This window comes from Hydra vulgaris, chromosome 05 (genome assembly GCF_038396675.1).
Source record: "Hydra vulgaris chromosome 05, alternate assembly HydraT2T_AEP".
NCBI classification, from domain to species: domain Eukaryota; kingdom Metazoa; phylum Cnidaria; class Hydrozoa; order Anthoathecata; family Hydridae; genus Hydra; species Hydra vulgaris.
In genome coordinates, this window is record NC_088924.1 from 2,384,212 (window position 1) to 2,456,300 (window position 72,089).

General features: G+C 29.0%; 5 protein-coding genes across 5 annotated transcripts; 1 reads left to right on the forward strand and 4 right to left on the reverse strand.

Annotated features, from left to right (window-relative positions):
- Positions 1–4,634: 4,634 nt before the first annotated feature.
- On the reverse strand, positions 4,635–5,738 carry LOC136080107 (zinc finger MYM-type protein 1-like). The gene is made up of 3 exons (XM_065796716.1): positions 5,643–5,738; positions 4,776–5,302; positions 4,635–4,734 (listed from the first exon to the last, which is right to left on the reverse strand). The coding sequence occupies exons 1-3, from the start codon at positions 5,736–5,738 to the stop codon at positions 4,635–4,637; spliced, it is 723 nt and encodes a 240-aa protein (XP_065652788.1).
- An 8,125-nt stretch (positions 5,739–13,863) lies between these two features.
- LOC136071793 (secreted frizzled-related protein 3-like) lies at positions 13,864–17,126 on the forward strand. The gene is made up of 4 exons (XM_065797088.1): positions 13,864–14,958; positions 15,719–15,808; positions 16,192–16,275; positions 16,407–17,126. The coding sequence occupies exons 1-4, from the start codon at positions 14,397–14,399 to the stop codon at positions 16,709–16,711; spliced, it is 1,041 nt and encodes a 346-aa protein (XP_065653160.1). The 5' UTR covers positions 13,864–14,396; the 3' UTR covers positions 16,712–17,126.
- Positions 17,127–31,478: 14,352 nt separating this feature from the next.
- Positions 31,479–32,356, reverse strand: LOC136080108 (uncharacterized). The gene is made up of 2 exons (XM_065796717.1): positions 32,038–32,356; positions 31,479–31,966 (listed from the first exon to the last, which is right to left on the reverse strand). Exons 1-2 carry the CDS (start codon positions 32,354–32,356, stop codon positions 31,479–31,481), a joined length of 807 nt encoding a protein of 268 aa, XP_065652789.1.
- Positions 32,357–34,834: 2,478 nt separating this feature from the next.
- On the reverse strand, positions 34,835–35,536 carry LOC136080109 (uncharacterized). The gene has a single exon (XM_065796719.1). It carries the CDS (start codon positions 35,534–35,536, stop codon positions 34,835–34,837), a length of 702 nt encoding a protein of 233 aa, XP_065652791.1.
- Positions 35,537–38,291: 2,755 nt separating this feature from the next.
- Positions 38,292–51,049, reverse strand: LOC136080447 (uncharacterized). Its single transcript, XM_065797089.1, has 3 exons — positions 50,909–51,049; positions 50,590–50,844; positions 38,292–41,695 (listed from the first exon to the last, which is right to left on the reverse strand). The coding sequence occupies exons 1-3, from the start codon at positions 50,952–50,954 to the stop codon at positions 38,937–38,939; spliced, it is 3,060 nt and encodes a 1,019-aa protein (XP_065653161.1). The 5' UTR covers positions 50,955–51,049; the 3' UTR covers positions 38,292–38,936.
- Positions 51,050–72,089: the final 21,040 nt, after the last annotated feature.

Here is a 72,089-nt window from a genome sequence, read left to right on the forward strand (position 1 = left end):
ACTGTGCTTAAAGTTCATCTCACCAATTTAGGAGAAACCCAACTTGTTTTATTGCAGGTGTCGATACACGGAGGAATGCAGACAAGAAGGATGTAAAAAAGAAATTCAAAAAGGGTGACAATGTTTGGGTAAAACCAACTTAAGAAACAAAATGTGACAAGCCGTAGATATGTCGTTCAACGTCGAAACAGCGAATCAAGTATATTCACGTTACAATTCACAGCTGCCGGATTCTAAACTTTCAGAATTTCAGAATCATTCAACTTTATTTTCTATAGACCAAAAAATAAAACTGAAAACGCTAAAAGAAAATGTAGTTCAATAATGTTCTTCAAGTTTGAAATAATTCTCAAGAACACAACGAACTACACGTAACGCACTCCAGCCGAGCAGTAAGGCCCACAAAAACTAGAAATGTGAGTTAATTCACAAAGAGGGCATGATCAATCGTAAAATTGGTGAATTGTAATTATACGTGTTAAAAATCACGTAGACACACGTTTTAAAAGTCACGCATTACTTTATGATGAAATTTTTAATGACGATTGCAATTAAAAGTATTAAAGCATGCTTTTTAATATATATATATATATATATATATATATATATATATATATATATATATATATATATATATATATATATATATATATATATATATATATATATATATATATATATATATATATATATATATGCGTATATATATATATTTATTTAATTTAGTATTGTTATAGTTATTCTAATATAGTTATTGTGATAATATAAATATTTTCTCACCTGTAATGAAGCAGTAGCATACAATTGACAGTTAATGGTGTAATGGTGAAATATAATCATATAGTATAAAATAATGATTCATTAGTAATTCACTAATGATTTGATTAAATTGACAAAAATTCTATGTAACTTTTTACCACATATTTACAAAATGATAATGGCGGTTTGCTTTTTTGTTTCAAGTTTGCTTTCAAGACTGGTCTTAAAAAGACTTGCATAACACTTTAGTCAGACTTCAGATTTGAAGTATTACTTGAAATTTCAAGTTCGCTTTTTGCATTTGAAAAAAATTTTAACTTTTTCATGTTGGCTTTTTATATCTAACATGAAAACGGCCGGTTTTCAAGTTAGACTTGAGTTCAAGTTCACTTTTTGCATTTGCTCAAGTCAAACTTTAGACTTGACGTGTGACTTAAAACTTCAAGTTCGCTTCTTGCATTTCACCCCAGGTTTGCGACTCAACCTTTTTTCTTTTGGAACTCGTGTTGAGCAGAGCTGATGAGTTGTTTTTTGTTCAAGTGGTCAGTAATGTGCCTGTGTACAAGGCTTTCCATTACCTTGCAAGAGACAGAAGTAAGTGAGATAGGTTGTTAGTTTAAGAGGTTCGACTTGCATCCTTTTTTGAAGATAAGAGTAATTTCGGCTTTCTTCCATTGAGACGGTACTTTGCCAGCTTTAAGCAATTCAGAGAATATAATGCTTAGTGGGATAGCAAAACCTGCAGCACAGTATTACAGGATGCGCAGGTAAATGCCGTCGAAGTCCATTGATTTTGTTTTGTTCAAGTCCGAAAGTTTTTCTTTGAAGGGTTGGTATGATGCGAGTATGCTCTGTTGGTTTATGCTTGTGGAACGAGGGTTGAATGTTGGGATAGGCCCTAGCGGCTCAATTTCGAAAACTGATTGAAAAAATTTGTTTAGTGTGCTGCAGATTATTTTAGGATCTGTTGTAGTTTTAATATTACTATTTGTTTCAAGTTGACTTATGCGGTCGTGTGCTTCTTGTTTACTTTTGACGTACAAGTGGTACGTCAAAAGTAAATAAAAAGTTTACTTTTGACGTACAAGAAGTTTACGTTTTGACCCAAAAATCATTTTTGAGGAAAATGATTTTGGGTCATGCCTGCTATTATTTACCAGTTCCATTTTGTAAGTAAGAACTGCTGATTTAACTAGTTTTTTTACTACTTTGCTTGCTTTTTTAGGCTGTTCGCGTAGAGTTGGCTTGTTTGTTCGACTAGCTGCGATAAATTTGCCCCAGAGTTTGCTTTTCAATATGACAGGGTTTGCAACATCTTTGGTCACCCATGTTTTATTCTTGTTAGTGTAAGAGGTAGTCATTGACAGGACGTGTAATGAGGTTGCTTCGTTGTATTTGTCGATATATATTTGATATTTTTAGGAAATTTTTAAGCTGTCAAATGCCGAATGCCAATCCAATGTTTCGATATGCATAGAGATTGAGTTGTCATTGGATTTGCTCCAGATCAGACGTTTCTTATAGAGGTTAGAGGAATCGGTTATTTTGGGTTCTCTAATTTTTAAATCAGTAAAAATTAGAGTAGAATTATTTAGGTACTTTTTAAACAAATTTTCACAAAAATCAGTTTAAAGCTGTTTAGCAAAATTGATCTTAGGAAGGATCTAAAGTAAGGAAGGAGGCGTTAACTTCCTTTCACATGCTCTTCAGCGGTACTCTGTGATAAGACCGTAAGGATTTCTTTGGTCGCCTCAAATAAAGATAAAAAATAATAAATCTAAAAACTCAAAAATGTTCTTTAGGTTCATTATCAGATTTAGTAAAAAAGTTTCAAAAATTAAAAAAAAAAAACTTTTTTTGAAAATATAAAAAAGAGAAAAGTATCTTTAAACAATATAAAAACCTGAAGCAAAAAAAAAAAAAAAAGTTATAAAATCTAAAGCTTTTGTTTGGACACACTGTCCAAACAAAATAAACTGACAAAATCATGATAATTCTAAACAAAAGAATTCAAATAATTTTAAAATTTCCTTAACAAGTATGTAAATAATTTTTACTGAGAAATGATTTTTGCATATAAATCAATGTGCTAGCTTATGATAGAAACAACCTATTGATCTTAAATCACTCAATTCAATTACTGATTTTAAAACCAAGCTTTTCAATATTTTATTTAAAAAATACAACTAAATGTCAACAAATATATATTAAAATTCTTTATTATATTTTCCAAATTGTGATTATTATTGCAGTTTTTGTTGTTATTATCATTATATGTGATAAAAAAAATTGTTTATAATGTATATGTATATATGTGTTTGTGTATATGTGTATGTGTATATGTATATATATATGTGTATGCGTTTATATATATAGGTGTATATATATATTTATACATATATATATATATATATATATATATATATATATATATATATATATATATATATATATATATATATATATATATATATATATATATATATATATATATATATATATTTGGGCAGAGACGTATTTGAATTTTTGGCGCCCTGGGTCACTGTTCCTTTAAGCGCCCTTTTTTAAGAATCGATGTCAACTTTGATATGGGGTGATTATTAAAAACAAAAACATTTTCTATACAAACATATATCAAGTTATATTAATCACTATAGAAAATTATAATTTTCTATGTGAGTTTTGTTTTGTAAATGTATTTATAATATAGTTAAAGTTTATATCTATGATAAGTGCTTATTCTATAGATAGAATTGCCAACCTATTAAAACGATCACCTGTCATTCGCGACCTCCAATAAGATTTAACCCTCTTTAATGCTGAAAATGATCTCTCGGCTGAACAATTGGACTTTGGGCAGCATAGATATATTCTTAGTGCTATATCTACGGAAATAATGTAATATATAAAAAAATATATTCTTAATGCTATATCTGAGGAAACAGCTCATGAATTTCAGCTAAACTCATTAAATAACTTCTGAATTGTATACACTCGGTAGCAAATGAAGGCGAAAGATTATTTTTATATATATTTTGAGGTATTTCTGCTTTTTTGTAAACTTCTGATGGCGATAGTTTTATTATTTGAAATAAAAAAATAAATTTTTTATTGGCTTCATCATAGCACAATTTTCTTCTTTCTAGTTCAGAATGAAGTTTATCAATAATAGCACAATATGTATTAATTCTTAAAGAGTCTCTTTTTTTCATCTGCAGTTAGTTTTCTTTTTCTTTTGCGTATTTTTTGATATGTTTTGTGTTCCGACTTATTAATTGCTCTCTCTCTTTATAGATACCAAACATACTCCTTAAATCTAATACATATCGAATTAAAGATTCGTATAAACTTATAACTGTTTCTAACTCAACTGACTGCAATTATTTACTAGTTTTGTTGAATCTTTCTAGTATATCGTCCCATAATGTGGCCAGTATGGCTGTTTCAAGACTGTCTAGTTTTAAATATAGCCCGTTAGCTTCTGATCTTGAAATAGATTTTTCTGTTTTATCATCTTTGATAAAAGACAGTGCATTAATTATTTCTATCAAATTTTTGTTTAAACTAATACTTGCATCAGATCTTGCCGACCACCTGGTATCTGATTTAAGTTTTTTAAGTGATACATTTTCTTTTTTAATCAAATTCTTCTGAAGTATTTCCCATCTATATGTAGAGGCACTGAAAAATTTACAAATATTTTGAAGCAGAATAAAAAATTCAGAAGCATGAATACAACAGTCCACAGCGCATTCACCAACAAGATTTAAAGAGTGTGCCGAGCATGGTACAAATGCAGCTAAAGGATTAACTTCTTTAATGCGAGCTTGAAGTCCTGTATATCTACCAGACATATTAGACGCATTGCCGTAACTTTAACCACAACAATTGTTAATATCTAATCCATTCGATTCTAAAACTAAAAACACAGCATCTTCTAATTCTTCAGATTTATGACCAGAATTGGGTAAAACCCTAAAAATTTTTCTACCGGACAGCCATTCTTTTGAACATACCGAAAAATGAATGACAGTTGATCTACATGGCTAATGTTAGGAGTAGAATCAATACTGATGGAAAAGAATTTAGCTTTCTTTATTTCTTTCACCATTTGTTGAATAACATTATCTGCCATTATACTTATAATCTGCTTATATGTATTAAATGATAGGTACGATATTGAACCTTTTCCTTTATTTCCAAAATTCTCAATGTGTTGTGCTAAAAAAGGATCAAACTGAGCAATAAACTCTATGCTTATCATGAAGTTCCCATTATGAACAGATCCAAAACGATCATCTTCACCTCTAAAAGACATTTCACGAGAAGAAAGGGGTTTCACAACACCTACAACTCTTGTCAATATATTTTTCCAATAATTTATTTCCGTTTCTACTTGATACTTTAGCTTTTGATCAAATCGATTTAATACTTCTTTTCTTTCTGTAATATTCATTACACACAATTTGTGGTGTTGTGAATTTTCATGACGCTTGATTTTTTCTTCTCCTTTTTTCCAATCTGAAAAACCAACTGTGGCAAACTTTTAGATAATGAACTTTATGAGCACAGACACAAATTGTGTGGTGAATTTCTGTCAAAGTTTTCATGAGTTTTGGAGCTTGCCATTTCAAATAGCGATATGTTTATATCTCTTATATCAACAGGTTTTAAAATTATTTTCTATTACATTAGCTATTTACAGTTGTGATGGATTAAAAGTTTAAGGTGTTTATTTGGTGTATGCCACCAAATAAATAGCAGGAGCACAAGATATTGTTACTTTCTGAGTAAATCGAAAATGTTCAGTTAATTTTTTCACCATTAACAAGAGTAGATACAAAAATACTTTTTGACAAATATCAAAAACAAGTACGTCTTACCCCACCAATTATTTGAGTGTAAATTCTTTTTGACTTTTGGAAATTATTTTTCTCTAAATTTTGGTTAAATCCATCGATTGATAAATAATCTATCATTTCTCAATTTTTTATCCAGTTGGCAGGGTCATTTCTAAAGAGAAAATATATTTATTTAATTTACAAAAACCAAAAAATTTTAATCAAAGTTTATAACAAATTATATAAAAAAAATTCTACAAAAAATATTCAAGCATTAGATAATAGAGATAAATGTATAATATAATATAACTAGAGGATATAGGTATCGTTTAAAATGTACAGAGTGTATGTACAAAATGTATTATACTTATTAATAATTTATTTTCAAACATAACTTAACATAACAAGCGAATAAAAAAAATAGTCTACCTATGTGCATGTTTATAATTGTAACCTACCATGAAAAAAATTAAAAAATTAAAAAAAGCTTACTCAGGAACAATACATTGTTTAGGAAGACTGTTATGTTCATTCATTGGCAAACGTGGTGTATCATTTATTTCTTCCAATTTTAAAGACAATAGAGTTTTACTCGTTTCTGTACTGCTGTTATTTAATAATTTAAAATTTTCTGGATATGATAGATTATCTTTAGTAACAGTGAATCTGTGATCATTTTGGTTTCTATAGAGAAAAGTATAATAAATTTTATATAACATGCATGTACCAAAGGATATTATTTATAAATTATATCAAATTTTAAATAAAGATTTTACAATAAATATTCGAGCTTGTTATGTTCATGCATGGACAAACAGGGTGTATAATTTAGTTTTTCGGATTCTGTAGTCAATGGAGTTTTATTAGTTTCAGTACTAATCTTAATTGATAATATTAATATTAGATCGTCTGGATTTGATAGGTTATTCTCATTAACAATAAAGCTGTGATCATTTTGATTGCTTGTATTATTTACTACATTTTCAACTAAAAGCATAAATAACGATTACTACACATACCTACATTTAAGATATAAATTATTTACATTAATTAATAAATAACATAACAATATGTAGTATAAATAACAATTTGAAGTATAAACAATAAATAACATAACAATATGTACCTATATGTATAATATATTTGCAAAATTAATAAAATGTAAACTTACTTGGCGATATATGAGGCTGTTTATCTGTAAAGCTAAAATATGTTTCTAACTTAGCAGTCTTTAAAAGTATTTTCGCTTGAGCTTCATTTTTTGCATGAGATTGTTTTCGGTTTTCTGCGTCACTAAACTTTTTACTATAAACGATCATCACTTTTTAAATTAAGAATCCTAAAAGGTATGTATTAGTATAAGTTTAAACCATTATGCAATAAGCATAATATTGAATAATATTAAAGATTATATGAAAAGCTCACTATGCTCAGTAGGCAGAATACAAATTATATATGATAACAATAAAGTTAATACTAAAACTAAAAACAATAATTGAAATACAAATGTTTACCTTTTTCAAGACTGTATACTGTAATACAAGGCATTAAGCAACATACTGAAGAGCAAAATACTTAGGCCAACTATAAAAAAACTGACAACAATCTTATAAATTCCAAACTATATTGTGCACACGCGGTAGATGGTTAGCATAAGAAAGAAAATCCCTCAAAAGGCGATCAAAGTCCAATTGCTAATTTAATATAATTAATGCGTAATTTATTCTGCTTATCACTTCAAATTATATAAAAATAAAAAAAAAATAAAAACTGATCAGGGCATATTAGTATCTTGAAGTGCTGGATTATGTTTCTCCGTAAATGGCATTTTAAAGTGTAGTAATTCCGAGTGTCTACAAACGTTTAATTTTATCCCTATGGTTAATAGATAATATTGTCTTAATGATGCGGTCTTAAACATCATCAGTAACTTTATTTTTGTTTCGTTATACGGGAACCAGGCTAGGATGGCAATTTTAAGATGTGCTGCCGGAAGTACGTTATTTAGAGTGTTCACCACAAGGCTGAGCATGCGCAATGTATTTTTTAGATTTACATTATGACTATCGGGTCATTTGAGACAAGAACGTCGAGATCACATTCAACAGTTTTCGTTGCAAGTATGTGACGTATGCTATTGGTGGTTTCCATGGAGTATCCATGTCACTTTTTTACGGACAACCTACATAGATTACTTTAAATTTATAGACGTTAAAGTGCATGAGCAATTTATTTGACCATATAGCCGCGCTGTCAATTCCTGCCTGAAGCGTTGTGATTTCCGATGCAAACTTTATTAATTAAAAAATTTTACTGTCATCAGCGTATAGTATTATTTTGTGATTGTTTAGTATTATTTTGTGATATTATTATGGAGATTGTTTATAAACGGGATAATTAGTAGTGACTTAAGAAACTCCACTTGAAACGTTTTTCCTATCAGTAACGTAACTCTCCTAGCACAAAACGTTGTTCACAATTTTAGAAATTTTTAGAAAGTAACTTTTTGCAAATGTTGTATGTTTTTAACTTGTGTAGAATACGTTTGTGTAGGACCTTGTTTGTAAAATGCGTTTGCAACGTAACTGAAAACTTTAGATTTGCTTTAAACATCAACTCTCGTTGGGAGTGATGTTTAACTTTTGAAGTTAAACATCACTCCCAACTTTAAGAAAGTTGGGAGTGATGTTTAACTTCATCCACTGTTCAGGTACAGTGTCCGAAATTAATGCTGCTGCGCAAAAATGACCATAGCAGAATAAGACTTTCTAGTAATGAATAAGACTTTCTAGGTTCGCAACAACATAAAAAAAGTTATAAAACACCAGATTGTAATATTTAAAAGAAAATTTGATCATTGATTTTGACAAACAAGATTTAGTGATTTCAATTACAATTGTAAGTCGATAGAGACATTATATTTATTTAGAAAACTATGCGTAGTATTTACAGAAATCTATCTCTCAATAAACCCAACAAATTAAACTCACAGAAACCTCTCAAAAGTTCATTCTGTTAATCTTAATGTTATCTTAATGTAACTATTCTTAATCCATCAATTTCTTTTATCAATGAGCAATTATTTAACGCGTTTAATCTTAGCGGTTCTCGGTGACAAAAAGTCTCATTTTTAGTTATCTTTGAGTTACCGCGTTGTTTATTTATTTGTTGCAATTGATCTCATCCTGCTTATTGACCGTATTAAGAATAAATTTGACATTGCAGAAGTTGCACTTAAATGGCTAGCATCATACTTGCACTCTTAAAACCCTTTATTTCTATTGGATCCTAATCCTGACTCTACATTTCTATTGGATCAAGATAATTATGACTGAGAGCAAGATCAACAGAATGACCAAATCTAAGCGTATTAAACTCATTTCTATATTCCATGATTGTTTCTGCCGTATTTGTTATAAAAAAGACAATGGTATTTATTACAAGTAACATAAAGAAAGTTTATCGTTATGTAATAACCAATAGAAGTTTATCATTACGTAATAACCAATAATAATCTTTTTATAGTCCTGTCAGATATATTCTCAAAATAATTATTGAATCTGCTTAAATAATGGGGTCATAAAATAGTATATAGAAATTGAACTTTTGCTAAACCAAAAAGAAACAGTACCTTTTTATTTTGAATCGAAGAAAAAAACTGCTAAATTCAAAAAAGGTACAGAAATTACATCTACCACACAAACACACCAACTACATTACCCTTGTAAAAACCCTTGACGTTAAAACACACTCTATGAACATCTAAACTACACAATTTTATACTACTACCATACTTGTGCTTTTCTTCAAATCCGTTTATGTCTTACAAAACCTTTTGTCACAGACACCATTTTTTGTATCATAGCTAACTTACGATTAAATGTTGGTATGCATGTCCTTCTTTTTTCTATTTAAATTTAAAAAATTATTTACAATCACTTCGTTGGTTACCAATTTGCCCAAAAAAAGAGCTTTCGAAATATTTTTTATTGTATACAAAGCTTTAATTGACATTTTAACCAAATTTCCTCATGTATAATAATTTCAAGAAGACATAAAAATTAAACGCCTCTTTCCTTTGTTGAAACTCGAGCCATCCATAATTGATGAATAATATTCCTATAATAATAATTTTGATATATTTACACATAGACTGTTTCATATTTTTTTATTTTATATAATTTATTTAATACATAATTAAAAAATTTTACGTTATACAGTATTTAATACATAAATAAAAAATTTACATAACCGCAGCAAAAAGAAGACTTGAGATGTTTTATCCCATTATAGTCAAATTATAATTCAATAGTGATATTTGGTTGTTTTCTTTCTTTTAATTTATATTTATAGAACATTTTTTTTTAACTAAGTGTAAAAACCAAATAAATCTATATAAATCTATAAGGTAAAGCAATTTAAAAGCTCAAAGACAAAATTTAACTTAAAAAGCAACTTAACACTGCTGAGAAAAATGAATTTAATTTAAAAAGCATCTTGAAAATGCTTAAAAAAAATGCATAGATATATGTTTAGTTTTTTTATATTGAGTTTAAACATTCTTTAATTTTTTAATTTAAAAAAAAGTCAAAGTATAGAATTTTTTAGTGAAATTATTATTTGCCCAAAATTAAACTTTTGTGGAATCATAAAAATGGAAGATGTTTGCAAACAAACTTTGCGTTTGCTACCCTTACCTATTTATCTTCTAATTTATTTTCAAGCTGTCGCACAAAAAAAGATTTTTATTTAAATTAAATTAAGCAATTATTTTGAAAGGGTGCAGATTGGATTCGAGCCTTGTTTTATAATTCCACTCAAGATTAAAATTCCTCGTATAATATGAATCATTCGTATAATTGATTTGGCAAACAAATCATTTTGAGTTTGGCACGATATAAAAGCATTTTAGAATGAGTTTTTGTGTATTTATATATCTATCAATAACTTGACATAACTAATGTTATTTAACCAATCAAAATATTGAATTTAATTAAAACAGATTAAAAGATGAAGCAGGTGAAGCGTGAATAGAATATTCAATTAAAAAAATTAAGATTTATCATTTAAGTAACGATTACATAATCGTTGACATTTTAATCGCAGACAATTTTAATTTATTAAAATTAATTTAAGAAGTATTATTCCTTCTTACTTTTTTTTATGAAAATTTTTAAACTTTTTTACTTAATTTTTATTTCTTTATATTTGATGTTAAGGCTTGCAAGAACTGTAAAAATAGCTACCGTAGCGCCGTGGTTACAGTTTTGACTTCGTGTTAAGGGAGCTAACAGCCAACTCTGACATAAAAACAAGATTAAAGAGGAGGGCAGCAGAAAACTTCCTTATTATTTACTATTTAACGATGCTCTGTTAAAAAAAAAAAAAAGAAAAAAGATATCACTTATTGCACTAAATTTTAAATATTTCGATTAGCAGCATTTTTTTAAAATAACTTTAATTGAATTTAAAATTTGTAATTTTTTCACCTAATGAAAAACTTATTCAATCCTTTAATATTATAAAGTTTTTATTTTATTTGAAATTTTTCTTTTCAGCGCAATAACAAATTTTAAAACAAATGCATTATATTTTCCACAAGGAATCTAATTTGCAATTAGTTGCCATTTGATTTACCAAAAAAGATTTTATTGGATCAATAAAAAAATTTTTGGATTAATAAAAAACATTTTTTATTGATCATCAAGAAATTGAGTTTCTCATCGGGCAACGTGGTATGTAAATTCTGAATAAAAGAGCCTCAGAAAAAAATTGCGGTTTCAAAATTACCAAGGTATGGCATGACAGTGCCCTCCATTCTTATATATAGGCCAGAAGTTTAAAAAAGCCAACAAAGAATAACGACAATCTTTTTTTGTTGTTGTTTGTTTATACAATATAAAAGTAATTATATAATATAAGACATTGGTAAGGAAGGAGGCGTGGACTTCTGGTTAAATGCTCTCCCGCAGTGTTACGTGATAAGACCGTAAGGACTTCTGCGAGCACCTAAATAACCTAAAAAAAAAGTAATATCTTTTTTTACAATCTATTAATTGAAAAATATAAAAGTAAAATAATAAAAATAATTATTAGTTAGTTAAAGGAAAATTTCAAAAACAACGTTCGTGAAGAGAGTAAAATTCAATAAAGAAGAAAAAAATACAAATAAAAGAGAAATGTATTTACAAAAGCTTAAACTCTACTTACTAAAAAGATAAATTTACAACCTATTTATTAAAAAATATAAAATAAATAACAAATTGTTGATAGCTAAAGAAAAAAATCTAGAATTCAGATTACATTTCAAGAATCACATTTAAGATAAGAGGTAAAATTTTAATTAAGTAAATAAAAAATTGATATATTTTATACTTTATATTTTCTATTTGTTAGAGGCAGGAGGGGGAATGAATCCTTTAAAGTTGATCCTTACTGAATATGCTTTATTTCACGCTCTCGTAATATATTTCTGGTTTTTTGACAATCTGTTGTTGCCAAATCTGAATTATAGTTTACTCAAAAATGACCTAAAACTTTTTCTCACTTTTTTATTGCTCATTTTCCTATTCACAATATTCCTGATGCGGAAGTTCTTTTGAATTTAAGTTCTTATGTACTAGCAGTCTTACGGAATTTAAGTTCTTATGTACTAGCAGTCTTACGGAATTTAAGTTCTTATGTACTAGCAGTCTTACGGAATTTAAGTTCTTATGTACTAGCAGTCTTACGGAATTTAAGTTCTTATGTACTAGCAGTCTTACGGAATTTAAGTTCTTATGTACTAGCAGTCTTACGGAATTTAAGTTCTTATGTACTAGCAGTCTTACGGAATTTAAGTTCTTATGTACTAGCAGTCTTACGGAATTTAAGTTCTTATGTACTAGCAGTCTTACGGAATTTAAGTTCTTATGTACTAGCAGTCTTACGGAATTTAAGTTCTTATGTACTAGCAGTCTTACGGAATTTAAGTTCTTATGTACTAGCAGTCTTACGGAATTTAAGTTCTTATATACTAGCAGTCTTACGGAATTTAAGTTCTTATGTACTAGCAGTCTTACGGAATTTAAGTTCTTATGTACTAGCAGTCTTCTAATGTATTTGCAATCTTCTAATGTAAAAGGTTTGGTAACTTAAATAATTTTCCATTTAAATATTCTCCCGCAACAAAACTTACCTCATTTTGGCTTTAAATTTATTTTTCAGTTTTCTGTCTAAATTTAAGTTATTAAATTAAAGGATCATAAAGTTTAGAATTAAAAGAAAAACCATTAAAAGTCATAAAATTTGCTTGAAAAATAAAAGCAATTATCTAATGCGGTTTTCCAAAGCGGTTTTCCAATGTGAAAGAAGTGGTTTTCCAATAATTTACTTGATTAATAAGTTCTTTATTTTTCAAGTTCTCGAAGTGAGTTTGTATTTTATTCACTCTAGGGTTATTGGAACTTGATAAAAAGTTAATAATACTGTCTCAGTGGGTTCAATTCCAGTTGCTTGTGTTTAAAAATCAATGACAGCCTATCACTACTACTACTACTATTAATTTTTTCATGCCCGGGTGGAGAGTGAGTTTGTATATTGATTACTACTATTCAGCTTTTGCACAAAAAAATTATGTTTGTTGTGGGTGTAGTGATGTAGCGCCAATTTTCCAATTTCTTTTCTTTATTAGACTACAGGAAAAGTTAATTTACTATTAGACATAAACTTAAATTTTGTAATGTTTTTCTAGAAGCATCGATTTAGGGATGCGTTTTTTACGTTTTTTCAGATAGGTTGTTGGGATATTTTTATACTTTATTCTCCAATGGTAATGTCGGTCAATGTTATATTTATCTTAAATAATGCTAGTTGTAAAGGTTTACTTATGCAGAACAATAACAATGTTAATGTTTTTCTTATTATTTCTGTTATTTTATTTATACAATTTAGAAGGTATTTAGTACGTATCAAATAAAGTTTAAAATAAAGGATGACTGAAGCCAATACCTATTACGATAATATACCCAAAATTCTAATTGGCGCATTCATTACGTAAGCCCCTATTAAGTTAATAAATATTTACGGTTAATAGTATTAACCGTAAATATTTTTTAAAATACAGCAATCTTCATTAAACACGCTGTAGAGAATTTTTATTTCATCCAATAAAACTTAATTAGTTTTCTATAAACAAATATTTACAAATCTTCGTAATTTATTTCTTTGAAGCAGCAATTGTTTAAAATATTATTTAAAAAAAAATAAACAAAAAATAAAAGATAATTGGTCATTTTCTGATTAAAAACGAGGTTTTATAGTTAATCTGTGAAATGCATTTCTTTGGTATGAAAATACCAAAAATAGCAAAACATTATTTAAAATCAATGAGTTTTTAATGAAAGAAATTATCGAACAAGGTATAGCACGAGCCGTTATAAAAATCTTGCCAAAATAAATTCATGTCGTTAATTGACGTCATTGTTTATATTAACGTAGTTAATGCTAATTCAAACTTTCTCATCGATAACTTTAACAAAATTTATTTTTTTCGCTTCTAATTAATTGCTAATTTTAGTGATAAGCATTTTTTAAATTGTAAATAATGCCGACAAACAAGATTATGAAAAACAATTTACTGGATTTGTATAAAGCTATGCATTATTGTAGCATCGATTTAAAATCCAAGGAAGTTGAACAATTGATGACTCGCTGCAAAATAATTACTGTAACAAAAAACTTATAAAATTAGTTAAAAGGTTTGATATCATCTGCTGCTATCATCTGCTGCTATCATCTGCTAAATTTCTGAAGATTATGGAAATCTTTATTTACTGTTTTGTACTGCTTTGTTCCAGTTGTCAATACTTCTGCAAAAACGAATACCATAACAATGATGTTGGAACGCCTGGTGTTGATAGTAAAAGAACTGAAGGTGATGGCCTAATAACCAGTGATGATGGAAAATCAATAAACGAAGAGGAGCAGCTCACCCAGTTTTTAATGGAAATACTTCATAAGAAACAGCAACGTTGCGAACCGTTGACAATAAATGTTTGTGAAAAACTAGGCTACAACCAAACGTTTTCTACTAAAAAAACTTGGTACACTGATTTAAAATTAGACGACCTTCCAGTTGCAAAATGCTCAGAAGACATGCTGTTTCTTTTTTGTATGACTTTTAATCCGATATGTTTTGAAAATTACAACCATGTAGTTAAGCCTTGCAAGTCCGTTTGCAACAAAGTTAAAAGTGAGTGCAGTTCTGCGTTTGAAGAATCTCTTGTAGAGTGGCCTACCGAATTTGACTGTGATAAACTACCTGAGTACGAAAGTGACGTATGCATTAAACCTGATTCGATTGTGGGATATAATAAAGGTAGCATTCCTTTTTCTAACTTGTATTTTTTTAAGGTAATTTCACTTTTAAAAAAGGATATGCATAAAAAGTTTTTTTGATTATAACAATAATATACAATATATTATTATTTTATATTAAATTTATTTCATTTTATTTTATATATAAATTATATTCATATTATTTCATTTTATTTTTTTTAAAAAAAGAGGGACTGCCAGAATACTTGTAAAAGTTACTTGCATAAATTTTTTTTAATAGAAAGTTATAATATGCTACAAAGAAGTAATCCTATTAAATTTTATTGGCGGAAATTTACACTTTTGTATTCTTTTGATAAGATCCGAAAACCGATTAATATTTCTGCTGTTCGGAAATAAAAATATATTTTACCTATTACTCGAGTAAAGTTTTATCAAATTTAATATCAGCACATTTAGTTTTTGATTTTATCAGTTTCCTTTTCGAATTCACTGACTTGGTAACAACTCATTAATTTACTACGATGACATCATTACAAAATACACAATAACATGACAACATTCTGAATGACGACATTTTGTTCGCTGCAATGCCACAAAAAGATGAAAAACTATTTAAATAATATATAATATTTCTTTAACATTAACATGGAAAAAAAAACTTTGGCCATGATGTAACACTTAAATACTGAGACTTTTTATTACTTTAGAATTCAAATAAAATCTTTATAAATTTTATATTTTTTAAAATTTATTCTCATATTCCTATTAATTTAGATTTTATTGTTTTAAATTTTTAGACGCCAAAAAGACAAGTGTTGATTCCGAATGTTCATCATGTCTAAAACCAAAAACGCTTGAACAGTCTCATTACGACAGCTCCGATTACGGTATTCTTTGTTTAGATTGTTTTTAATTGGCACCCGCGCATTTGATTTACCGATATACTGAACTGGCGGTCTACCTAAATTTTCTATAATAATATTTTGAAGCTTTTGACTTTACTTTTTTAAATATAATGAAAAGTTTTATTATATATAATGATGTTGTTATAAGTTTATATTTCTAAAATTTTTATATTCTTAAACATTATATATGTTATTTTAATATTTTTTATTTTAAATATCTAAAAATGTTTTCAAAAATAACGAAGCTTTAAAAAAAATTAGAATAATGGCTGCCAGCATTTAAAATTTTCTGTCATTTATTGCTCTTTAAGCCTGATACTATATTTAAATGTTTAGTTAAAATTGATAATACTTTATACTTTTAGTAATTGAAGGAACTCTTCTCTCGATGACACAAAAGCATCAAAAGTTAAAACTAAAATTTAAGTTGAATAGAATTTTTAAAAAAGGTAACTTTTTAACGATATTTTTTTTTATGATGAGGATAATTTCAGGACTATATTACTAAATTATCAGTTCTATGTAAAACATTAGCTAGTTATTTACGTAAATATTTACAAAAATGCTTTTAAAATTTTAGGAAAAAAAATACTATTTCGTCATAAAACGGTAAAAGTATATTCGAATTCTTTGTGCTCTTGCCCTCGTTTTCAAATCAAGAAAAAATACCTTGTATTTGGTGTGGAAAACAAAGCTGAAAAGAAGCAGTTACTCATTGATAGTAATTCAGCTATTATTGAAAGCACAACGCCATGGAAACGATTGATTCGTCAATGGAAAAAAAACTCTGAAAAGTTTTTTAAGAGTAAAACAGGCTCAAGCAATTATTCGTACATCTATAACAATGTTTATTTTGTTAAAAAGAAGGAAGTTCCATTTACTTGATTAAGGTTCAAAATTATGGTATCAATATTATTACAAAAATGACGGTAGAAGACATATCATAAAAAATGAAAAAGATAAAAGACGAAGAAATCATTCTAAGATAAATTAAGCTTAAAAAAAAGTCATGAATAATTATGTAACCAAATAATTATTTATGAACTTGAACAAAACATTATGAATATCGCAAAAGATTAACTTTGAATGTAAATAAAATTTATAATAATTAAATTCCTTTATACCTTAACAATCATATCCGTTAACTTTCATTGTAAATATTTAAATGTTTTCATTGTAAATATTTAGATGTTTGTTAAAATTTCTGTAAATACTATTATATTAAAAACACAACCTCTTTTTCATTCATTGAAATAAAAATAATAATGTACACATTTAATAAAGATATAAAGTACAATTGCGTTTTTTTGTTATTAAAATCTAAAAACTTAAAATTTAAAATCTTAAAAATGTTAAAATTTCTATTTTAATGAAGAGGGCAATAAAATTGCTGAATTTTTTTGGAATTTCAGATGTTTAGGAGCTTAAAGAAGTCTTTTCAAAAAGTCTAGAAGAGTTTCATGCTTTTTAACAGTCTTGTTAAAAAGCATGTTTATGACGTCATCCTTACCAATGTCTCTCATAAGGCTGGGGGATCAAACTGCGCATTGCGCATTTAAAAAAAAAAGCTAACCGCTTTGCTTCAGTTGCATTTCGCAGAGTTGAGGCTAGTTTTTTTTGCCCGTTGTGTTACAATATTGACTATTTACTAGTTAAACAGTATTGTTTATTTTGAATTTCCAATTAAAAACATGGTTAAAAAGAGGCGTGTTCCACCCCTGTCCCCCCCGCCCTCTCCTCCTGAGATTTCGGCTTTATGCTAAGCCATAAATCTCTAGAGCTAAAAGCTTAAATTTGAAAGAACCTTGATTATAGCTAGAGGAAATTTTATCAAAAATGAAACTTTCTAAAGAACTTTTATAATAGCTGTGACGAGAATATTCTAAAAACATTTTCAAAATGTTCTAGAACCCTGCAGAATTTTCTCTGAACAATCTCATATCTTCCAAAGTGCTCTGAAACTTTCAAAAACATTCACCTTTTGAAACCTTGTAGAAACATATGGAAAGTTATAAGCTTTAGAAAAGAACAGAAAAGTTACTTATTTGGCAAACCATTAAATATATATTTTTTTAGAAGCTATGGCAAAATGCTCGCTACAAAGTTTTTTCCATTTCTATAAAAAATAGTCAGCAATAAAAAAAGAAGTGACAAAGCCCTCTGACTTTTCTGCAGATAATACAGTTTAAAATATTCAAAATGATCGCTGCTGTTTGCTTCAGAAAAGAAAGATATTGACTATTTACTTGATCCAAGATCAACAAGAAATATGTGTTTGGGGATAAAAACAAACTAGAAAACCTTAGTCTGCAAAAAAAAGTTATTTTTAATCCCAGAAATACAATGAAGTAAAAAAAAATATTTAAAATCAAACTGCTAACCGTAAAAGTCAAAAAGTTGAAGATGTAAACTCTTAATAAGAAAGACATGCAAAATTAAATTTCAATCTTCTAGTTGCACAAGGTCCAAACGATGGTTGCACGATACAGTTGCACAAGGTCCAAAGGAAGCAGTTCTAAAATGACTGTAATCTTAACTTTCGGTGGCTTTTAGGTAAAAGCAACAATTAGCTTTAAATAACTTTAAATAACTTTATGGTAAAAGCAGGAGATTAAAAGAAAGAAATATTTTTGAACAGATCAACTGTTGAATGCACTCGGAAGAAACTGAATGGAGGCAAAACATTGCACATCAGATTGAAACTTAAAGCATCTAAACATGCAATTCTTAACGATGGAAAACATTCTTCATATTCTTTACAAATGCTTTACTTTTATATTTTCTTACTGTTATATTTTCTCGAAACAAATGTGTCTATATGGACTATTTCTTCAAATTCAAAACATAAAAATCGAAATAGATGACTTGAAAATAAAAAAGTTTATCAAAATTTTACTCGAATGTTGTAAAAAAATTAATCTAATTATTTTGTAATGAATCCTAATTGTCTATAAAAAATTAGAAAAATCAATCCTTATAATCTTGCAAAAACTTGTGCATCGAAGTTTTGATACTCAGTCAATATTACAAATTATTTTAATGAAATCAGTGAATATTACTATTTTGATAAAATTACATAATTTCTTCAATTAGATGCTACTTAGATGGGATGATTACAGTTAAAAAAAAATTAAAATAAGCAGCTAAACAAAGCTATCATGTAAAAATGCGTATACTAAGCTGACATAAAAAATACACTTAATTTAAAATTTAAAATTTTTAAAGTTAAGATTTTAAATTTTATAGAAATTACAAAGTACAAAAAAAAATTATTGTATTTAAAAAGACAAAAAAAAAAAAAAAAAAGTTTGATGAAAACTTTGCAACACTTTGGTATTTTTTTGTTTTAGATATTAATAAGGTTTTTTTCTGATTTATTTTTTAAATAAATTAGTAAGTTAGTTTCAAACTGTTGTTTTTAATATTTTTTGCCTTAAAACATATCACCTAATATCTATGTATCTGTGAATATGTAAAATATGAAACGATTAATCAATAATTATAATTTGCTTTTAGATTAATTAATTCCTATTCTAGTGATACTATAATTTTAGTTTAATAAAATTTTTAATCCATATATTCATTATTGTTTGAAAGAATCAAACTATGTTAAGTATTTGGAATCATTAAAAAGACTAAATGAACTTTTTGTTGAATATCTCTCAGTAAGTTTGTTTTAAATAGAAATTTTTTGTTAAACATATATTTTTCTTGTTGGGTTTTGATCATGTTGAACAAAATATTGTTGCTACTTGCAGGGACACAACTGTTAGAAACAATAAATGTGCCTAAGCCAATACTCTCAAAAGTCAAATTCACTACATTCCTTTGCCTGCAGACATCATTTTCATGATAAAGTAGACCAGAGCGACGTTGTTTGGAAAATCATAATTCTCTGATTTGGTTAAATGACCTTCTGACTTTACGATGTTCAAGAATCTACAAGGTGGATCACTACTACTACTACTACTACTACTACTACTACTACTACTACTACTACTACTACTACTACTACTACTACTACTACTACTACTACTACTACTACTACTACTACTACTACTACTACTACTACTACTACTACTACTACTACTACTACTACTACTACTACTACTACTACTACTACTACTACTACTACTAGTCTACTACTACTACTACTACTACTACTACTACTACTACTACTACTACTACTACTACTACTACTACTACTAGATCAAAATTGAAATACAAATATAAAAGTTTTTGTTCCACGTCAAGATCAGAGTGCTTTATTTGATACAAAAAAGGAAAGAGGTGTGCAGTTTTGTTCTTGATTAGCAAAATCAAAAGAGAAAAAGCAACCAAGAAGAATTTATTTAGAACTGGGCAAAGAGCAGTTTTGCTTAGAGAGAATGTACCAAACAGATTTCTTTGACTTGTAATTAATTGAAAAAATGTTTCTGTTGAAATATCATTTGATTTACTCCTCTTTTTTTTTAAACTTAAGTAGTTTGTACAATTTGCGTTTCTGTTTTATGCAAGAAACTTACATTATACTCTTTCAAGCATCAAAACTTATTGCAGTCAAAAAATCAGATAGTTTAATAAAAATTCTACAGTTTGACACAAATGACTCAGCAAAGTGAGGATTTAAATTAAAAACTAAGCTATGCTCAGAAAAGATTATGAAGATTGCAAAAGATTTTAATAGCTTATGAAATATTTTAACAGCTTTATGAAATATTTTAATAGCTCATGAAAGATTTTAATAGCTTATGAAAGATTTTAATAGCTTATGAAATAGCATCAAAAGTAATATTTATGTTTGTGTGTTTGCATGAAGGTGTGTTTGCGTGTAGGTGTGTTTGCGCGTAGGTGTGTTTGCGTGTAGGTGTGTGTCTGTGATTAGAGAATTATTATGAGAATTTAAATTAAAAGAAAAAAAGATTTTCCCAAGCGGAATTTTATCAAAATTGTTTTTTTAAGAAAGATTAAGTTACAACAAATTTGTGCAAAATCACAAATTGTTTAATTTAAAAACCTGTAACAGGTGTTCAAAAATAAATGATTATGTTAATCATAAAAATCCAACAGCAAGCTGTAAGAAGGGTATCTCATCTTCAAAACGAGGCATTAAAGATGATGCATTTTCAGAATTACAAACTCAATAATAATGTACATCATCTTACTTCTAAGATTCTCAAACTTTGTTATACTGTTCAACTTCTAAATTGCCAGTTTGTCTGGGATCACCAACACAAAACCTTCCTCTTACCTTCAACAACTTTTTTCTGACATTGCAAACAGCCGTTACTTTCTTTGATCTATTAACAATCTGAATTTACCAGCCATAAAACATCGTTTAGCTACTTAAGGGCATAAGTCTAATTGTATGGGCCTAAGTCCATATATATGTCGTCCGTGTGTATGTATATAAGTGTGTGTGTGTGTGTGTGTGTGTGTGTGTGTGTGTGTGTGTGTGTGTGTGTGTGTGTGTGTGTGTGTGTGTGGCTGGGTGCGTGTACTTATATATGTGCATATGCGCTAATGAATATCTGATTACAGTTATTTTTGTCACGATTATTGTAATCAATTTTCTTATTAATTTTGTTATTGCTGTTATTATTATTTTTGTTACTACTCTCACTCTAACTGTTAATTCTATTACGGAGATTATTGATTATTATTACAGATATTATTGATTAATATAACGGAGATTATAAATTAATATTACGGAGATAATTAATTAATAATTAAATAAATATATTTATTAACTATTAATGTTATTGTTATTAACTCCAGCAAGATTTTTCTATAGAATAGTAAATATATTATTTGTAAATATCCGTAAAGTGTTATAACTATTTCAGAAATATATTGATTAGTTGATTGTTAGCAAAAAAGCATTTTAATTAATTTTTGAAAAATGTTTTTTTTTTAATTTTCGAAAACAAAAGAGCAAACTTTTGTTTCAAAAACAAAAGTTTGCTCTTTTGTTTTTGAAAATAATAATAAAAAAATACATAGCTGTTTCAAACTCAAAGAGATATCAGTAGAATTGTGATGTTATGTTTCAGTAGAGTTGTTATGCTTTGTTTCAGTAGAATTGTTATGTTATAGAAAACTTTAATCATTCAGGTTAAATATCAATTAATTTGGATTTAAAACATAATTAACTAGTGTTAAATTTATTGTAGATAATATACCTTATAAGGCATATTATTTACAATAAATTAACATTAGTTAATTATGCTTTAAAAAATATTGATTTTATTTGGTTGCTATAGCAACCAAAAAAATCAATATTTTTTCAAACAATTAAAATTAGTTAATAATTTCTAAAGTATTAGGCTGACGCCTGTTACAAAAAGGCTTTTAAAAAAAAAAGATATATAGACTATACACATTCAGTAACTAAATTTCAGTAAGTGCAGTTTGAAGAGCTAAATAAAGTAATTTAATCGTTATGTTCCCAAATTTTTACAGTCCCAATAACTAGATAATTGAGGTCAAAGTTTTGCTATTGAAAAAATTAATAATCTATTCCATATAACTATCGTTATCAGACTCAGACTCATATAGTTCATCTGACTGCATGTTGTCATCCTCCTCTGGATTTTTATCGCCATTTTTATCGATGTAACCATTACATTTTCAAAGGTTGGTGCAAATTACACTATCTTTATTTGAAGAACAATTTGCTAAACAATTACTAAGAGAATAATAACAAACAATAATCCTCTATTCTGGTGCAGCAGGCAATAGCTACGCATCATGGTCCGAAATACTTTTTTCTCCCTCAGACAAATAAAACTTTAATTAATCAAATAAAAAAATGTAGTAAAGTTTTAAATTTAAAAAATGTTTCTAGCAAATTTAATTTTTAATTTTTTTTTTTTACAGTGTGCGGTTTCACCAAGCACAAAAAATGCATTCTTGGTATATTATGTTTTCCAAGGCTAAGATCAGGTTTTCAATGATTAGACCTGTTACTCTGCAAAAAAGACGTATTTAAATATATTGAAAGATATTTGAATGAGGTTCAGTCAGAGGTTGTTAAATACATTTTATGTAAAAACTTTTATCAATTTAAGAATTTGTTATTGTAAAAATTCAAAGAAACAAACCATTTTTTAGGGTTGTTATACTTTTTCTTAAAGGACAGATTGGATGAAGAAAAAAGACTCTTGGGCATATTGACAAATGGGCACATTGACAAAGACTATAAATTGAGTTAAGGAGATAGAAACAATCTTATAACATTTGCACCAACTGCCAATATAATAATTTAGCCTAATTCTTGTACATCTAAAGTTGTTAAAAATACATTCGGTTTTTTATTTTCCGAATTAAACTCAGAATCTGACTCAAAGATTAAATACGCTTAATTGATGTTGCGAATCATGTAAGAATTGTTTGCTTTGATACTACTGCAAACAACACTGGTACGATTTGTGGGGCAGTATAATGGTAATTTAGATAACAAGTTGTAGATAAAATGAAAATTCAAGCTTGCAGTTAAATTAGGCTAAGAAAGCATCTTGAGGAACATTTTGATGTTTGCTTGCAGATTTTAAGTGTTAAAAATAGTTCTTAAACCTTTTTGGATGGTTATTGAGCAGTCCTGAAAATACTCTTTTCGAGCGTCTGAAGGAAAAGTGACACGATGTTGATATTGAAAACAGTGTCACCACCCACTTTGAGAGGCAATCTAACCATGGATCTTGGTTGAAAAAAAAAGAAATAAATTAAATAGTTTTTATATTAAAATATAGCGTCGAAAGAAAAGAGCTGGTTATCATGAATTAGCCGAGTAAGCCCTTTTGCTCTTGGATCTAAAAATTAAACCAACCTACATCCATAAGCCAAGTGCAGTTCAACATGTATGGTTTATGGCTTAAAGCATATACTTTATAATTTTTTATTTTATCTTTTAAAATAAGTTTTACAAGGTTTTTACTCTATAAAAACATGATGCAAAAAGTTTTTAATCGGAGCCGGCAGAAGATAAGGTCTTATCATTCAGCCCCGTTAATATAACTGAAATATACAGCTGATAAAAATGAAAAAAGAAAAGAGATATTAAAGCAAGAACTGTTAACAATTAATTTACTGTCTACAGAAAAAAAAAAAAAGATAAAATTGTTTATTTCTTCTTATCATTTTTTTATATTCTTTCTTTTATTCTACTTTTATTATTATTATACACACACACACACACACACACACACACACACACACACACACACACACACACACACACACACACACACACACACACACACACACACACACACACACACACACACACACACACACACACACACACACACACACACACACACTCACACACACACACACTCACACACACACGCACGCACACGCGCACGCACACATACACACACGCACACACACACACACGCACACGTATATGTCCGTTTATATATACATTCAATCCCAAATAAATCTGTATTATAGTGCATCTACAAATTGCATCAGATATAGATATATATTGCATCTACAAATTGCATCAGTATTATAAAATGAAATAATAACATATATTTTTAAGTACCATACAAAATAAATAAAAGATGCTGCATCAATTTATAAGACATTAAATAACTAAGATTAACAAAAGTTTTTAATAATAGAATAATATATGTTTTGTACAAAAGTTAAAGCTTTTATATTACTTGTTAAAAGCAAGTTCCATAACCGCGGACCTCGGCAAGATATCGAAAAATCAGCTTGTTTTGATAATGTTTTTGGTATATTAAAGTTATTTATGGAGTATTTAGTTTGGTATTTGTGTTAAAGAAGAAAGGAAGTTTTGAAAATACTTGGTAGCATAACGTTTTTAAACTTAAACATAAAAAGTAGTATGTTAAGAAAATTTATTTCATAGACATTGAACAACCCAATTTTACTTAATAGTGGTCTGGCATTAACCTAATTGTTTGCATATAATATTAAACAACTTAAGTTGCTTGATAATTATATGCAAACAAAATACAAAAACAAGCTATTGCTTGTTCTTGTGTTTTGTAGAACATATTTAACTTCGAAAGATACATGCTTGCCTAGATTTTTGTCCAGACCGCGGAAAATGCATTTATTTAAGAAGTTCACGCCTCCTTCCTTACCGTAATGCGAAAATATATCTAATGCTCGTTTTGAACCTGGATCTCCTGCTTCTAAAGCAAGCACTCTAACCACTGCGCCACGGCCGCCTTATGTTGCAGTAGTTATGCTGATGTAGCTTTGGATAAATGAAAAATAAATATTTTTTTAACAACTTGTATTTAGGAGATGTTTTGTTTTATACGTAATAATATTAGATATTTTATTTTCTATTACTTTGATATAATTGCTATGTAACATGTTCATTAAGAACTATGCCCAAAAACCTGATGAGTATTCTCGTTTAAGATTGGGTAGTTTTAAGAGGAGGGTTTTTGATTTTGATAATTTTGTAAAAAGAGTATATTTACTTTTTTCGTTTCAGGTTTTCAAGTTCTTGAGAACCTGAAAATAACCGTGTTAAATAATAGGTTAATGTTTGTGTGGCTAAAGAATACTTGCGTATCATCAGCAAAAAGAACAAAGTTAAGTATGTTGGAAGATGAGTTGATTCGATTATTGTAAACAAGACATAACAATTGACCGCAAAAGTAATATTTGCTTAAGATAATGCTTTTTCTCAAACAGACTAAGGAGCTTTTGAATCTGAACAAAGAGAAATCACAGAGGTAAAGGATGGTAAATTTTATGTCTAATTTTCATGTTCCTAATTTTTTTACTGCTGCAATCCAGATTATTTTAGAAATAAAAGAAATATTTTATTTATAGCATAATATTTTATCAATAATATAAACGTTTTATATATTTTTTTTATATCTATCTTTTCAGCACCACTTTCACTTTAAATTTCATTCACTTCATATGGCATATGAACCATTTGGAGAGAATTGAACCAGCAGCAGTCTCTAGCAGATGGGAAAAACATAGTGCATAGATTGCAGCAATTATCTTTGTTCTGACCAATTCTAATAAGTCTGTACCTAACAGTATGAAAGAAGATATTGCCAAATTAACTGTTGAAATACCTTCAACCCAAAACCTATGAATTTGAAAGGAAAAATAATTCTGGACTTATAGAACTAAGAAAGAATTTATTCGTTTTGAAGTGTCACCTGCCCTTGCGGATTATATGGATTGTGAGTCATGGCCATTTTTTAATATTCTGGAACATAATGAGTCAAATGGCTCTTGTTCCCTTCTAACATGAAAGTTGACCTCATAACTTTTCAAGTTTTTGTAACAATCTTAGCGTTGGTCAACGATATGGCCGAGAGAGCTGTAAAGTCCGTTCTGGAAACTTTGTTAATGACATATCAAGAAAAAAGTTGCAAAAGATTTTCCTTTTGACTCTCTTAGTCATTTTGACTCTCCAAGTCAAAAGCAAAACTGATAAACTAGTTTCTCGAGTTAAAGCAACATACAAGAAGGCTGCTGAACAGCTATCACCAATATAGAAACTTAATCTCATCTATGAGAAAGACTGTTTTAAGAAAATTGAGTAACCTCTATCCAGAAAGCTGGGTAGCAGCACTGATATTATAGAAGATATTAAGGTTTACATTATGGGCCAAGAATGAGACTCTTAACAACTCAGAAACCTAATTTAACATATTTAATTAAATTCATTTTTTCAATATATTTATTATTTATGTCAATATTAACCTCTTTTTAGTATTTATATTTACGCATTTTTATAAGCAGCTAGAGCAATTTATTATTTAGATTTACTCTTAAATAACAAGAATCACATGGATTACTACCTCCTCCCTCCATTTCAACCACTTTACTTTAATAAAGTGAGTAGCAAATTTAAATTTTAAAAATTTTAAGTAACTCTAATATTATTTGCAAAACATTGGCTTTTAAGTTTTATTAAGTATATAGCGGGAGATGAGACCCTACTCCTATAAATTGGAGCCGGGAAGCTAGGCTGTTATTGTAATTAAGAATTAAAACACGTATATTTAAAGTCCTACATATTCTAAAAGAGTTTGTATAAAATTTTTTAAATCTCTAAACAATCACAACACATTCTGCCAATATTGACACTTTTTAGATGTTTCTTGATTAAGCGCGCAAATTTTGCGTAAATTTTAAAATTTATTTGGCGCTAGGTGATCCAATAAAGTTAGGAACTCAGTTTTTTCAACACATCTTGTAGACATGTTTAACTATGAAAAACATATATATATTTTTTTTGAAATAGCGTTAGAAAAAAATATCAGCAAAAGTTAATCATAAACAAACATAAATTAACATAAATTAAATTTTTAGTAGCAAAAAACAAAACAGCAAGATAATCGTAAATATATGAAAACAAATTTTTTTTGGTACTTTCATTTCATCTTTTAGAGTCTTTTAGTTTTGAATTGCAGCCGTGGCGCAGTGATTGTAGCCGTGGTCCAGTGGTTGCAGCCGTGGTGCAGTGATTAAAAACAGAAGGTTGAGTAGGTTCGAGATGCGAATGTCGTCTCTGGCCAAATAAGCGCCATTAGTAAGAAAGAAGGCGTAAACTTTCTAGTTAAATGCTTTTCTACGGCGCTCTGTGATAAGACCGTTATGTCTTCTTGGAGCACTTTAATTTTGAGGCATGAATTTTCTAGTTAAATACTCTTTCGCGGTGCTCGGTAATAAAACTAAATTCATATTTTCATTAAATTCATGTTTTCAATAAGTTCAGTAAAGCCTAAACTTGAGAATATTCAATTTATAAGATGAAAATAAACCTAAACCTTGGAAACTAAGTATTTTATTAATTAAAGTTAATATTTAAATTGCGACAATTTCAAATTAACATCCTTCTTCCAAAATACACGGCTTTTGCACACGATTGGTTGTTTGGAGTCCAAAACAGTAAGCCAGTTTTATGGTTTAATTTTATAATAAGCCATATATGAATGTTTAATTAACATTCTTCTTGCTTTGAATAGTACTCCTATACTATTAAAAAGTTTAAGCGACATCTAAAGGATTTTATTTATAGCTTTTATAGTTGAAAAAGCCGATTGAACATTTGATTTGAACAGAGATTGGACAATTAAACATTTGATTTGAATAGAGGTTGGACGATTAAACATTTGGTTTGAAGAGAGATTAAACAATAATTACTAAAATTAAGCAAATTTACCTTCTTTTAATAATAGTAAAATTTTCGTTAATTTTATTTAACTAGAAAAAGTTTCCTTTTGTCAGAGATGTCACTTACAATCACTTTATGTAGTTTTATACTAAGCTATTGTTTTTTTTCATTGCAGCCCATAATCTGTTGTCGTTTTTGTATATTGTTTTATTACATTTTTGAGTTGCTTAATTTTAAAAAGAATCTCGGGATTGATATTGGATGATCCCGGGATTTCGGTTTTATGTGAAATATCCGGATACCTGCATGGCAGTTACAGATTTTTTCGTCTACTGGAAACAACTTCTAGCCAAGTTTTAATTGTTTGATGAACCATGGACATCAGGTATAGGTATAGGTATATTAGTTACCAGTCTTTATCAAAAATCTCTTAGATATTATATTTAGAACTAATAAAATTTCTGGCTGAATTTGTAAAAACAAATAAAGAGTAAAAAAAAAAAAAAAAATAAACAACTGCTTCACACTAACTCTCTTCTGAAGAAGAGAGTTAGTGTGAAGCAGTTGTTGCAGTCGATACTGTAGCAATTTAGTAGGCATTTTTATTTAGTCAACATTTAACATTATCGGAAATATACTTTAAAAATTGAGTGTTATGCTCGAACTATTGTAAATTAGTTTTTTAATTAATAACGTCACTGGCTTATTAAAAACAATAAGCAGAACAGAAAGAAGCATTTCAACTCTCAAAAAATGATTATTGTCGCAATTAAGATTTTAAAAGAGAATATTATAAATTTCTAAAGCTGATTTAATTGGAAATTAAAAAGACAGTCAACGGGTTATAAGGAACAAGTGTAAAATGAAGAAAATAAGAGAGAAGAAAAATTAAATGACATTTCAATCTTAAAATTTACACAACAGTAACATCAAAAGAAGGCATATATAAGATTACGATGTTAAAATTTAATCTCGAAATCTTTCAAGAACTTAAATAAGATTACAATATCAAATTTTACATAAAAGTCGTTTGAACTTTTTTTGATGAACCAGAATGACGACAAATACATTTTGGCGGTGTCTCAAATTTATATGATTATTTTTTAAAAGTATATTTGCGATAAAATTTTCTTTGCTAATATGCTTTTTATAACTATTGTGAAATTAAATTCTTTTAAATAAACCACATCAGACCTTCGTCACCAGACCTTACTTTATTATAAAAACAGAATGAGGCCTAAGGTAAAAAGAGTTTGCCAATAGTGTAATGGTCGATAATTTTAAGTACAAACAATGCAATGTTGCTCTACAACAAGCTCTGAAACTATTTTAAAGTCTGTAAATTGTATTAAGTATAAAAATTTTTTTTATTTGTTATTGTTTATTATTTTTTATATGTTATTTACTTTATTGTATTTCGTTTATAAGAATAGAGTTTTTAACTTTATTTTATACTTTTGCCTATAATGCAATTTAATCTTTCTTTTTTTTATTTCGTTCGACAAAAAGTTCCTCAAAACGTTCCAAAAAACGTTCCGCGACTTAAAATGTACTGAGACTGAACAAAAAGTTATTTGGGTTATTTACATTTTTACCCTAATGCAGCATTAAATATTCATATAATTTCTAGAGCGGGATCATTTAAATGTTGTTCATTTTAATATAAGAAGTCTAAAAAAAAATGTTGAAAATTTGTGTAATGTAATAAACGAAACTTCAAATACTTTTAATATAATTTGCGTAACTAAAACATGGTGTGAATTTGATGACAAAAAGTCTAATTTTAATCTCCATCTTCCAGGTTTTAGTATGATCCCACTAGCGCGAAAAGTAAATAAACGAGGTGGTATTTTTTATATAAAGGAAAACTTGAGATTTATTTTCACGCCTCAGATGAGTATTTCTGATGACAATAAAGAGATTTTAACAATTGAACTTTTAACGATAAAAATATACTCTTAAGCTGCTGCTATCGGCTACCATCTGGCCATATTGAAAACTTTAATGCTTATTTGCAAAATAATATTTCAAAAACAAGTTTAAAGAAAAAGAGAATAAATTAATTTAAATTGTTTTGAATGCCACGTAAATAGCAACATCAAAAAGTTTTACGATGATTTATTTCAAAGTGGAGCTATACCGCTTATTAAAAATCCATCTAGAGTAACCTCAACGTTTGCGACCTTGATTGACAATATAATAACAACCGATATTTTTAAGGAATCTCTTAAAGTAGGTATAATTAAAAATGACGTTTTGTATCATTTCCCCATTTTTTTCTCCATTAACATTGAGAAAAAAATAATAAAAAAGCCACAAAAAGTCTTTTACAAGCGCTCTTTCAATGATAAAATTAGACGTCATTTAAAGATCAGCTCTCTCTAATAAATTGCAAGCATGTAAACAATTCATTCGAAGCAAATATAATGTACAACAGATTCTTTTAAACCTTTTATGAAATTTACGGTGTAAATTTTCCAAAACGTCAATTTATAAAAACCGATAAAAGTTTAAAGTCACCTTGGGTCAATACAGATTTTAAGAAATACTTAAAAAAAAAGGAAAAACTATATATAAAATTAATATATATATATATAAAACTATATATATACTTAAAAAAAACCAACATCTGAAAATAAATTAATTAATAAAAATTACATTAAACCATTTGAAAGCCAAAGAAAAAAAGGCAAAAAAACATACCGTAACTTTGGGTAACTTTGCGCAAAAAGTTGAAACTTTTTGCTTTGTGTTTCTAAAAAGTTTTGAGTTAACTGGGGTTTTGGATAACTTTGCACAGCCTTATAAAATTTGAAAAAAAACTTTACCGTTTATATGAATTTTGCTATTTAAACTCTTTTTATTATACTGTTTAAAGGAAATTTTAACAAGAGTTTAATGACGAATTAAAATAAAAATAAAAAAAATCAGATTTACCATTGTTTTGGTTAATAAAAAGTTTAACATGGTAAAAGAAACATAGCCACATTAAAAACTAAAAACACAAAATTTCTTTTAATGTAGGCAATTATATATCTTTAAAATAAAAAATAAAAGCTAAATAAACAAACTTCAACAGAAATGAAAGTCTAATAGAGGTACTTTGTAAAGTTCTCTGGTTTAGGTTATTTTTTGAGGCTTCTTAATGTGAAACAAGTATTGTCCCATTCATAAAAATTTTCTTGTGTGTCAAACAAGCATTTAATATTATTACCATTGGCTTCACATAAGCACTGTTTTCCTTGGCATTTGTAATTTGTCAAGGAAAAAGTTCACATGTTTCAAATTTTCTGAGTTTGATTTCTCATTATTATTATATCTGTTTACAAGTTTATTTTCAATGCTACTCAATGATTTTGAGCTAGGACTGTGATCATGGCACTCTTTCGGATCTTCTTCAGATTAAACTTTTGACTTTATGCTTTTCGTGTTTTTATTCAGTTTTTTTTTCTTTGCAAGCTTTGAGCCAATATCAAAACTGTTACAAAACTTTTCTAAATCTTCTGTGCCAACACTTTACCCTGCAGGAACAGAAAGCTTTTTTTGTTGTTGTTTGGTTTCTGAAGACTGCAAGGGTTTATATTTTTCTTGTAAAAAAATCTTAAAGCTGTCTTCTAAAAATTCTTTATCGTACGATTCTCTCGCTCTAAATTGTGTAAGAAGTTGATTGACATTTACTGGATAAATACCACACTTTCTAAAACCAGATTTTAAGTTGTTAGCCTGATTTGGTTCTATAGCAATCAATAACTTGTTTAAAAGTTCTGGAAAATGTTGTTTTTCAAGAGATGTTTTTGTGCAGCCAGCAGGAGAATCTTTGTACTCTGTAATAATTCTACGCCAAGCTGTTTTTAAAGGTTTAAAGAAAGCCACATCTAGAGGTTGAGTTATATGCGTGTTATTAGGTGGCAGGCAAACAAATAGTTTTTCTTTTTTTTCACAGGCATTAATTACTTTTGGAGAGATATGAGAGGATAAGTTATCGCCTAACAAAACTTTAACTCCTGAATTTTTTTTAAAGAAGGTAAAACTATAGAAAAAAACCACTCTTCAAAAGCTGCTCTGTCAAACCAACCAGTTTTAGTGTTAAAGTATCTGACTCCTTTAGGACCTCCTTTACACCAAGTTGACCACAGATTTACAGCTTTATAAACTACAAACGGTGGTAGAACTTCAACTGCAGCATTACCTGATATCATAATAGAAATACTTGTCTTAGAAGTGTTTCTTATATTTGCTGGGTATTTATTACCTCTCTTTACCAAGCATTTTTTTGAACCTGGATCATCACTCAAATTTGTTTCATCGTAATTATATATGTTGCTTGGAGGTACATTTTGTACAGTTTTTGATAATTGCTGAATATAATCCTTTAAAATTTCTTCATTAACCATTGCTCGAGATTTTTTTAAGTTTGGCACAAATTTACTTGTAAGTTGTGGATGTCTTTGTAAAAATGAGTTAACTAAATTTATCCCTTTATTTATTACTTATTTCTTACTTATGATAATGATTCATAATATGACGTAAATCTTCTTTACCAATTGGAAATCCAAAATCACTCAATTGAATAGTACACTTCACAAAAGCAGCCTCCTCGAATTTGGAAAAGAAGTTTGGCTTACCAGGTTTTAAGTTGTGTTTTCCTTTTAATTTATAACAAATTGTTCTTCGACTGATGCCATATTTAGCAGCAGCTTGCTTTTTGTGTCAGCTTTTTACATTTTACCTCATCAAGACATTTGGATAGGTCATTATTTGGATAGGTATAGTCTTTATATTTTCTGGCTTTGTAACAACTTGACATCTGGAAAAAACATGAGTGTTATTTAGGAATAAGCAAAAAATGTTAATAAAAACAATAAAAATATATGTAATAATTATGCTTATATATAAAATTTACTTCAAGTTAAAAAGTATTGTTTTTAGATGATTAAAGACAGTTGTGGTAATTTTGCACATTGTGCAAAGTTATCCCAGTTTAGTCCGAAATAGTAATTTATTTACAAAATTTAGTAATTTTTTTTTCACCTATACTGACAATCGCATTAAAACATAAAATAATTCGAATTAATATTATGATGAGCATGTTATGCTTTTTATTTACCATAGGGTCTAAATCTGATCTGCTTAAGTTGCAAGAAATTATTTGCGTGACTTTTTTCCATGTTTAAGTAAAATTACTTGCGTAGAAAGAAAATTCGTTAAAAAGACTTTTTTACACTATTTTTGTATTAAAACTAGAATAAACAGCTGACTTCAAAAGTGCTTTGCAGTTATAATTAAAAATTTTAACTGCTAGAGAATAAAATATCTTTGACTTTAGTTTGCAATGTTAACCACGGTTGTGAAAGTTACCCAAAATTACGGTATTACTGCGGTTTACTAGAGAAGCATAAATCTAGTTAAAAATTACGTGGCAAATTATAAGTCAAATTACTGGTAAAAACACATTAAAAATGTGCTCTATACCTAAGACTACAAAAGATGGTGTATTTTTACATGAACCTAAAGTTTTTTGTATCTGTTGGACCAAACTTAGCTAAAAATATTCCTTATATGATAAATCAATAAATGATTATGCTTTTCCATTAATTTCTAAATTAGATAAACCTAAAGTAGCTTTTCAGAATTTGAAAATGCATTTAAAATGCTGAAAACTAACAAAGCAGTTAGTCCTGATGACATAAATTGTAACAAAGTTATAGATTCATATGACGATATAAAGTATTCTTTTCAAAGTTTTTAAAGGTTTAATTAATCAAGGAATTTTTCCAGAACATATAAAAATTGGTAAGATTACACCAGTATTTAAAGGTAGTGAACTCTTAAATGTCAGTAATTATCGTCCAATATCTGTCCTCTCTGCTTTTTCAAAAATTTTAGAGCAAGTTTTGTTTAACCAAATATACAATCATCTAACTGTTAATAATATACTTTACATAAAACAATACGGCTTCAAGAGAAACGACTCTACAGAACATGCAATAACTCATCTCACTCGAAACATAACTAAATCATTTGAAAAATCAGAACTTACTTTAGGCGTTTTTATAGACTCATCTCAGGCGTTTGACACAATTGACCATGAAACATTTTTTTCAAAACGTGAATATTATGGTATTACTGGAAAAGCTTTAATGTTACTTAAAAGTTACCGAAAAAATCGCAAACAATATGTCCACGTTGAAGGATCTTCTTTACCTTACTTTCTAAATATAATTTTTGCAGTTCCATAAGGATCTATACTAGGACCCCTATTGTTTTCTAATTTATGTAAATGATCGCTAATTTATGTAAATGATCGCTAATTTATGTAAATGATCATCTAAATTATGTAAATGATCTCTATAAAGCCTTAAAAAACAGCAATCATGTTTGCTGATGAAACTAACCTCTTCTTATAATATCAATAAAGTTTTTATTGATATGAATATTGAGTTAACAAAAATCTCTAATTGGTTATGGATTTTGAAATTGGTTAAATATTTGTTATGAAATTGGATATGCCTATTTGGAAAAATTACATCAGAAACTTATGTAGTAAAATTGCAAAAAGTATTAGAGTCTTGTATAAAGTAAGAAGCGTTTTGAATAAATATCAACTAATTCAACTTTATTACTCTTTTATACATTGTCATATTAGTTATGCTAATATTGCGTGGGGAAGCCCTTACAAAAGTAATTTAAAACCACTTTATCGTCAATAGAAGCACATTGCACGACTTATATATTTCAAAAATTGTCTTACTCACTCAAAGCCTCTCTTAATTAATATGAATATTCTTAATATATATCGAGTAAATATTTTTAATGTTTGTTGTTTTACGTTCAAGTGTAAAACCAACTCTTCTCCAACCCACTTTCTTGATTTAACCTAAAGTTTCAGTTTGTAGTTTATCAACGGAATAATAAATTTTTAAAGCTTCTTTATTTTTTCCCATTTTGTTTAAACAGATTGCGATATTATTTTTTGTTCCCATTGTATTTGGATGATTGTTACCGAAAGTTTCAGTTAGTATTTTGTCAATAGAATAATAAATTTCTAAAGCTTCGTTATACTTTCCCATTCCGTCCAAACAGCCTGCAATACTATGTTTTGTTGCCATTGTAGATGGATGCTTAGTACCTAAAATTTCAGTTTGTGTTTTATCAATGGAATATAAAAGTTCTAAAGCTTCGTTAAAATTTCCAAGTTCATCCAAACAGCTTGCAATATCTTTTTTTGTTGCCATTGTAGATGGATGCTTTGTACCTAAAATTTCAGTTTTTATTTTATCAACAAAATAAAAAATTTCTAAAGCTTCATTATATTTTCCCATTTTAGTCAAACAGATTGCAATATTACATTTTGTTTCAATTGTACTTGAGTGGTTGATACCTAAAACTTCAGTTTCTATTTCATTAACAGAATAATAAATTTGTAAAGCTTCATTTAATTTCCCCATTTCGCACAAGCAGACTGCAATATTATTTTTTGTACTTATTGTCGATGGATGGTTGATACCTAAAACTTCAGTTGCTACTTCATCAATAGAGTAGAAAGTTTCTAAAGCTTCTTTGCTATTTCCCATTTTGCATAAACAGCTTGCAATATTACTTTTTGTAAATGATCATCTAAATTATGTAAATGATCTCTATAAAGCCTTAAAAAACAGCAATCATGTTTGCTGATGATACTAACCTCTTCTTATAATATCAATAAAGTTTTTATTGATATGAATATTGAGTTAACAAAAATCTCTAATTGGTTATGGATTTTGAAATTGGTTAAATATTTGTTATGAAATTGGATATGCCTATTTGGAAAAATTACATCAGAAACTTATGTAGTAAAATTGCAAAAAGTATTAGAGTCTTGTATAAAGTAAGAAGCGTTTTGAATAAATATCAACTAATTCAACTTTATTACTCTTTTATACATTGTCATATTAGTTATGCTAATATTGCGTGGGGAAGCCCTTACAAAAGTAATTTAAAACCACTTTATCGTCAATAGAAGCACATTGCACGACTTATATATTTCAAAAATTGTCTTACTCACTCAAAGCCTCTCTTAATTAATATGAATATTCTTAATATATATCGAGTAAATATTTTTAATGTTTGTTGTTTTACGTTCAAGTGTAAAACCAACTCTTCTCCAACCCACTTTCTTGATTTATATTTTTTTAAAGAAAAAAAATTAATATTTTTTTAAGAAATTATAATTCTATTAAACAACCAATTATCCAAATAAACTTTGGTAAAACCTGTGTTTCATTTTGTGGAGCTTTCTTATGGAACAATACTGTGTTAAAAAATTTTGATTTTTCTCATGAGTATTTAAGAGAAAACTTAATTTTAAGAAGTACTTTTTTCAATTGATAATATACTTTTAATAACTTTATCATACTTTTAAATTATACTTAGCTCTTAAACACCTAAATATTAATTTATTTTATTCAATATTAATTTAAATTTACTATTTATAAACATTTATTTGAATATAATTGAAGGTTGCATTGACAACGATATTTGGTTTATATATATTTTATTTTATTTACGCTATTATACTGAACGACTTTAAATGTAAATACAATTGCTGCGCTATTTTTAATCTTTATTTAAATTTGTATCAACTATATATATATATTTTATTTTGTATATGTACTACGAACTCTGTAATTTGTATCTATGCATGTTTGCATGTATGTATGTATGTATGTATGTATGTATGTATGTATGTATGTATGTATGTATGTATGTATGTATGTATGTATGTATGTATGTATGTATGTATGTATGTATGTATGTATGTATGTATGTATGTATGTATGTATGTATGTATGTATGTATGTATGTATGTATGTATGTATGTATGTATGTATGTATGTATGTATGTATGTATGTATGTATGTATGTATGTGTACATGTGGGTATGTAGGTATGTATGTAGGTATGTATGTATGTATGTATGTATGTATGTATGTATGTATGTATGTATGTATGTATGTATGTATGTATGTATGTATGTATGTATGCATGTATGTATCTGGATATGTGTACGTGTATATGTGTGTATGTGAATATGTGTGTGCGTTTGGATGTTTATGTGCATATCCATAAACCTTTATACCAGAAGAGTAGCATTGTGCAGATGTATCACAGAAGAGGTAACATTGTAACAGAAGAAGAATTACATTAGAAGTATTTGATCAGTATTTATCAATACAATAAAGATCAAGATCAGTATTTATCAATACAACAGAGATCAATACTATAAAACGAAAAAGGCAGCATGCTAATTATTAATACTTTATTGTTGACCTTGTACATTTACTTTAAAGAAGAAAAAAAATATGCAACTCATGGAGAAATTAGTCGTAAATATAAAAAATAAAGTAGAAAACCTCAGTTGAAATATCAAATAATAATAATTGAATGAAGATTACATGACCATATATTTTGATTTTGAGAAAGTTAAATTTATCTAAAAATTACAAAAAAAAGTCGCATAAGACAGTCGTTTGGAAGGCTATGTAGTGAAGAACAAAAAAAAAAAAAAAAAAAAAAAAAAAAAAAAAAAAAATTTAAAAAAATATATTCTTTGACAGTAAGAATAAACAAAAACTTTTGTAATGTATGTTTTGTAATGTACTATTTTTTAATATCCTAAATTAAATAAAATTTGTAATTTAAAAAAAAAATGCCTTTAAAAATTGCCTCTGATATAAAAGGAATAGGAGTGAAAATGTCATCATTTAGAAATATAAATATTTTTTCAAATTCTAGGTCTGTGAATTGGAATTAAATGAATTACTATAATGGGTTTGTGTGTTACGTTAAATGTATTATTATTTATAAAGAAAAGTTGCTTATTTTTAATTTGTAAATGAATAAAGTTGTCCGGAACCACCCTCAAAACATGTGTCCGATACCACCCGATCATACCGCATTCACAAAGACTAGTTTTAAAACCAGTGAATTAAAGTATTCAACCAATCTTTTTTTTTTAATAAATATTGTAAATAAAAATATACCTTTAATCAATAAAAAGTTATTAGTTTACACAAAAATTAAGTATATTAATATGTGAATCAAATATGATGGTACATCGCTCTTCTGTTTTTGGAAACAATAATCTTGCACTCCAAGGCAATCGCTCTGGCATGTTATAATAGGTATTTTGCATAAGCCGTTTTTTCACTCAAATAATGTTTTTATAGTGTTTAAAATCACATAGCTTCTTTAGTTTAAGCTGTACATCAAGTGTCCGCAGTTCCCCGCCGTCTGGAGCTACCCTTCCCATATATTTAAAATAATATTTACAAAAAATACATTAAAAAATGATTAAATAATTTATATTTAAAAACTTTTTAAGCTAAAATTTACAAAATTAAATCAACAAATCTAAGGTAAAATAAAAATAAAAATAACTATAAAAAATTTTTGTTTCGAATTATCAATAACATATTAATAATAATAACACACTTGAATTGGTCAAAACCAGAACTCTCCTTCAAACTGTATCAAAAACTTTTTTTTAACTTTTCCCTCATGTTCTGTAATCTCATGTTTTTACCTGTAATCATATATTCTAAATTGTAACCTCATACTTTAAACATTTCTTCATGTTCTAAACTGTAACCTCATGTATTAAACTGTAATCTCATCTTCTAAACTGTAACCTCGTGTTTTAAACTTTCCCTCATGTTTTGAAATGTAACTTCATGTTTTGAAATTAAATCAAATTAACAAAACAAAATCAAGCATCTTTATACTATCATTATAGTATCATGAAAAAAAATAGCAAGCCGGTAAAAATAAAAAATAAAAAATAAAAATATTTAAAAATATCTAAGCTTGATAATTACTATAGTTTTATGATTATTATAGTAATAGAAATAATAATAATAGTAATAGTACATACGCTAATGATAAATAAAGATTTTAAATTTTACGGTTAATATCTAGTCGCCCTAAAAATACATATTAAAACAAAAACCAAAATGCTAAGCTGCTTGTTTTCCGTTTTTCTAAATAACTTAAGCAACAATTGATATTACTTTTTGTTGCCATGGTAAATGGATGCTTGATACCTAAAATCTCAGTTTGAATTCTATAAACAAAATAGTAAATTTCTAATGCTTCGTTATATTTTCGCATTTCACGCAAACAGTTTGCCATATTAATTTTAGTTACAACTGTAGTTGGATGGTTGGTACCTAAAATTTCAGTTTGTATTTTATTAACAAAACAATAAACTTCAAAAGCTTTGCTATGTTTTCCCATTTCGCTCAAACAATTAGCCATTTTAATTTTTGTTCCCAGTGTAGATGGATGTTTAATACCTAAAATTTCAGTTTGTATTTTATCAACGAAACAATAAATTTCTAAAGCTTTCTTATATTTCTTCATTTCGCACAAACAGCATGCGATATTATATCTTGTTGTCATGGTAGATGGATGGTTTATACCTAAAGTTTCAGTTTGCATTTTATCAACAGAATAAAAAATTTCTAAAGCTTCGTTATATTTTTTGATCTTTTGCAAACAGTTTGCCATATTGCATTTTGTTACCATTGTAGTTGGGTGGTTTATACCTAAAACTTTAGTGTAAGTTTTATCAAAGAAACAATAAATTTCTAAAGCTTCGTTATATTTTCCCATTTTGTTCAAACAGTTTGCAATATTATGTTTTGTTCCCATTGTCAAGGGATGATTGATACCTAAAGTTTCAGTTTGTAGTTTATCAACGGAATAATAAATTTTTAAAGCTTCTTTATTTTTTCCCATTTTGTTTAAACAGATTGCGATATTATTTTTTGTTCCCATTGTATTTGGATGATTGTTACCGAAAGTTTCAGTTAGTATTTTGTCAATAGAATAATAAATTTCTAAAGCTTCGTTATACTTTCCCATTCCGTCCAAACAGCCTGCAATACTATGTTTTGTTGCCATTGTAGATGGATGCTTAGTACCTAAAATTTCAGTTTGTGTTTTATCAATGGAATATAAAAGTTCTAAAGCTTCGTTAAAATTTCCAAGTTCATCCAAACAGCTTGCAATATCTTTTTTTGTTGCCATTGTAGATGGATGCTTTGTACCTAAAATTTCAGTTTTTATTTTATCAACAAAATAAAAAATTTCTAAAGCTTCATTATATTTTCCCATTTTAGTCAAACAGATTGCAATATTACATTTTGTTTCAATTGTACTTGAGTGGTTGATACCTAAAACTTCAGTTTCTATTTCATTAACAGAATAATAAATTTGTAAAGCTTCATTTAATTTCCCCATTTCGCACAAGCAGACTGCAATATTATTTTTTGTACTTATTGTCGATGGATGGTTGATACCTAAAACTTCAGTTGCTACTTCATCAATAGAGTAGAAAGTTTCTAAAGCTTCTTTGCTATTTCCCATTTTGCATAAACAGCTTGCAATATTACTTTTTGTTTCCAGAGTGAGTTTATTATTTTCTCCATAGGTTTCTGCATTAAAACTTTGAATAGTTTTTAAGATTTCCATTGCTTCTTGAAATAAACCTCGACATATTAATAAATCTTTTATTAGAGTGGTTTTATGATGGAATGTTTTCGAAAAACTCTTTCTGTTAATACGAAACATGGAAAGAAAATGAAAAACAAAACTATTCCTGTAGTCTACGTGATCTTTCAATTTGTTCAACTCAAAACTGAAGTAGTCTTCCATTAGACTAAGATACGTATTTGTACTTGAATTTTTATTTTGAAAATATCTAACCGACAACTGTGTCAGATCATGTATTATAAACTTTTCATCATCGAAACGATCTAGGAAGGAATAACTCATTAGTAAACCAATGGCTTCATCTACTAAGTGTTCATCATTTATTGTCATGTGTTTTGAGATTTGGATTATAAATTGTTTACTTATGTTCTGACCATCGCAATAAGATAAACAGTTTAATATTTTAAATGGAATAGTTTTAGTTTTTTCTAATTTCAATAACACTAAATTAATTGCTTTTATTGCAGACTTTGATTCTGCTTCAGTCGGAAGGTTATGATCGTCTAATATTTCAGCAGGTCTCGATCTATATTGATTTATATATTTTTCTATGGAAATTTTATGTATTTTTATATATTTTATTGCTTGAGTAATAGCGAATGGATGATTACCAAACTCTTTAATTAGGTATCTTATATTTTCGTTGGGTTCTTTTATATTATTTTTCACATAAGCAAAAGCATCTTCATCAGAAAAAACATCAATGAATATTTGATTTACGTTGTTTGACCACGTTCTCCATTGAGAGGTAACTAAAGTAAATGAATTCGGTTTCTTTGAAATGTACATTTCTAAATTTCGAACGCTTTCATCGTCGACATTGTCAAAAATATACAAAGTCTTTTCATTTTTATAATAGTTGTGAATTTTTTCAGTTATTACTTTTATATTAAAAGAATTGCCTTGTGAACCTTGTGCAAAAAATCCTAATAATTTATAAAGGTTATTCATTGAAGATTGTAGTTTTCCAAATGCTGCATCTATCCAAACAAAATTTTCATAAAAGGTATGATAAACTTCACAATATTTTCTGGCAATTTGTGTTTTCCCGACACCAGACATTCCATACAATACTAACGCTGATTTTTTTGTACCATGTAACATGGTAAAACATTGATGAATTTTAGAAAGTTCCTGTTCACGTATAAATAAGTTTTCTGAAGAAGGTTGGATGCCAAATATTGAACGTACTGTTAGCACTATAATGAGAATTCATTTCATAATTTTAACTAAAAAAAAGTTACTAATTAAGAAGGAAGAAGGGGGTGTGGGTTTTAGCCAGCTTTGTCCCTTAATGTCTATTGTATGAAAATCAAAGAAGTTATTTACTCAAAGATCAAATTAAGTTAGAAGTGCATAGATAATTAAAACAACTTGAAATTAATCGCAATATTTTTGGAGAGTTTAAATGGTTTATAATCCAGTAAAAAAGTATTTTCTTAATTATACCTTGAACTGCGTGAATTAAAACAGCAATGTTTGGGTACAAGGAATGTTTCGGTATAAAGAACATAAGTTTACCAAAATAAAGTAATAAAACAAGATTTAGTAACGTAATGTTAATGTACAAAGACAAAAAAATACAGGTACAAAGTAAACGAAATACAGGAACAAAGTTAACAAATTTAGGTACCAAGTAATAAAAAAACAGTAAGGTTTGTGTACAAAGAAAACAAAACAGTAAGTTTATAAACAAAGTAAACAAATTTACAAAATAAAAGTTTTAAAACATGATTAACTGACCAAGTTCAGGAACTGAATAAAATCCCTTTTTTGAAAATTTTTTATGCTAATAATTAAAATCAATTATCTCTGAACAGTGAATAAAAATTGCTCTGCTGGTAGTGACCTTTTTACTTTCAAATAATTTCTGCTGAATTTTCGCTGAATGATTCTAAATGACCCTGAATAATTAGGAGATTCTGTTTTACTTTTTTTTACATTAATAAAGATTAGACAAGGACTATAAGTAGTTTAACAGTTAACAGTGATATTTGCTGGCCCAAGATACTTGGGCCAGCAAAGTTAACGTTGTTGCTCTCAAATGTACTTATAACACTGCTAGATGTATCTATATTATTTGCATTTATACTTTAATAATTGTTTATAACGTAATTTCCCATAAACATATGCCTGGAACATTATATACTTTATGTTGCTTTGGTTTTATGGAAACATCTGAGTGATCATCTAGTGATGATTACTCAGATGGTTTACATTTACTTAACAATTTAAAAATAACTTGCTAACTAAATCAGTTGTTGAATCTAAACCTATATTACGTCTAACGGATTAACACCTTTTTGCCTAAACTCTCTTTTCCAAAGCTGATATGAATCCATTGGAATGATATGAATTCATTGGGATGATATGATTTCATAGGGAAGCCAAACTCAGATAATTGTGTTGCAAAAGTCTTAAACATATTTTTTTTGTTGATGTAAAAAGTGACTACCATACTTTTTAAGGTAAGCGAGGTAAATCTTAGTCTTTAATAATGATCTGGATACTTTGTACTTTAAAGCTGCTTGTCTTTGAGTTAAGAAACCATTTTTTAAATCTTTCATTACATTGTCTAGCTGTTTTTAAACACAGTTTATATTTATTTATATTTTCTGCGTTCTTTAGAAATAAAATATGCTTTATAATAAATATATATTTTTATTATTACAACATGTAATTTAATACAAAATCTTCATTTTTATCTTTGCAACACGTAAACTACACACACTGGCCTCAACATCAACAAATTCAAGATCGATAAAAATGTCAACGAAGACTGTTTCCGGATTCTTTAACAATTTTGTTTGTACATTACAAATCTATTCAAATTAAAATCCTAGCTGCTAGTCTAAGATTTTTAAATTACTTTCAAACCGACCTTTATGAAAAAACGCCAATGTACGGTTTAAATAACTGATAGGATAACTATATCATTTGTGTACATATCTGGTTTTTAATTAAAACAATTTTTATTACTATATATTAGATACTCTATTAAACTAAATTAATAAAATTTAATTACTCTATTAAACTAAATTAATAAAAATTAATAAAATCATGAACTTGTATCGATTAATTACAATTGAAAGTGACAATAAATGTGAGAAGTAATAACTATGATATTATTTATGCATTTAAAATAAATTGTCTTTAACATCTTTATTTTAGGCAAATTATGAGCTAAGTTTTTAATACGTAAGTGATTATGAACTAAGTTTTTTTTTGTTTTATTTTTTTATTTTTTAGATTATTCACCTCCCCAAGGCCCGAGGGGGGCTACTACAGTCGAGGAGGCTACTCATTTTTTTGTTTTTTTTATTTTTTAGTTGTTATTCGTGGAGAGCAACCCTCTCTCAACTCTTTAACTCCGAAACACGAACCTTGCCGAGCAAGGTCGCTGCGCGGAGAAACTAAGTTGAGCGCGGTACTTCCAGGGACGTGGTGGGAGTCGAACTTGGAACCTCTCGCTTACAAAGCGAGCGCTCTTACCACTACACCACTTCCGCATATATTTTAACGCGCTTTAATTTTCATAAATAAATTTATTTAATTTAGGTGATGGCTAATGGAGGACAGGGCTTTCTGAAAATTTTTCCAGCAATTTTATCAGATAGTTATCACCCAGAGATAAATTGTTGATTAACCGAGGATGAAACTGAGGAGTTTAAAAAGTTGGAAGAACTGAGATTATCTAGCAAAAAAGGTGTTCACATTAGTGCTGAGCATTATTTTGACCAATCCGGATTACGGATTACAATTATTTAATCCGAATTTCGGATCAATCCGTTTTATCCGGATTCACGGACCCAATCCGTCGATTTGGATTTCGGATTCAATCCGTTGATTCGGATTTCGAATCCAATCCGGCTTCATTGTTTTTGAGATAATCAGCTATTTTTTCATTATTATCAAGTATCAACCTAAATAATTCGAATTACGATCTCAAATCTATTGACAATCGACTCAATATAAGACCCCTAATAGCAAATACACCAGGGTTTTCGAGTTTTTACAATTTATTATTAGATACCCACCTATGAGGTAGGAACTAGGAATTAGAAAGTAGCAAGTAGGTATTTACTATTTTTATTAATAAAAAAAGGAGATGTTATGTGCGTATTTGTATGCAATTCATACAAATTCAGGCATTGAATAATACTAAGTGCTTGTTGTGTTCTTCAATACCTTTGGTAAAACTTGTCCAAATTTGAGACATTTTTAATAGGTAAAGTTTAAAATATCAACAGTTTAATAACAAAATACAAATGATATAATACAAATTACGATACGATACGTAGTAAGTACTAATGTAATAACAAATTACTGAGCTCTAAATTAGTAACTAGTAGACTACAAAAAACTACAGAACAGTGAGTACTGAAAATAAATAACATTGCCTCATGACTGACGACTTTTTTTAAATATTAATAAAAGTACAATAATAATTGATACTGATAACTCGTTGTAGAACGCACACAATATATATTTATAGCACTTCTGAACAACAATAATACACGTAATAATAGAATAACCCATGAAGATTAGAATTAGGAGACCCAACTAGTACGGCCACATGCATGAAAAAATAAATATTCGGCGAAATATCGAATAATGCACGATTAAACGGCCATAGTTTGCGCATTTTTGTAGCTCGTAAAATTACGAATGTGTGTATATTTCATTAAAAATTGTGTTATTATTATGTTATAAACAATCCTATTATTATATTGTCAATTATTTATCTCAATCAATATTATTCAACAACATTAACATCTTGTAATCTTGTGTCCTGTGCATTACTAAAATACTTAATATGTATTAACTATTAGGTATTGGGTACTCTCTTGTCTCTAGTAGTCTAGTCTCTTACGGATGTCAGTAACTGAATAAAAGGTCTGATACTTACTTCTAAGCAGAGTACTTACCTACATCTAATATCATTATTCAGTAGTTTTCAAAAAAATCGGGGAAAATGGGAATTTTTACGCAAAAACAGTTTTCGACAAAATTGATTTTGATTTTTTTATATGGTTGTAACTCAATGTAAATACTTTAAATTTTCACCAAATGTTTTTATTAGTGTTGAGTTTTTTAAATTTTATATTTAATTTTTCCAAGTATTTTTTTTTTTGAATAAACCGGATTTATATCATAATCCGGATTGGTATTTTAATCCGGATTAAACGGATTGTTACTTTTGTTTCAATCCGGATCAATCCGGATCGGTAATCCGGATATGAATTGATCTGGATTTTGTGCTCAGCACTAGTTCACATAATGATCATTCTTTGTATATATTCTCAAGTTAAAGAATCTTATGAAAACCGGAAACTGCTGTTTAACCTAAAAATGTTTCTTTTGTTTATGTAGCTGATTTTAAATTATTTCTTTGTAGCAAATAGTCTGCAGTCACTTTAACAAACCCCTCGCCCATATTGCATGTTGAATTACAATCACATAAGATTGTGTTACTATGTTAGATTACAATTGTTAAATTTGTTACCATGTTAAATTAAGATCACATTTACAATACACAGAAGGAAGAGAAGATATGTGATATAAACTTCAATTTATATATATATTTCTTCCAAATTTTTGAACAATAGATGTGCAGGTTGGCAAACGAATGATCTGAGAAAATGCTACAATAGGTAAAATTAAACAACATCATATTTTAAATAATTTTTTGTTATCAAATTATTGTCACCCGTTTAATAATAAAATTTGATATATGTTTAACACATATTTTATTAGGTTCTAGATTATAGAAGGAATAAAAAAAGAGATTCCACAAACACCATGACCACAGTAAACCTTCCACTTTTATAACAAACCAGATTGTATGTTGGTTATAGCTAAATGCCCTCTTTAAGAACTTTACTTAATGCAAGGAGTTGTCAATCAAACATTTTCTAAAAAAGAAATTTCTGAAAAGAAATTTTACCACTTTTAGGCAGACAAAAAGCCATGCTATGGTTGGTATGCTTGCTATGGCCGTAAAGTTATAATTTCAAATAATTTTCAAATAATTTCAAATAATTAGCAGGTGAAAATTTAGAAGCAGTTTTTACTGATTTTACTGTCTCTTCAGACAATTTCGCAAGATAAGCCAATGTTTTTAAATCAGCCAAAAACACATCATCTCTCTCCATCTTATAACTTCTATTTTGCGAAAAGCTCATACGCACTGTAAACATCCAATGAGAACGCTGCTAGCAGTACTTGCTCGACTTCCATTGCATCTTGCTTATCTTCAATGGTTAAAGCGTCATAAACCGAATACGCAGTTTTTCTGAGAAGAATTGGAAAAATTAGCTCCAGCTTTTTGTACTGCATTTCAGCTATTACTTTGGTTCTTTGCATCCACACCGCCGCATCTGAAGTTCCATCATACGTTTCAAACATATCGAATAATTTCATACTTGAATTCATGGCCCGGTTAGCTTGTAGTTTTCTTGCAGAAATGTAACATTAAGTCAAGATGTTTTCTTTTTTTTACTCAATGAGAACTTGTCTCTTACAAAATTCTAATCACAATTTATACTAAATCATATACCTCATATATTACCATTACAACCCACATAAACATATTTATAACTTCACATTAACCATATGAACACATTAGCAATTATATACAAAATCGTACAAACATATTAACAACAATTATCAAATATATACGCACTTTAATTACAAACCTACTTGACGTCATGGAACACTGTAACATTTAACTTAATATAATTACATTTCTGCTGCTAATTTGTGACGCAAATTAAGAAGTAACCTATTTAGATATTCAGCTATTATTTTCTCATCACTGACTTACTTGCCATCAATCAAAAGTTTTTTAATTTTTTGTAAATTGCTTTTTGTACAGTTATTATTATCGACTATCTCTTTAATCGTATTCCATGTTTTCTTAGCATTTCCATAGTTTTTTTATAACAAACTTGGATGATAATAAATCTTTTTTGAGTGCTGTTTTGTTTTTTTAAACAGGTTTTTATAATTTTTGTAAGTTGTTTTATTTTTATAAGTTTTATTTTTTAAGAATTTGTTGTTGATTTTTTTTTATTTTTTAAAGGACTTGATTAAACCTTTAGACAACCAGGGAGTCAAAAGTTACTTTTCGTTTAAAAAAACTAGAAACACTTTTTCATTATATTTACAAAATTGAACTAGAAACAGTTTGTAGGCGTTGTTCGCGTCGCTCGATTGCAATATAAGATCCCACTCAATATTGTTTTTTAGAAAATTTTTGAATTTTTGTCAGGAGTTTTTTTTTGATTTCTCCCTTTTATATAAGAGATTCGAGAAAGTTGTTATTAGGTGGTATATTTTTAGTAGTTAGGAAGATAGTAAAGTAATCTGAAAGGTCTGTCGTAATTATACCAGTGCAAACATGGAAATTGTTCGTTATTATGTTATCGACTATTCTTGAGGAACTTTTAGTTATTCTGGTGGGCTTAATAATTGTTGGAATGAAACTGTTTGAAGGATAGTATCAACAAAATTTTAACATTATTATTAGAAGCGTGCAAGTTTATGTTCGTATCACCAACTAACACCAATAACAAGTTTATGTTCGTATCACCAACTATGTAAAAATGCTTTTGTGTGTTATCACTAACTATGTAAACATACTTTTGCGTGTTATTAATTAATGTTTTATTAATTATAATATCTTCATATTTTCTTATTGTAATGAAATTATTGCAATAAGAATGATACAAGAAAAAATAGGGTATTGATTTTTTCAATTTTCTTTTTTCAGAAAGTTCTAAAAATTAGATTTTATATCAGGCAACCAAATAAGTTCGTGCGGTTTATCCTAATTGCCTATTTCTAAGAAATGTATTAAGAAAACTGGTTGTGGTGGGGGGATGATTTTGCATATAAATTAAAGCTTGTTTTAAGGAGAATCAATCAGTGTGTTTCATAAGTTTTATTAGTGCGTTTTAAATTTGAAAGTCTTAAGTGGAGTATGGCTGTGTCAGAAGCGATAGTTCGCGCCTGTTTACTTTATGAGTTCAAACTTGGAACCAAAGCTGCAGAAGCTTGTCGTAAGATATGCGCTGCTTTTGGGGAAGGTACTTTAGCAGAACGGACGGGTCAAAAATGGTTTAAAAAATTTTCTTCTGGAAATGAAAACCTTGAAGATGAACCAAGATCTGGAAGACCATCCATCGTAAACAGCGAAAATATCAAGCTGGCAATCGAGCAGGACTCCAGTCAAACATGTCAGGACCTTGCCTTAAGATTTAGTGTGAGTGATGAAACTATTCGTTTACATTTGCACCAACTTGGAAAACGTTGGAAGTTGAGCAAACGGGTACCTTATGAGTTGCGTGAAACAAACAAGCTACAGCGCTTAACCATTTGTTCTTCATTGCTTTTCCGCCACAATTTAGTGCCATTTTTTGACCGGATGTTGACGTGCGACGAAAAATGGATTATGTACTGCAACAAAAAACAAACATACCATTGGCAAGCCAGTAACGATCCAGTACAGATGACTCCTAGACCAAGCATTCACCAACAAAAGGTTGTACTGTGTGTATGGTGGACTACAGCAGGTATCATTCACTATGAATTGCTACCAAGTGGACAAACCATTACTGCTGAGATATACTAAGCCCAATTGGAGAGAGTTTCGGTTGCTCTTCACCAAAAATAAGCAGCTTTGGCAAATAGAAAAGGTGTTGTATTTCACCGGGACAACGCCAGACCGCATACCGCAAAAAACACACATGGGAAACTCTAGCACGTATACAATGGGAGATTCTACCTCACCCTCCGCATTCACCAGACCTTGCACCAAGCGACTATCACCTGTTTTTGGCCCTGGATAATCATATGAGGAATCGACAGTTTCGAAATAGAGAAGATCTCGAAAACGAGTTAATTCAATTTTTTAGCTACCAAACTTAAGACTTTTATAAAAATGGAATATACCAGCTTGTTTCACGATGGGAGAAAGTTACTTTTGCTGAAGGAGACTATTTTTCAGAATAAACTTTATTAAAACTGTTTTTATGTGTATTTATTTATGGATCTGCAAAACCGCACGAACTTTTTTGTTGCCTGATATTTCAAAAAAATCTTAGAAGACTTCAATTGTTTCAAAAAAATCTTAGAAGTATTGTTTCAAAAAAATCTTAGAAGAATTGTTTCAAAAAAATCTTAGAAGTCTTCAATTGTTTCTAAGATTATTTTCAGTTTCTTTAGTAATACTAACCCCTATAATGTTTTTATTAAACAGTTTGTTGAAATTATTTCGGCCTTTATAAGATCATCTGAAATAATATTTCCTTTTACCTTGATGGAGATTATAGAATCATATGCTGATTTAGAAAAAAAATATGACTTCATAGTTTTCCAGAATTGTTTTTCATTGGTAGTTTTATTTATATCAAGACGAAAGTTTAATTAGGTATAAATATCGCTATGATGCTATGAATTAGATGAAACTTTAAAAAAGTAACCAAAAACTAGTACGTAATAGTTATAGTAACACATGTTATAGTATAACTATTACATACAAATATCATGCTAAGTTATGTCGAATGAAAACATAAAAGTTTGTTAACCGACTATATCGACTTTTAGGCGGATAGTATGAAATCTGCGGTCAATTAAATTTTTTTTTTCAGTTCTAGAATCTTTTGGGAGTTTGTAAAACTGAAAAAGTAACTGAACAAAAAACAACTGAAGACTATTGATAATCATTGTTAGCATTGATAATCAAATGTTCACTTCCAATTAAGTCAAAAAAAAGATGTTTTGAAAATCTAATGTACACTTCCAATTAAGTCAAAAAAAAGATGTTTTGAAAAAAATAAAGTAAAAAGAAAAGTACAAACTTTAAGTAGTATTTTTAAGAAAATTTGAAAAGTTCAAATTTACTCAAAACTACTACTTAAAGCCATTACTTAAAACTACTACTAACGCCATCACTTAAAACATTTTAAAGTATTTATTTTTATCATTTCCTATTTGATTGAGTATTAACAATAATGTTCTTTCGGGTTTTTTCACAGTTTTTTTTTTATCAAATTTAAACACAAAATTATTAAAAAACAAAAACACTCACGTCTTTCGCATTTAAAAAGAATATCTTTTTGTTCACAATAAATCAATCCAGATTTTATGTCCAGCCATTTTTTATGTGGATTATTTCTACACCAACTACTGAAAATTTCAAAAATTTGTTCGCGAGTTGAATCACACTCATTTAAAACTCGATTTATTTCTTCATCAGTTATGCTCAAAAAACGAGCAAGTTTCATCCAGTGCTTTGGCAAATCATCTGAAAACGTTTTGAGCACATCTCTCGGAAGTTTTTCAACTAAAATTTGTAAAAATTATTAAAACAAAGAATAAAAAAAATCGGTATTTAAATGGAAATTTACCTTTCAAATAATCAAAGTTATTGCTATCTTTTTTATTTAATTCCATTTGCTGAAGAATAGTTTTGCTAAAAAAAGTGTTTAAAGTATCGATGATTATTGATAAATGATTATCAATGAATGATTAAATAGAAAAATACACCTTTAAATGTAAAAAGATAAACAATATTAAGGAACAATATTATTTACTTTAAAAACTAAATTAGGAATAAACTATCGAAACAAAATTGTTTACTTATATGTTTATATAAATATACAACAACTTTTATGGCAAAAATATTTATCTTTGTTTTATGAAAAACCAATCATGCATTGTTTGACATATTATGTCAAACAATGAATATTTGGTTTTTCATATATATTTACCCAACGTCATTATAACGTTTCAACATTAAACGTTAGTAATACGAATATTGCAAATTAAATATCTATGTATGTACTTATATATGAATGTATATATATATATATATATATATATATATATATATATATATATATATATATATATATATATATATATATATATATATATATATATATATATATATATATATATATATATATATATATATATATATATATATATATATAAATCGTTGATATATAAAGTTTTTTATATATCAACTATTTATGTATACGCTAAATAGAATTTATGTCATTAAAAAAAGAGTTTTAAAAGAATTTATGAATAGAATTTATGTCATTAAAAAAAGAGTTTTAAATTAGTATTACAATGGTGAAAATTTCCTAAAAAAGGAATGATTCTACAAAATGTTATGCTCATTTAAGTAATTAAAAGGATTGCTTAAAAGAACTGCACCCAACTTGAGAGTTTCGTGTTCAGCTAACAGTTTTTCTTGATTTAAATAAATGGCTGATGAGTGCCGAAAATTGCATGAAACTTTAAGTACCGTAAAAAAGTTGTTTTTTTCATCTTACTTTTCGGGCAGAAATGGGTGGGGCTTGGGGAAGGGTACCCCTCCCTGAATGGGGTGTTTAGGGGGCGTTATCCCACTGAAATTTTTTTAAGCATAATTAACCCTGCTAAATGCAGATTTGCAATCCTTTTTAAATTGTTGTATTTAAATATTTGGTTTCAAAACAAAATCTACCAAAAACAATTACAGTTACTGTAAAAAATGCCCAAATACGGATGAACGTTCACGGGTTTTAGCCACAAACTCCTTCATGAGTGCTGTAATGTCAACCTTGTCTAGGTAATCTTTGTTAATGTGCATTAAAGCGAGGTAAGTGAGGCGACTCTGTGACATTGTTGACCGCAGTCAAGTATTAAGCCGTCTAAATGCACTGAAGGACCTTTCAGAACCAGCTACGGATATTGGAACAGATAAACACAACACAACAACCTGTTCCACCATGTCAAATAACCTGCGGGTACTTGGTTCAAGGTTTCTTTTAAAGCTGCTGCTAGCTGGTGTAAATCTTTAGGCAGTGACTAGTCCTTAAACAACTGTGGAAGTAGTTGCAGCTGTAACTGCAACATAGGAGCATCGACATTATTTGGCAAACTTTGCAGTGGCATGCTGGCTAGTGTGGCTGCATTATTTGTGGATGTGTATGAACCTATCAAAATAGCTTCTGTGCTTTCAATTTTATGCAATCCTTCTTGGTTAAAACGGTGCTGCAGTTCTGCAACTGAGTGGTCAATGGCTTCGGAGAAACTTTTCTTCCAGATAACATCTGTAGTTAATTGTTCTGCATTACGGCTTTGAGCTCCATGCGAGAAACGAGCGGGAGCATTAACTGTGGAACTACGATGTGCCTTAGGCTGCTCGAGATTCAGTGTGGTAGCTTTCTCGATGGCCTTTCTGTGTAATTCTGAAGCAAATTCATCACTTTGCAAGTCTTGAAGCTGAGCCAGAAGGAATTGAACACATTTTTCAGCGGCTGGTGCACTCAGTGATGGGCTTTGTATGTATGGATATTACATACATCTCACCTTTTAGTATTTGATAAAAAAAATATTTTCAGTAGTCTTGCGTCTATGGAATGCTGCCGATCACACTGCGCATGCTAGCTAACCACTTAGTACAATCTACTTAGTACAATCGTCTGTTTTATGATTTAAATTTAACATAGTAAATGCTTACTACCCTCGCTCTTGAATAGAAGACGTCTATAGTCTTTAAACAGGGCTTCTTTGCTTCTGACATTGATTGATTTGTTAAAGAATTGTGCGATTAAACATTAAAACAAATTTTGCTTTTTCAAATTTTATTTCATTTTCATGGAGTCTGTACTCTATACTCTGTACAATTAAATTTTTCTACTAATCGAGTTCTATTGAAAAATTCTTAATTTAGTTCTCTTTTTTGTCATGGTTAATGACTTTGAAACAATAGACTTTCAAAAGTTGCGTTTTGGCGTTTTCAAAACTGAAATTTTTTTTTTGCGACTGATTTATATGAGGGCGATATTTTCTTTTATAACAGAAAAGTATTTGACTCACATATTTTGTTATTAAAACATTTAAAACTGAACTCCAAACTAACATAGGAAAGTTCACGGTAATACACATCAACATCAGGAACTTAAATACAAATATCGATAAGCTAAAATACTTTCTTATCGAATGCAAAAGTTCTTTCAAAAAAAAAGAACTTTTACATTCTTTTGAATGCAAAAGTTTTTTTTCTTTAGAATGCATAAATTTATCGCTGTTTTGAATCGCGGATAGTAACATTTTGAAGGAGGGGGGGGGGGGGCAGAAGATATCCTCTGCCCCCGGTGCAGAAATGTTGGGTGGGCAGTTGCTCATCCTGCACCCTATGTTCTAGCGCCTATGCGATGCGTCCTCCTTTTTTTGTTTTGATTATTGATTATAAAAGAGAATCTGTCTTAATTAAAACATTCCTTTTAGAAAATAATCACTTGAGCCCAGTCTCTTAACAATTGTATATAGCTTTTGAATTAATGTTTTGTTCTGCATAAATATTTGATCTAATATTAACAAGTTCAGAAAGATTTCATGATTTAAAAGGTTCTTTAACTCACTTTACTTTAACTCGATGTCGCTACATTATAGTATCTTGGATTGGTGTACTTAATATTTAGAACCGGTTTTCTAAAACCGGTTAAATAAATAAAGTACTTATAATTTTTATTTAATAAAAAAGTTCTCCTCTTTTAATTATAGCAATGGATTTTTCTCTTATTTGCTTTGACGTATGATTTCAGATTATAATTGTCAATCGAGTTATATGATTTCTTTTTTTTGCAGAAAAAATAACGATATTAAAAATTTAATAGAATGTTAAAATGTCTGTTTCATTCTGCATAGTTAAAAAACTTTAATTTCAACTATCTTTTTATTAGAATTGATACGGTTACCTCCTTGCTAAAAAATATAAATATATGTATTTATATATATATAAATACATATATGTATATTTTTTTCATATATCTCACCAATATATGTATATTGGTCTCATAAAAATTAATACATAACTGAAGAGTCCTAGAGGACGAAACAATATTGTCTAATGTTGTTATATATATATATATATATATATATATATATATATATATATATATATATATATATATATATATATATATATATATATATATATGTATATATAACTTTTATTTTATAAATCTTTATTACAAGTAATGAATTGTACAATTTTATCTGTCCTTTAATGTTAATAGTTTGCTAAGAATACAGGGGAGGAACATATTATTTATGCATTGGAAAGGCAGTAGAGCTTCCAATATTGCTTGGGAGGTAGAGATGTCACTGACGCCATCACAAATGATACGGAGGTATTTTTGATTAAAAGTTTTTTTGTAAGTTGTAGTTTTTGCGGTGTTAAGAGCATACAGGAATCTATTAGGGTTTCTGCTGTTGTTTTGAGTTAATTTAGTGGTTATAGGATGGCATGGGTCTGCTAGGATCTTTTTGAGTATATTAATACAGGTCCTGTCAAGTAACTCTTCAATGTCAAAAATAATATTGAAGCTGCTTGAATTGGTTACATCAATTCCAATAATTTGCAGGGCATTTTTATGAAAATGTTGGATCTCTCTTTTTGCAGCAGCACTGCACGAAGTGAGAATAGGAGCACTGTATATCAAGTGGCGAATAGCATAAGATCGGTAGACCTGTAAAAGGTTTGGCTGATTTTATATTTTTGTGAACATTTGACCATTGTTTATCCCAATCAATATTCTCATTGAGCATGATTCCAAGGTATTTGTGACTGCTGACTATTTCAAGTTCAGTATTATTGAGTACAGTGGATGGTAAAGCTTGAATTTTGGGGCAACTGGGGATAATTCTTATGATTTTACATTTCGGGCCATTAAGTTTCATTCCGTTTACGTTAAACCAAAGTGCGACGCCATGAACAATGGATTGAGGTAGGTTGGTAGGAACTTTATCATTAATTATATAGGTCAGTATGTCATCAGCATATTTTTCGAGCGTGGTTTCAGGTGGAAGATAGACGTTAATGTCGGAAATAAATAGAATGAACAGGATTGGACCTAGAACACTACCCTGAAGTACACCTGCTTCGATACATTTCCAGTCAGTGGTGTGATCATTTGTTTTAATTCTTTGTTGACGGTTAGGTAAGTAAGCGGCGATCCAAGAGGTGAGCCAGCTAGGTTGAATGTTCACTAACTTTAGCAGTAACTAGTCATGACTGACAAGATCAAAAGCTTTTTCGAAATCAAAGAATATTGCATAAATTGATTTGTTGTTATCTTTCGCATGACTCCAGTCCTCTATAATTTGAATAATAGCGTCCATCGTATTTCGGCCTACCGAACTGTTTGTTTGAGATCCATAAGTGCTTGGTGTGATGGACAATGAGTATGGTAATAATACGTTCAAAAACTTTACATAATGCGGATGTAATGGCAATTGGTCGATAGTCATTAGACGAGTGTGGGTTAGAAATTTTTGGAATCGGTGTTATGTTTGCTGATTTCCATTGGTCAGGTAGGTAACTGCTTCCTATGAGGCGGTTGAATAGGATGCAGAGTGATGAGGCGATTTCAAAGCGAGCGAACCTTTTGGTTTGAGTTTGCTGAGTTAATTGGCAATGTTATTAAGGGTAAAAATGGGGGTAGTAGGTGGGTTTGCCTCTCGGTTAATGAAGCATGAGAGGCTGGGTTGTTTCTTGCCAGTCCAAACACTTTGAAAATGATCATTTAATTGGTTTGCTAGTGTCTCAGAGATAGGGGTGGTGATTTGACCTTTATCAGCAAGACTGATTTCACGCCAGAAATCTGTTTTTCCAGTAGTGAAACGCATGTTATAGATTCTCTTTCTTTTGGTAATTAGTTTACTAATTCGATTTGCAAGTGCTTTCCACTCTTTGTAGTACCCGGAGAAAAAAAGTTGTTGACGCTCTTTTATAAGGCCTTGAATAAGTGGTGTCATCCAAGGCTTAGGATTAGCAAGCGTTGTTGATTTTAGAGGTTGGAAAATGTCTTAGGCAGAGAGTATAGAATGATAAAAGTTGTTGCAAGCAACTTGTATTTCATGCGGTGAATCAACTAAGATTTCAATATTGGTAGATCGTATCAGTGCAACAGTGTAAGCAATTCTACCTGACCGATAAGCAACCTTTTGGGGAACCGGGCGAGTAGATTTATAGAGATTTAGAGGAGTTTGACTAACAACAACAAGGTGATCTGAATTATCAAAACTAGGAAGGGTAATCGACGTATAGCATTTAGGGGCGTTACTCAAGATGATGTCAAGAATAGATGTTTTTCTGGTGGGGTGTGTATTGAGATGAATGAGCTGGTGAGAACAACAAATAAAGTCAGTAGGGCAGCCATTTAGATCCCCTGCGAGAAATATTAGTGGTTTGTTGCCGATTGTGCAACGAGTTATGGCTGGTTCGATGAGTTGTGCAAGTTGATAAGATGAATTGCACTGCTTACTTTTAGACCAAACCGGGATATAGGTACATATAACTAGGCAGGAAGAGTATCCTCGGGGGAGTAATTTTGGGTACACACGAGCAATTGTTAGTTCGATTTCTTGTTTAGGCACCAAGTTAAACGAATAGTCTGTAGTTAATTTTATTTTTCTATTTTATCTGAGTATTTTTTGTTTATGAATATGACAGTACCACCACCCATGCGATCTTGACGTTTAGTGCTTATGCAAGTGTAATTATTGTTGATTTGAGAAAGAATAATTTGCTTACCGCTGGGGTTAAGCCAGGTTTCAGTTAAACAGGCAATGTCAATGTTGGTATCTATGAGAAATTCATTAAAAATCACAATTTTGTTACAGAGTGAGCGCATATTAGTGGTACAGATGGTTGGTAAGCGATTGGTGTTGAGATTATTGCTAGTTAGTTGGAGTGGAACGAGAAGTAAGGGCACCGCGGATCTTGATGACTGCTCCATTGCGAATGCCCCAGTGGAAGGGTGCTTCAGGGTTATCATTACGTAGTTTATCATTACGAATGTTGCGGTCTTTGCGTAGTTGGTACTCAAGTTCTCTTTCAGCAGGAGACAAGTCAGGACTGACTCTGTATGCCTTGAGATTCTCATGTGTAGCAAGTTTGCGAGAGTTTATCAGAGCTAATTTTTTGTTAGTAATGTTCTTGAATTCTACAACAATTAGCCAACAATATGATGTTTTTTTTGTGTTAAGACGCTTGGAGAAAGCGTCTTAACACAAAAAAAGTATATAATTTTAATATATAATTATATATGTGTCTCTCTCTCTCTCTCTCTCTTTCTCTCTCTCTCTCTCTCTCTCCCTCTCTCTCTCTCTCTCTCTCTCTCTCTCTCTCTCTCTCTCTCTCTCTCATATATATATATATATATATATATATATATATATATATATATATATCTTCTCTTTTTTTATTCCCTTGTAACGATTTGTTTTATTTTTTAAAAAAGAAAATCTAAATTTTTGTATACTGGTAACAGTTATATATGCTGTATGCAGACCTAGGATTTGCTCAGAAAGTTCTGAGCGGTGCTCAATTTGTTGCTCAGCAGCTTTTTATGAACTGACGCTCGAAAATCCGCTCAGAAAATTTCTTGAGTGGGCGCTCCGCTCATTCGCTCACAAATCCGCTCAGTAACTGAAAAGTAAATACTTTAAAAAACGAGAGTAAAACAACGGTAAACGTTAACTGCAGTATTAATTTAAAGAAGATTCACTGGCTGGTTAAAAAAATATGAAGTTAAGTATTTGACCGCAAGATGGCGTATTTCAACATGGAGTTCAATATTTGGCCGCAAGATGGCGCAGAATGAGCGTAATTTTTGAGCGCTAGAAAAAACGCGTTTGCTAGCCCTCACGTTCATCTAATTTTGACGTCGCTCGCGCTCACGCTTCGCTCAGATATATTTAAGCGCCGCTCATGAGCGAGTTCAATTTGAGCGGCGCTCATCCTAGGTCTGGCTGTATGTAATTTATCTTTAACAGAATCAATTCTCGGGGCTACATAAGACAAATTGTGTCTTCTTCTTGCCCAGACCATCTATATTTATACTGAAATTGATTGTATTTATATATTTATACGGCATAAAAAAGAAGAGAAAAAAAAGAATTGTTTTATTAAAAGAATCGCATTTGATCCCAGGCCCCAGCTGCATTTCAAAATTGCAGTAACAATAGTAAACAAAAATAATAAGTTTGAAATAAACTTATTTTTCTGTAATAGATGCATAAAAGATAATATGTTAAACAAGTTAGCGTATTCTTTATAAATTTTTTTACCTTATGTTGTTAACACAATCTAGTCACCTTTTAAAAATGTAGGCTTTTTGACCAAAAATGTTATAATAGATAATTAAAAAGTCCGATCAATGTTTAGCGAAAATTGAACTATCTATCTACCATCTATTTATATAGCCTTTTTTTTTTAATAGTTTCTGTAGCAACAGGCTATAGAAACAACCATTTTATTTTTCTATACTTTTTCTTTTTTTTTATATATATGCTACTGATCTTACAAACTTTTTATTTTATTAATTTGTGCTTCACGACTCACTTCTAAAGAGTTGAGTTTTCTCTAGCTTTCAAAAACAAATGCAATGCTTTAAAACTTGTTTTTAATTAGTTTTTAGTCTTACTTAGTTTTAGGTTTTTTTCTTCTATCACAATAAAAATACCCAAAATGCTTTTCTCTGTTAAGACGGGCATTTGCCTTAATGCAAATTATAACTTCAAATCTGCATACTCAACGCCATTAATACAAGCACTTATAGTTTTTTATCTTGTTTTGTCTTAGTGGCCACAAACAGCAAAATTGTTTATTTATACAACCTGTTTATTTATGCAACCTGTTTATTCATACAACTTTTCCCTTTGCATCAAACTATTTGCAAATTTATGAGAAAGCGATTTCAATAGAAACTCAGATTATATAAGAAAATCGTTGCGTTTTTAAACGCTTTTAAACGTTTCTTAGAAGAATTCACACTTCACACAGCACACACTAAAGCCTATTCACTTCGTGAAATTCCATTTAGTTTATAAAAATTGCATTCTGGGATGTCCTGCCGAAACTTTTCCGAAAAGGAAAAGTTTTCTGCAAAAAAATTTATAAAAAGACAAATTCCAATAAATGTAAACTAACTTGAGTTACATTTATAAGTATTAACTAACTTGTATAGGTAATAAGTATTTCCTAGATAATTTTAAAATATGTTTTATGGACGCATCACAGTTTTTTGAAGTTCTTTGTTTGGATTTTAAATGTTGAAGGTGTTTACGTAACCTAGAATTTTTGACACGCAATGTTAGTAGTAATCTTCGAAACTTGTTGGAATTTATTTCATTAAATGACATTTTGTTTTCGGAAATATTATCTGAATTAACAGGTAAATCTCGTTTTTTATTGGAATTGGATGTCGCCTTACTGGTGATTTCCTTTTGCAACCAACAAATGGAGGAGGATTAGGTACATTAAAAATGGTAGGAATTGCAAATTGTAATAAACGTTTACTGCCATTATTTTCAGGATAATACACTGTGTCTTCAAAATGATTACTGCACAAATAAAAGTTTTTGTTTAAAAATACAAAATCTTTGTTATCTAAATCTTTTCTACGACAGTTGATGAGCCACTTTTTGCATCTAAAAATTAAACAGTTTAAAGATATTTGTTTTAAAATGCTACAATATTAATAAGACTTAATTGTGCTGAACTATTTTGAAATAATTTAAATAATATACTAATATTTAAAGAAAATATTAATTAGCTGGCCTTATTTCGCCTTTAGGAAAACAAAAAAATAAATCATCTATACAGTTTTTCCCACTCTTATTTCCACAGTTTATAGCACAAAATGATGGCATTGTTATAGTTGAAATCAAAATTTTAAATACAATACATAAAAACTACTGTTTAATATTATAAAATTTCTTTGACCCGGCTGGACATCACAGAAGGCTTTGCGCTAAAATTACAATATGTTATATGAATTTATGCCGGAGAGGATAGGCTTTGGTACATACAATTCACAAACGACTTAACAGTTCCAATAATTTTGTGCGCGCACATCCTAATGCGCAGAATCGCATGAAAGAAAGTTAATTTTTTCATGCGATTCTGCGCAGATCATGCTTTTGATTGGCTTTATAGCCAATCAAAATGCGCGATGGCTAAATTTATCGGAACTGTGTTATTAAATCTGAAAATCATTAAATATAATGTTTCAAAATCATTTGATACATTATATTTAATGATTTTCAGATTTAATAACTAAGCTTTAAATTCAAGGTTTAAATTCATTTAAGATCTACCTTAATAGCAGACAACAGTGTGTTATTATTGAATGAAAAAGCAACTCAAATTTACTGAAAACAAAATGTGGTTCCATTATTGCTTCTCTTTTGTTTCTTATTTAGATAAACGATCTTCCAAATGCCTCTAATATCTTTAAAACAATAATGTTCGTTGATGATACAAACTTATTTTACTCATCAAAGACTATTGGAGACCTCTATGAAAAAACAAATGTTGAATTAGAAAAAAATAATATATGGTTTAAATCAAATAAAATATCACTCAATATAGAATAAACTAAATATACACTACCCCTTAACCTTAATACCCCTTAACCTACCAAAAATTAATATATAAAATATAACCATCAAAAGAGTTACAAATACAAAGTTTTTATGAGTTCTAATTGACGAACGCATATCCTGAAAACCCCACATCAACTACATAAACACTAAAATATCAAACAACATAGGTTTACTCTATAAGGCAAGACCTTTTTTGTTGCAAAAAAGTCTAAAACTTGTTTACTTTTCATTCATACATAGCTTTCTAATGTTTGCCAATATAGCATGGGGCAGTACCCACAAATCACTCATCAAAGACTATTGAAGACCTCTTTAAAAAAAAAAATATTGAATCAGAAAAATGTTCACTCAATATAGAATAAACTAAATATACACCACCTCTTAACCTTAATACCCCTTAATCTACCCAAAATCAATATAGAAAATATAACCATCGAAAGAGCTATGAACACTCTCTGAAAACAAAGCTAAAATCGACAGTAATCAAATTAAATAACTATAAGGAATTTTTTTAAAATTTAACTAAAAATTAAAAAAAAAAAAAAACTCTTACATAAACAAAATGCAACTAAACTTTTAAAAGGAAACAATAAAAAGGTAAAAAAAAAAAGAAGATCATTGTAAAGTTAATAGCTAACATATACATAAATACCACGTATGCAATTTTTTATGTGTATTACACGTTTAAAAGGTACTCGATGACAAGACTGACTTCAGTCTTCTGCGAGCTTCCTATAACTACAAACAAGTAATTATTTTTATCAATTTTATGTAAATCTTGTTTTTACACAAGTATAAATCTAAACATATACTGAAACATCACACCTCCAAAAATAACCAAATTCATTATTATTTATTGCATTCTTTATTTTATTTGGAAGAATATAGAGATATATTTCTCGGATTATTTTTACGTTTACATTATTCTATTATTGTATTTGATATGTATTTTTTATCATTTCTTGGAGTTGAATGAAACTATATTTTGGATATGTACTTGAACTTTATGTTTATGATATTTATATTTGTATATCTTACCGCCAATCTGTGGTTGGTTACTTATAAATACTTTGTAGTTGTAAAATAATCATGTATATATATAAAAAAGCATTGTTCAAGGATTGCGAATGTGATTTTTATCTTAATTGGGGGAGAGGTGGACAACAGGTGCGATCCAAGGAACAAAATGATAGAGATGAATCCTTTAAAAGTGCTGTCTTCTTTCTTTAAAACTCTAAATCTACTGACTAATCGTAAATTTTCCTGAAAAAACCAACCATTAGTTGAAAATGACCTTCTTTGGGTGGAGGGGTGGTAGGGTAGGTTGTGGCAACCCTATAAACCCCGTAAAATTCCACCACCACCTAAGGAGGATGATATCTACATTTTAAGTACACATCATACCCCACATTAGGGTGGGTGATGTCTACTTTTAAGCGCAATTTTTGTCAATCAAATTTTGTAAATCTTTAAATTAGTATACTACGAAGTTTAGGACTTCAAACTTATTTTGAAGTTATTTAACTCAAATACCATCCAAAAATTAAATAGTAAAGTGCTTTCAATTTGATGTTGTTTTGAGTTGTTTAAATTTATGTAATTTAGAAACCAGATTTAAAATTAATTAATTTATAGCTTTATAAAAAAGGAGAGATGCGTATTGAAATTACGTTTAAAATATAAACTTAGACTTTTAATTAAACCAAAATAGATTTAAATTTTTGACTCTAACTGGTCGTACGTCAAACTTTATTTTTATATATGAGAATCAGTAAATGCATTTTTTGTGAACCAAAAAAACAGATTTTATACTTGGGATTATTCATTATTTTCCACCTTCAACATCTGTTATGACTTACGATGTAACTTAAAACTTGTTTGAAAAGCTTGATACCATCATTTAGTGTATTCTCTTCGTTTAGAGCCACGTCATTTTATATCCCAAAAAAGTATATTAATTATGAAGCTAAATATAAATATATATATTTTTTATTTTATTTTATTTTAGGTGCCCCACGAAGTCTATACAGTCTTATCACAGAGCACCGCGGAAAAGCATTTAACAGGAAGTTTTAGGAAGTTATAATAAAGCCAGAAATGCAACTTGAAAATATTTTAATGCCTTAACGGTACATATTATTCCAATATCAAAATAACAAATTAGATATGAAAATTTATTTTTGTAATTGCAATTTTTCAAAGTGCTTTTTAATAAAAACCCTTTGTATTAGAGGTGCACCGATGCCTACTTTAGGCCGATGCCGATGCCGATAGGTACAGGTCGATAGAAACGCATCGGCATAGGTAAATGAATGGCCATCGGCCAATGCATCGGCATTGACCCTAAATTTAAATTAGTCTTTCCTTTTTTATAAATAGATAAACTAGGATTTTTTTACAATTATAATAAAATATTAAACCTCTCGTTCTTAGCTAAAAAATCTTAAGGAACTCCGCCTTTTTCTGTGTTTAGTGTAAAATTATTTAGTTCTGGAAAAATATCTAAGAATGAGTCTTGTTCTTGGACTTTAAAGCCTGAAGTCTTGGTCTTGGTATCGGAAATTAGACTATCTTGTACATATTTGATAAAAAAAAATATCAACACAATTGCGGGATTAATGAATCTTAATAAACCATTGATTTCTGCAACTCCCCAAAAATTCCCACAAATATTAAAAGCAGTTAATTTAATTTTCTTAAAAGCAAGAAAATAAAACATATGAAAAAGCTAATGTTTGAGTGCCACCACGTCCCTGCTAGTACCGCGCTTAACTTACGCTCTGTAGATAAATTATCAGAGATGAGGTACTGCGCGAATATCTTTCACGAATATATTGGTTTTAAACTTTGAAGCTTGTTTTCTCAATTTTATTTTTTTGTTTGAATACGAACAGCAAATCATTCATATCTTTTTAACCAGATATGCAGTTGATTTTCAGGGTTGTTTCTTTATAAATAGAACTACAATACCTTACTAGAACTAATCATAAACTTGTTTTCATTTGAATATATTGATATTTTACTAAAAGTTTTTGCATCGATAATTGAAAGTTCTGACATTTTAAAAATTATTATTATTTTTAGTTTTTCTAGAAAGATATTGTTTATTACATTATTTACTATCAGTGTTGTAATTTTTAGCTTATAATGTCATATAAAGGCTGAGGAAATGTTGTTTTCTTTTTAATTGATTTTTTTCCATTTTATGCTGAATCAGCACAAAAAAAAAAAGCAAATTAATTTTTATGAACATTTTAAATTATATTAAGAAGTATTTCTCTTTTAAACTAAGTTTGGTATATGATTAAGTTGGCAATCAAAAAAAAAAAATTTTCTTACCTGATTAACCAGCTTAAAGAACAGAGCAGTAATAAATTATTAAAATCACTAATCTTACTTTTTTTTTACAGTCTTTTACCTTCGAAAGGCTCTTCAGAAAGAAATTCTAAATATCAAAAAACTCAAATTGCGGGAAAAATATTTCACAGTAACGTGAAATATTTTTGGCGAATAAAAAAAATGTCAAGGGAATCGAAAAAAAGTTATGCGAAACATAAAAATACTCAAAGAGACTATGCTTTCAAAACATATTTGGCAACTAAAAGAAAAAAGTATTGATTTTAAATTAAACTGGTCCATTCCAAAAACCGCACCTTATTCTATTACATACCATTTATAATATTATTTCCAAAAAATGTATACTATGTATGCAAGAAAAATACAAAGGGCAGATTCTCTTTTACATGCACAACCTTTAGTAGGGTAGGGCAGGTTCTCTTTCACAAGAAAACCTGCTCTCCCTTTAGTTAAAACAGGTTCTCTTGTAAAAGAAAAAGTCTTTTTTCACATTTTTGGCCCTTAAGAACAGCGTTGGAATAAGGGTTTAATAAGATAGTCTACTCTAAAAGTCGACTTGTCGAAAGTCAAAATTAATCGACTTTGAAAAATCTAGTAGTCAATCGACTAAAAATCGATTTATTCGGGTAACGTTTGGGTAAAATGGGTATCGTTGAGTAAACGTAATGTAACGTTTGTTCAACCTTCTTTGATGTATTTAATATAACAACATTGTCCCTGGAAACAAGCATTGATTTAATATTATGCTATATGTTACTATTATAATGTTGTAAATGATTTTGAAAAAATTAATACTTTCAAAGAAGCACCACTTATATAGCAATAAACATTTTTTTAACTTTTATCAGAATGAAAAACAATATCAGAATAACTAAATGAAAAAATACAACTTTTATGATGGAACTAAAAATTTCATGTCTATCGGTAATCATCAGCCATATGTATTATTCAAATCAAGAAAAATTTAAAGAAATACAAAATATACAAAAACAGCAGTAGAATGAATTTCGAAGTCAAAACAAAACAAAAAACAAAAAAGTGTATTAGTAAGCTTGTGTTAAATTGAGGTGGAGAAGCTTTGTTTTTATGTCAGCACTTAGATATTATATTGCTTTTTTTATTACGAATTTGGATGTTTGAAGAATAAAATTACCATAGATTATTAATAATATTCTGAAAATCATATCCTTCATCTAGTTTTTTTAAAACATATAAACACAAATGTCTACAAAATAAGGTATTTCCAAATTGAACTCTATCACTATTATAATAAACAGGACTTTTTAAATAATTAACAACTTCAACTGGTGGTAGTCCACAAGAGTCAAAACTTAGTTTTTTATCTCCGTCTTTGTACCAGCAAATCCAGTGGAATCCCTGCTACTTGAATCTCCTGTATTTTATATTCCACATTCTTTTTTTTTGTGTATTTTTAGGTAATTCATCTCTTGCAAATTCACCTTTAAAATGTTTTATTTTTAGTTTTTTTACTGCTTTGATCAATTTAAAATTTGTCTGTGGTTCATTTAGTAAAATTATTCCTTCAACATTGATAAGTTTATGATAATTGTTATTAATTTTTCCATTTTTACTTATAAATTGCTTTTTTTTTCTTAAAAAAGCAATTTGATCTCTTTGGGTGTGTTTAAAAATTGCTACGGTATAATCCAAAATCATTCTTTTTATAAAACTGCATAATCTGAATTAAAAGATATACCCCACAAGTTTGCATACCTCTGCACCGTCAAAAGCTCCCATTGAAACATCAAAAAATCCGCTTGATTTCTTAATCCAAACTTGATCCTTATTAAATAGCATTGACTTTCTGGCGTGGTGAATTAACAACTTTTGCTCGGGGTCTAGAACCAGATGCTGCTCAGCAAAACTAATAGCATTGCTAAGAAGTTTTTCAATTGATGGATAAAGATCAACAATATAAATAAGAGATAAATAATTCCATAATTGCTATAAAAGATATTGTTCTTACTTTTCTGATCATGATTAATAAAGAAAAATGCTTTCTACCTCATTTTTTTATTCATGCTTCGGTTTTACTAATCAATTGTATTTTTTATTCTTTAAAAAATAGAACCATAATGTTCTGGAAAGAAAAATTCAAGTTAGTTTTTTCCATTTTGCAAACAACTTGAGTTGAGTGTTCAACATTTGGAGCAATTTATTGTTGATTATTATTGTATCAAATTGAGATACAAATCCTCTTGTTTGTTTGAGAGTGATCAATATAATGTAAAAGCAATTTTACAAAATAGATCAATATATGTATATATAAAGTTTAACTAAATGAAAAAATACAACTTTCCGGATGATATTTTATTTTAAAATTTCCTTTTTTAATGAAAATATAGATAACAAAAGATAATAAAACAAAGAAAAATTATATATATATATATATATATATATATATATATATATATATATATATATATATATATATATATATATATATATATATATATATATATATAAACGCATCTATGCATTAAATATGTACATTTGTAGATAGTTTGTACATAATACTTTAAATTTGTACATATTGAATGCATATATGCACATATGCATATATGTATATACATGCAATATATAAACTATAGGTGCTTATCGTATATCTTGCAAATATATGTACTCTCTTGCAAAGTTCAGCAGACCTACTTGCTTTTTTTGAGACTAATTTGAGTTCAGCCGTCTCATCTTGCGATCATAGTGTTAATGGTTATCTTTCTCGAATTCGTAAAGACTCCAATAGACACATGATTGGCCTGGGCATTTACATTCTTAAGAATCTACCCATTTGTCGTGAAACTAGGTTTGAATCCACAGACTAATCTTTTATGTGCTTTCGTTTAGCATCACTTCACTTGTTTTGCTCTCCTTCATCTCAAGAACGCACTCTTTTTGATGTTATTTCTGATCATATCGGTCAAGCCCTCTCTCTTTAAATATCAGCTAATATAGTTGTTGTCGGTGAATTTAATGCTCACCACTCCAAATGGCTTGGCTCTAGTGTCAGTGACTCTGCAGGCATATAAGCCCACAACTTTTCCCTTTCTCAATCCCTAACTCAAATAGCCCACTTTCCAACTCGTTTTCCAGACAACCCGAATCATTTACCTCCTCTACTCGACTTATGTCTTGTTTCTGATCCTAGTCAGTGCTCAATTTCTCAACATTCACCCTTAGGTGCTTCTTATCACAGTTTGATCTCTCTAAAATTAATATCTCATTCTTATTTATCACCTGAATCCCCTATTTTCGTACCTCTTACAACTACAGTAAAGCTGACTGGGATTCTTTCCGTGATTTTCTTCGTGATGGCCCATGGGTAGAAATCTTTCGTCTTCCTGTCGACAAATGTGCTTCTTACATAACTTCGTGGATTTAGGCTGGCGTGGAATTTTTTTTCTCTCTCAACAATTCCAGGTCAAGCCTCACTCTCCTCCATGGTTTTCCTCACACTGTGCTGCTGCGATTGCCAATCGAAACCGTTACTTCCATATTTATCGGCAAAACAGTTCTCGAGCAAACAGACGTCTGTTTATTACTGCTAGAAACCATTGTAAAAAAGTTTTGTCTAACACCAAAGCCCGCTATTTTCAGGTCAGAAAATCTCGTATCTCATCTCAAAAATTAGGCTTTCGTGACTTCTGGAGAATCTTTAATAGTATTAATAATAAGGGCAAATCTTTAATTCCACCTCTCTTGTATGGTTCAGACTTTTTCACCACACCTAAAGACAAAGCTGAATTGTTTGCTAAAAACTTTTCATCAATATCATCTCTTGATTCCACTAGTTGCGTTCTACCTGATATTGCCAACAAACAGGTTGATCCATTGCTTGACATTCGTATCATTCCAGCTTCTGTTTCTAAAGTTATTTCCTGCCTAGACTCTTCTACAGCTTGTGGCCCGGACAACATACCTGTTATTGTCTTGCAGAAGTGTTCTCCGGAGCTGTCGTCTATACTCTCAAAACTATTCAACAAGTGCTTATCAGAGTCTTGTTTTCCAGCCTGCTGGAAAGCGGCATCTGTTATCCCTATCTTCAAAATTTCTGGAGAGCGATCTGATTCGTCTAACTACCGTCCCATTAGTCTTCTTCCTATCATAAGCAAGGTTTTTGAATCTTTAACTAACAATCACTTTACTTCTAATCTTGAATCTAATAACTTACTTTCTGACCATCAATATGAAATTCGATCTTCTCGTTCTACAGCTGATTTGCTAACAGTAATAACTGACAGGTTTTATTGTGCATTAGATGAAGGTGGAGAGGTTATGGCCATTGCTCTTGACATTTCAAAAGCTTTTGATAAAGTTTGGCATGCTGGTCTTCTCCATAAGCTTTCTTCTTATGGTGTATCTGGCAACATCTTTAAGATTATTGAATCCTTGATTTCCAATTGTAGCATAAAAGTTGTCCTCGATGGACAGCACTCTTCTTCTTATTCTGTAACTACAGGGTAACCTCAAGGTTCTATCCTTGAGCCTATACTCTTTTTAGTTTACATCAATAATCTTTCAGGTATCTACTCTTCATCTTCTATGAATAACTCTTACTTCTAATCTTTCTTGGAAACCATATATTAAATCCGTTGCAAAATTAGCATCTGCAAAGGTTGCATCTCTTTATCAAGCTCGACACTTTCTTACTTCGGATTCTATTCTTCATCTCTATAAATCTCAAATCAGGCTTTGTATGGAATACTGTTGCCATATCTAGGGCGGATCTTCTAATGATGCCATTTTACTTTTAGACAAGGTGCAAAAACGCATTGCAAACGTTGTTGGACCTGCTCTTGAAGCCAACCTCCAACCATTATCACATCGTCATAATGTTGCTTCTCTTTTTCTTTTCTACAAATACTATATTGGGCACTGCTCTAAAGTGATAGCGTCTCTTGTGCCATCTACTAAAATTCATTCTCATGTTACTCGTCATTCAATTAAGCCTCATCCTTTTTCTGTGACTGTTCCTAAGTACTCCAAAAACTCATATTTGTCTAGTTTTTTCCCTCGAACATCAGCTCTTTGGAATTCGCTTCCTTCATCTTGTTTTCCTGATTCATATAATTTGCAATCCTTTAAGTCGTCTATCAATCGTTATCTTGCTATACAATCTTCATCTTTTCCCTTCCAGTAACTTCCAACTCCAATTAGTGGTTGCTTGCAGCCTTGTTGGAAGTAAAGATGTTCAAAAAAAAAAAGTTAAAAAAAAATATCTATTAGATATATGCATATAATAATTATAACAGTGTTATTATAGGTACGATGTTGTTACTGCATCAATGATGTCATCTTGTAAGGTATCATGCTTTAATGATTTTTAGTTACGTCAGCATCAAAAAAGATAATTACATTATGTAAGATTACATGCTATAAACAGTAAAACTTCGTAAAACATTTACATGGTGTACATAACATTTTTTTTTGTTAACATAACTCAAATAAATGTTGTGAATATATCGAAAATTTTGCAAAGTTAACTAAAATGATACCAGTATTATTTAATAAAGATTTTCAGTTATGTTAACACTATTTTATATAATTTATAAAGGAATAAAAATTATAAAACATAATAGCATTAGAAAAATTAATTAATAAAATCTAATAAAATAAACTCATATAAGTAACTTATGATAAGTTTAGTTAATGAAGTTGATTACCGCAAGACTTACCTCTTTTTGACTACTAAAAATCAATATCAACATCGTCTTAACATATTTAATATGATTACTAAAATATTCCAAACTGTAAATAACTTATATAAGCTTAAAGATAGCTACTTCAGCACGTTTTTAAAATTAACATGGAACAATAAAAGTCACACTTAAACTTTGAAATTTTCATAAAAAAAACATGTTGCTTGAAACACGATGCTAGGCTCTTTTCCCAATAGTTAGATATAAGAATCCAAGAAAGTGCAACACAAAGTGTCGCCTTTTTTACGCCTTTGATCAAGTTTAACTTCATCATTACATGTGTGGCTTTAAAGTGCACAAGTGTGGCTTTGAAGTTCACACTTAGTGTAGCCAAAAAGAGGTTTATACGTATTGTTATTGCGTGTTTATACAAGTAATACTACTTTTATCTTACACAATTTTTCTATACTTTTCTTATATTTTTAGTATTTAAACATTTTCATTTTTCGATATCCTACTTCATCTAAAGCCAAAAGACTTAATTGCTAGAGCCCACCTCAAGTGGTCGTGGGTATACAATTGATCATTAAACGAATACCTGCCAAGAGGAGATGTGCAGCCTCTTTCTCGAGCTTTTATTTTGTTTAGCAGTGCTCCGCGGCCCTGCTAATAGTATATGACATTCGTTATTATACTTGATAAAAATTGTCGATTATGTTTTTTACTAATTTTTTGTGAGTAGTCTTTGCATAAGATTTTCAAAAATATTTGGAAACAGGGCTGTTCTGAATTGATTAAGGCCATTTTAAGGTCCATGATTATTATGATAAAATTTATTCTCATGGCGACAGTTTAATTTGATTTCAGATTTTTTATTTAGGAGTTCTTCTGGTTTTTCTATGAGATATGAGATTTTTTCTATGAAAAAATTTCTAGTTTCTCGTGCAAGCAGAATAAACATCTTTTAGACAAATTTTTTTTTTTTTTTTTTTTTGTTATGTATTTATGTATTTCATAAAGTGTAAGATAACAATTATACAAACATGTATCGTTACTTTTTCTTAATATTACCACGTTTATTGCTAACGCAATGTTTGAAATATATATTAAAGTGTTTTCTATGAGAAAATTTCTAGTTTCTCGTGCAAGCAGAATAAACATCTTTTAGACAAATTTTTGTGAGCGGGAACTTTTCTGATTATGGACCAGATTAGAGTTTGGAGCTATATTTGTTTTTTCTTTAATTTCCCAATAATATTTGGAGAGAGATGTGGAGTTTGAAAGGTTTTTGTTTTTAAATGACTGTTTATAGTTTAAGCATCTTTTTTTCCACTCTCCTTCTGAGATACTTATATAAATTTTGTTGGTTTTAGGTAGAAGCACCACATAACTACGTTATTTTGGCGTTACCATTCAAGTTAGATATTTGGCAGTTACCATTCAAGGGGCAATTGTTTTTTTGTCTGCAATTGCATGCTAAATTTGTTTCAGATTTTAGAAATAATTTTTGTATTTCTTCATTTTATAATCTAAAACAATATAATGTTAGATTTATAGGTATATTTTTTCACGACAAAAATCATAATGTTAATATTGCCCGAAGATTGCGGTTAACGTGAAACTTAAATTAGTAAATACAAACATTATGAAATTATTTCTGAGTATAGCTGAGCTCAACAGGTGCTAAGCTTTTTTATTATAAATGGTATCCAGTCAATAGGGGCGTCGACACCGTTTTTTAGTGTTTGAGACAGCTAACTTCCAGACATTGGATCAAATTCCAAACATTTATATGTTTATGTCAAATAACGATGCTTGGAATAATACTACGATGATTTGAGCCTTGAAACAAATAAAAACCTCAAAACTTAGTCCCCCTTGCCCTTGACGCGAGAACATCAAGTTTATAATTTTTTTTTCTTTTTACCACAATTAAATTAATTTAAATTCGTTGACAAATTTAAAATTTCAAGAAATAATCTACTACTATTCGGTTTTTATTATCGAATAAAGTTTAATATCCCCTCATATTAAAGAGGTTTAAACACTGAAAGATTATTACATGAAATTTATTGATGAATTTAAATTGAGTTATCAATAGTAAAAAAATATTTTATAAACT

Coding starts and splice junctions, on each gene's coding strand:
- LOC136080107 (XM_065796716.1), bottom strand. CDS start 5,738: ATGATAGATTATTTATCAATCGATGGATTTAACCAAAATTTAGAGAAA. Junction 5,303..5,642: donor ACACTCAAATAATTGGTGGG/GTAAGACGTACT, acceptor ATTATCTAAAAG/TTTGCCACAGTTGGTTTTTC. Junction 4,735..4,775: donor CAACTGTCATTCATTTTTCG/GTATGTTCAAAA, acceptor AAAAATTTTTAG/GGTTTTACCCAATTCTGGTC.
- LOC136071793 (XM_065797088.1), top strand. CDS start 14,397: ATGGAAATCTTTATTTACTGTTTTGTACTGCTTTGTTCCAGTTGTCAA. Junction 15,809..16,191: donor TTACGACAGCTCCGATTACG/GTATTCTTTGTT, acceptor TTATACTTTTAG/TAATTGAAGGAACTCTTCTC. Junction 16,276..16,406: donor GAATAGAATTTTTAAAAAAG/GTAACTTTTTAA, acceptor TTAAAATTTTAG/GAAAAAAAATACTATTTCGT.
- LOC136080108 (XM_065796717.1), bottom strand. CDS start 32,356: ATGGTTAATGAAGAAATTTTAAAGGATTATATTCAGCAATTATCAAAA. Junction 31,967..32,037: donor ATACTTTAACACTAAAACTG/GTTGGTTTGACA, acceptor AAAAAAATTCAG/GAGTTAAAGTTTTGTTAGGC.
- LOC136080109 (XM_065796719.1), bottom strand. CDS start 35,536: ATGGGAAATAGCAAAGAAGCTTTAGAAACTTTCTACTCTATTGATGAA.
- LOC136080447 (XM_065797089.1), bottom strand. CDS start 50,954: ATGGAATTAAATAAAAAAGATAGCAATAACTTTGATTATTTGAAAG. Junction 50,845..50,908: donor TAACTTTGATTATTTGAAAG/GTAAATTTCCAT, acceptor TACAAATTTTAG/TTGAAAAACTTCCGAGAGAT. Junction 41,696..50,589: donor TCTTTTTAAATGCGAAAGAC/GTGAGTGTTTTT, acceptor TTCTCATTATAG/TGCTAACAGTACGTTCAATA.